We start from the raw sequence: 72,089 nt of genomic DNA, 5'->3' as shown, positions 1-72,089 counted from the left end.
AGCCGAGCATTAATTATCCCGACTACAGCCTGAGCCCAAAGTTCGTTGACTGCAGTGGATACAAGCGGACATTTTTTTTAACTTAACAAGAATTTGTGTGGTGTAGGATAGTTATTCGATACGTGTATGGAGTAAATCAACAAAAGCCTCCTCCAGCTTGCTTAGGCACTTCTCGTACCACCTTTTTCAAAATGAAAGTGCTATGTTCTGGTATCACGTTTAATGGTCGCACAGAATTAATTTATATTCAAGCCGCAATGACTGGTGATAGATACATGAAAGAGTTCTAGACTCGAACGTCAAAGTATGACAAGGATTTGTTGGTGAGACTTTCGTATTTAGGGATAATAATGCTCGATTTCACCATACCAGAACGGTAAATAAGTATGAAATTGGAAGGCATCAAAATTTTACACTGGCTCACATAATTGCCAGGCGTGAATCTCATAAAACATGTTTGGATCATGCTGCTCAGGAAGAATGGTCTGTTTCGTATTTAGACGCGTTATATCCAAAATTAATTATTTTCTTCATGATAGACAAAGGAGAGGTAGAAGGTAGATGTTTTCAATATTCATTTTTTGTATTCATGTAAATATACTACCGGACAAAAATGTCAACAATTTTTTTGTAAGTACCAGTTTTGGTTTAATTAAAGATAAAACATAAGTGATATTAGAGATAGTCAAAGAATAGCAGCTTTACTTGAAGAAAGCAACTCTCAAAAGTTTACAGCTAATAAAGTTGTAGTTTGGCAAAGTGATGTGCCTCGTATTTGGACTCCTTATTTCCAGAATAAATAATTCTCTTCACTTTACTCCAAGGAGAGATGGAAGGCGTGTAATCCATCAACCACACAACCGTTATATTCATTCAACTACGCCAATACTAGCACCTCAAAGAAATATGCGTGTTGCTTTAGGAGTTCAAGTATCAGTCTCTATATTGGGAAGCCGATTACTGGCAATAGGTTTGACCTATCGCCAACTATTAACCCAACTACAACCTGTGTACGAAGTTCGTCGACTACAGTGGGTACACGTGTAGAATTTTGGAATTTGTGTTTTTTTCTGATAAAACAAAAGTTTGTTTAGTGCAGTACAGTCATCGGATACGGGTATGGGGGAAGCCAACAAGAGCTGACTAGCTTGCTTATACATCTTTGTAGAAGAAAGTGCTATTTTGTAAAATAGTATCATGCCCAATGGTCGGACAGAATTCATTTATATTCAAGGCACAATAACTGGTGACAGATACATGAGGGAGATTTAAGACTTTACCGTAAAGTCTTCTTTAAGTGTCTGAAATTGGAAGGCAATAATCGTTTAGACTGACTCGTACTATCACCAAACATAAATCTCATAGAAAAGTTTACAGGGATAGTGACGGGTGCTTTGCTTTTGCTACTCGGGAAGTGTGGAACAATATTCCTCAACAGCATATCTCCAATCTCCAAGTTCCCATAAATGCTATAGGTGCAAATACAAGGTATTTTTTCAGTAGCTTTAATCAGAACAACTATCACTATTGTATTAAAAAGTAATCCTATATTTTGAAAAAAATCATATAAGTAATGTAGTAGTAATAGAGTAATATTTTTTTACAAGCATTTTTAGTATTATCTTTATTAAACCAAATCAATAAATAAATTTCTGATCTATATTTTTCAAGAGAAGAAAACTCTTGTATATTTAGGGTGATTAGTCAAACCTTTTAAACCTATGCTTAGTTTTTAAGGTAAAATATGTTGAATTATATTGATATAACAAACTCGACTATATGACACCGCAAGAACAGTTGCGATGTTTACGTCCGACTAGAAGCACATTTTCAGCTCCGCATACTTTTGCTATATATGTAGAACATACTCGCTAATAATTAGTAATTTTATTGTAAGTAGGTGAAGTGGTGTGTTAACCATGGTCTGAGTAAGTCGTTTTGAACATAATCGATTTAGTCTTTATAATCTGACTAATTAAAGTACCAATCACTTGAGATTTGACTGCTGGTTAATATTAGAGAGTACTTGCATTATGGGACGTGGTACTACAACCCGTAGCGGAAGCGCTAATCGCCTGGAAGAAGATCAAATCGAAAAACTGATTTCCAAGGTTTGTGCTAGTTTTTTGAAGAAAATTGAAGAAAAATTTGATACTAAAATTGGAGCCTTGGAAACTAAGTTAAACAGACTCTGTGATGCGATTAAGAAGATGGAAGATTCGGTAACAAACAACAGTAAAGAAATCGATAACGTCAAAACTCGTTTGGATGATCTGGAGCAAGCTTCAAAATGAAATTCCCTAAGAATTTGCGGCTTTAGAGAGTTGGCGAATGAAGACCTGGGTGTCGATCTATCAAAATTCTTTCAAGAAAATTTAGGCGTCTCATGTAGCATTGATGATTTCAATTATGTCTTTCGTCTTCCTTAAGGCAACGATGATCACCCTTCCCCAATTATAGCCGGTTTTATTAGCAATATTAAAAGGAACCAGAATTTTATGCAGAAGAAAATGCTGAAAAATCATCCCGTATCCTTGTTTGAAGATTTAACGTCTCGTAGATACCATTTGCTTCTGGAAGCTAAACGAAAATATGGTAACAATAACGTCTGGTCCACATCTGGTAAGATATTTCGCTGGAACCCGGCAACTTCACAAAAAATATGTATTAATAAAATTGACGATGTAAAATAAGGTTATCGTTAGAATAATTACGGTATATCTCTATATATAAAACTACTTGGCTTTTCAAACTTAAAGAATGTATATAATTTAGTTTTTTCGCAAAGTTGTTTTTTTTGGGTGATTTTTTTTTGGTATTTATTTACAAGATATACATATTATATGGATTGTTCGGTTTTTTAAAGAATACTATATTATTACATATATAGCATATTGGTTATTTCACTGTATCGTAGTTGGCGGAGAAAACTTTAATTCTTCTAAATGTATATATATGTCTGAAGCATGCAACAATTATAAACTAGATATAATTATAATTATTTTAATAATTAATTACGTCATGTGATGTAAGTAAAATTCTATTTTAGGCTTCTCTTCTTATTTTTTTTTCTGTATGTTCTTCATAATGTTTAAAACTTATACAATTTATTTATTATTTACATTGTTATGCTTTCGTATGTTCAGTTAGCAGTGCGGTTAGATAGAGTAGCTCCATAACTGGCGGTCAAACCGTTGACGTCATTTGACGTCTCTCGGTAAATACCAAATATCACTTATAGAAACAGTATTTACCTTTGGTTTTAACCATCCCTAATAATTCTCATACAAAATTCACCGTTGCCTGGCCGTAGCTCTTTTCCGCTTAACCTCTCTCTTCTATCCCTGATTTTTTTAAACTCGTTCTTTTCGCCCGGCCTTTTATTCTTGTCTTCTATATGCATGTTCTTCGCCTGTGCGCCCTCTGGTTACAACACATCTCGCACAACGATCGGACCGTGCTGAACAACACAAGACCTTTGATTTATTGGTATTTCCTGGCTTCATATTATTTTAAGCATGCAATTATTTCAGCTAGGAACTTTTTCCTGCCGGCCCTCTATTGTTTTATTTATTGTCTGGCCCTTAGGGCATAAAACACAACCTTACACCGGGCTCGTCTAAGGTATTATCAGTGGGCATTCAACTTTTAAATTGTTATAATCTTGTGTAAATATAGCTGGTCGTTCAAATACTATTTGCAGTAATTAGGGTCGATGCACTTGCTTCTATCAACAAGATGATTAAACAAAGAATGAGGTTGAGTAGTTGCACCTAAGCAGATTAAAGTGTTTTAGACTATGAATCAGTTAAACGGAATTAATTGCAATATCCTGTTCGAGTTGTCTATTTTACAGAAGAAGAAAAAAAACCCTTATTTTCCCCGTCAATTTGTAATCTAGCACCCAGCGTAAAGTGTCAGACTGTCCCATGTTTGTCGTCAAATATAGAAGCGCGAAATCAGATTAAAAGAGCGTGTGACAGTTTTTATATTGCCTAAGAGGGATGTTTAGGGGGATTTGCGCCAATATATACTTCTCGTCGGGGGGTAGATAGATCATATTTCTGATACATGTATATCCATCCCGGCACAATATGGAGAGGGTGCTTTTGTGAATGCGTATGTTGATGTTGCCTGACAGAACGGGGACATATGAATAGTCGGAATAGGGAGTTAAACAAATAGAAATAACTGAACGTAAGAAAAATTATAATATAAACAAATGAAAGTTTATTTTGCTTAGTACCACTGAAACTGGTTTGTCAACAAGTACGAGCGAAGCGAAATTGTTGATCAATTGGTACCAGCGGAATTTTTTCTTGAATACAATTTAAGTAGGAAATTCATTAGACTGTTGAACAGTTGCCCCGGTAATGCAGTGAGTAATTTGCCTTAGTTTTCGGTTTACGATTTCTGGAGTATTTATTCTTATCTGAAGTAGGTATTTTATAAGGATTTGATAAGATCTCCGTTCTATATAAGTATGCTTAAAAAAATTGTAAAAAATCTTTAGTTGTATCCTTAATACATTCCAAATACGAAATTTTATTGAAATCGAACTATCAGGAAAAAGGTTTGATACTCACGTGACCTTAAAAACCCAAATTTTTTTAAAATTTGTAAAAAATCGACAATTGTATCCTAAATAAACTCTAAATACCGAATTTCAAAGACGTCGGACTAATAGGAGAAAAATTTCGATAGTCACATGACCTTTAACCTCAATTTTTTTTTTAATTTGTGAAAAATCGATAATTGTATCCTAAATAAACCCCAAATACGAAATTTCAATTAAATCGGACCAATAGGAAAAAAGTTTTGAAAGTCACGTAACCTTAAAACTTAATACTTTAAATATTTGCAAAAAATTAAAGTAGGCCCCAAACACCAAATTTAATTAAAATTAGGTAAATAACAAAAAAGTTAAAAAAAAATAGCCCCACACAATAAATACCTTAAATTAGCCCGATTAGCGTTTTTTTTAATCATTAGGAGTCACTGTATTGTAATTTTTGTTTAACAAAATGCCTTATATCGGTCCACTGTGTCGCATCAATTTTATAATAATACGGTAAATTCTTAAAACGTCATTACTTTGTTAAATTATCACGGCTAAAAAAACGGGATTTGATAAAAAAAATGCATATGTTCGGATTGTCCAGAGTCTTTTGACGATTTCCATACCAATTCCTAAAAGTTTTGAGCTATTTTAAGCATTTTATCAATGAAATTAGGTCGCAAGTCTAAGCCTATTTATCCACTGTGACGCCATGATGTCGAATCCGCCATTAAAATTGAGCATAGACGTTAAAATCGCCTATTTTCAGATGATGTTTTAGGGTATAAAACAAGCTTTTTACCTTATGATTTGTACGTGTAAAAATAGTAGAAAGCTTTAGAAACAGATTATAATGAATTCTGGTACGATTTCAATCGGTTTAAGTAGTTAAATGTCGATTACAAAAACGGGCTTTTTTGGGCGAAAATTCATTGAAAAAATTTGACAAAATTTGTTTTTTGATTTTGAAGACATTCTAGTCCGAAACACAAAATTAAATAAAAAATTTGGAAAGAACCATGTTGTAGGGCCATATTTCTAGATTATAAAAAGGTAAAGATCGTTTCTCTGCCCCAAATACAACCAAAGTTGTAAAGAATTTTGTTTGAGGGATCCAAATTTTGTGCGAAAACTTCAAAAAGTATTTGTTCAGAACTTCGCTTTAATAATAATATATAGTAAAATTCCTTGGAAAAAAAAATTATGTTTTGGAGAATAGGGCCTAAATCCTTAAATGTACATTAATTGGAATAATGAATCCTTGAAGCATTGTATTAATTTTTTTTCTAAGCATTTTTAGTCTACGTGAGCGTCAAAATGTCAAATAAATTTTCTTAAGATAATAATTTCTAAAGCTAACTTTAACATAATCAAGTATTCCTGCCAACTATAGGGTGTGATCTAATAGCAAATAAAAATTAAAAATACTGGAAAAAAATAGTTACTCGTAACAAGAGAACGTAACTCACCTACACAAAAGAACAGTAATTAAGTTAGGAGATTACTATAGTTATTCACAAAAAAAAAACTTTCAAGATTTCTTAACAAAAGGGTCCATAGTGCATTTTTAAATTGTGGCAAGCCTTTTTAATTATGGAATTGATCTAATTTTAAGTCGTTATTCATTATTATTGCCATAGATTTTGTCCTTGTTTCCACCTGCAACTATTTACGCTCACACGTGCCTTCTCACCCTAGAAAACATGGCCTAGACTTGTTTAGATTAATAACAAGATTATGCTTTAGAGACATCATCAATCTTACAGAGTTCGGTATTTATAATATATGCTTCTAAGTGGAAATGGCACTCTTGAGGTAAAAAATTATTCGTATGACGTAAAATATCGTAAATTTTTTATAGAATGTTAATATTATATGGTATAATTAATATTATATGGTTTATAGTGATGCTAGCATGGAAGACAGAGTGTGCTCATTAATAATATTAATATTATATATATTTGCCAAAATATACAAAAATGTATTGGGGCCAATATTTTATAAGAACTGTAAAATCACAAGTGGGTTTTGTTCAAACTCCATCCAAAAGAATGCTGAAGTTTTAACAACGATCATGTACAGGGTGGCTTAAATTCGACCCTCATCATTGGGATCTCAAAAACAGTAAGAGATACAAGATCGGTTAAATTATGGCAAAGTTGCTAAATTTGGTACTTAACAAAATGCCGTTTTAAAAAATTTTTAATAGTTCCGGATTTATCTGATATCTGAGAAAATACGATGTTTAGTTTTTGAGATACCATCATCAACTTTTTTTTTTCAAATACTGCCCTAGATTTATATAACCTTATTTTGTTGACTTACATTTTTCTAAAACCTGTGACGTATCAAACTTTTTTATTTTTAACTGACTTAATAGCAAAAACTGAGAATTTCCATAGTTAAAAAAAAATCTTAATACGGACCTGCTTTTATTTATTTTTTTCTTTTAATTATAAGTATCGACTTATTACATATTAATAAAAACTAATCTACCCCATGATTTAATTTTATTAAATACCTATCGATCATAAATTAACATTTAAAGAGCATATTACGCTCAAATTACAAACTCGATATTCCGCTTATTTAGAAATATTTTTTTCCAGAGATACTTTTCAAGTGCCAACATTAATATTTTGCGATTCTCTTGTATTATCACCAACAAACTTGTGCGATCCATCTATGGGCCCTGTATTCATTATTATGACTTCTATAGAATACAGAAACTCCAAAATTCTTGCCTTAGGCTTATATTTGGCATAACAATAGAGAGCATATATCTCATAAGGTAAAGGAAGTTTTTTTATAAGGTGCTTAAATGGGAAACTCCACCATATCTAGTTAGAAAGGTGACCTATCAAACAGATGTACACAATATAAATATAAGAAGAAAAAATTTAATTACTGTTTCCTCTCACAACAAAAAAATTTTTAAGAAGTCATTTTCGTATGTAATAGTGCACCTTGTAAATAAATTTAAAATATTTAAAGCAAACACATTTAAAGCAAAATTTAAGCGGCATTTGTTCAACACACAAATTTTCTCTGTCTAAACTAATTAATTAGAACTACGAATATTAATGTGCAAATTAATATTTTATAATAAAATAAAAAAAGTTTTTTTTCAATGCTATATACAGGGTGTCCGCTAATTAATGCTACATGGAAAAACCACAGATTCCTGATGTAAAAATATTACGATTTAACTATATTTACCTATATCCAAAAGTTGATATTAACTGAGATACAGGGTGTTAAACTTAAAACTTTTTTTTTGTTTTTCCCCCATAACTTTAACAAAAGTTAACTTTTTTCACAAAAATTTGTAGTTAGGGGTTTTTTAGGTCGAGAAATTAATTTTTTTAACAAATTGAGTGTATAATGTAGGGGGCGCTGTCTGCGACATCTTTTTCTCTTTCATAAGGTCATAACTTTTTTGTGCTTAACTGTATTTAAGTTTTTATTGAAAATAATACTTTTTTAATTTTTTTTACGTAAAAAAGGTATACTAAGTTGAGTGGATGAATAGCTCAGAGTTACCGTTTTGGAGATATTTGTATTTAAATTATTTAGTGCACCATGCGTCGTGCACCGTGCACCCCGGCTGAATAATTAATATAATCGGGAAATAATTCGCTTTTTTAAAGTAAGCTATAAGAAAGCAAATGACTTTAGAGACGCAGTTGTTAGGAAACCGCCATGTTGTTGTTGTTTGTTGATTAGTTTAAAGTTGTCAGAAAATATTTAATTAGTATTTTCTGTGATTTTGCATCCAGTTTACTGTTTTGTTGAATTTTTAAATTTTTCGTAAGTTGAGAAACAATGCCGAGGCACAATCTTTTTTCAAATGCCGAAATGAGGGATATGTTGTGTGTATATGCGCAGGCAAATTTTAATGGACGCGAAGCCTATAGACAATATTCAGAACTCTATCCAAATCAAAGACAACCTGATTTCAAGATCTTCAAAAATCTTTACGATCGATTAGGAGAAACAGCTACATTTCGTCCTAAACGGAATTCCGCAGGGTGTCCGAAGGTTATCACTCCAGAACAAGAAGAAGAAATTCTGGTCCGCGTGGCTGAAAATCCGGAAATAAGTGCAAGACATGCTGCTGCGGCAACTGGAGTAAATATTGTAAATTAAATTTGTAAAATATTTCACGAAGAGGGTCTTTATCCGTATCATTTCACTCCTGTGCAAAATTTATTAGAAAATGATTTTGCGCCCAGGATAGAATTTGCCCGTTTTTGCCGTGCCCAAATAAATGTCGACCCCATGTTTCTGAATAAGATACTATTTACTGATGAAGCAACGTTTACACGTAGAGTCATTTTCAATTTTAGAAATAAACACACATGGGTATTACAAAATCCACATGCAGTACACGAACGTCATTTCCAACATTAATTCAAAATTAATGTATGGTGTGGTATAATCGAGAATCATTTATTGGGCCCTTTCGAACTACCGTCCAATTTAAACGGGGAACTCTACCTTGAGTTCCTAGAAACACATTTACTAGATTTTCTCGATGATATTCCGCTGGACATAAGGCAACATATGTATTTCATGCAAGACGGAGCGCCAGCACACTTCAGTCAGAGAGTACCTGAACAACCGTTTTCCTAATCGCTGGATAGGTCGTGGGAGCCAGAGGCCATGGCCGGCGCGAAGTACCGATTTTAACCCGCTGGATTTTTGTGTATGAGGGTATATGAAGTCGCTCGTTCACAAAGAAATAGTGAATTCCAGAGAAAAACTATGGCAGAGAATTTTATATGCTGCACAAAAGCTACGGAACGAACAATTATTTTTTTAAATTAGGAGATCTTTCAGCAAAAGAACTGTTAAATGTATTGAAGTGAATGGTAGACATTTTGAACAGTTTTTGTCAAAAGCAGATCTACTTTTTTACTAAATCTCGTCACAGTTTCAAAATGGAAAAGTTATCAGTCGCATAGTTAAGTTTGTTTTCGTTAATGTTATTTTCTTTCAATAGATTTTCTAGTGTCATAGTTATTTTAAATAAAGTTAATTAAATGATAATCCAATTTTTGTCTGCATTATTCTCAATGACTTATACTGAAACATTATTTATGATGTAAAAAATAATTGGTAAAGAGTAACAAGACATTATTGCTTGCTTGAGCTGCTGTACTAAATAATTTGAAGGCAGATATCTCGAAAACAGCGACTCTGAGCAACCCGAAAGTAGTATACCTTTTTTACGTAAAAAATATGAAAAAAGTATTATTTTCAATAAAAACTTAAATACAGTTAAGCACAAAAAAGTTATGACCTTATGAAAGAGAAAAAGACGTCCCAGACAGCGCCCCCTACATTGTACACTCAATTTGTTAAAAAAAATAATTTCTCGACCTAAAAAACCCCTAACTACAAATTTTTGTAAAAAAAAGTTAACTTTTGTTAAAGTTATTGGGGAAAAACAAAAAAAAAGTTTTAGGTTTAACACCCTGTATCTCAGTTAATATCAACTTTTGGATATAGGTAAATATAGTTAAATCGTAATATTTTTACATCAGGAGTCTGTGGTTTTTCTATGTACCATTAATTAGCGGACACCCTGTATATGTGATGTCGGGGTCATTTTATCACATATTTGAGCTGTAGTGATCCAGTGTAAAGACTAGCTATTATGTATATCTATTATATTATAAACTTTTCTGCAAAAAAACTGTTTTTCATCAACCCTACCCTTACCCCCCCACCCACCCCACATAACTTACCAGTAAGAAATTGTTTAGAAAAATCATTGTTTTCCAAAATAATACGTATGAATAACAGCTGGTTTCGTCGTTAATATCTAATCTAATAACACAGTTTGTTTATTTACATTTAATATAATTATATATATTTGTATATTACTAAATATTAATACAAAAACAGTGATATTAGATTCGATATTGTAGCAAAAAACTGTGATTTCTCAAAAGAATTTCTTACTGGGCAAATGTCTGGGGTGGGTGGGAGGTAATAAGGGTTCTGTTGATAAAAAACAATGTTTTTGCAGAAAATATAGATTTAATATTTAATTTTAATAACACTGTTTAATTAAATTTGATATAATTGAATATATATAAATTTTTAGTATAAAAACAGCGTTATTACATTGGATAAGATCGACGAAAAATAGTGATTTTTCAGAAGGATTTCATCAAATATTTAAGGCGTAGTAATCGAGTTCAAAAATTAGATATGTAAATCTCGTGTCAATTTTTTAAAATGCCGAAATTTTATTACTTTTGTAATTAGAATAGTATATGATTTACGTATATTTTATAGTTTAATATCTATTCTTTGACCATATACGGTTAACAAATATACCAAAACCAAAAAACTGTTGAATAAATGTATATTTAACGACCATAATATATGATGAGTGGAATGTTAAGTTTATCTTAATTCACATTAAGTTCTATCACTGTTGCGGGATGTGTTTAAATTTGCAACACTTTTAAAGAACTCTTGGTGTTTTTTAGACACCTGTAAGCGTTGCGAAGATTAAGACAGATTTTACTCATATTACAGAAAAATCTGAAAAATTAGTGTTGTTAACAAATAGTATGTAAGGTAATATTCCCTTACTTTTTCTAAAATGCAAACATTAGTAATAAAAAAAAACAACACCGCAAACAACTCTCCAAATAACAAAATTACTCTGACAATATACGCAACCCAGTAGTATACGAGAATAAAGGTAAAACAGACCCATTTCGTAGCAGATAAAACCCCGGTTAAGGTTCGTTCTCTCCCCCGTTTTCGGACTTTATTTATGTTGTTTTCACGCGAGTCTGGATTTTTTCCCTGACAAATTTAATTAGTCCACCGTTGTATTTTTCCGAGGTGAATCTGAGAGCTTTCTGTGGATAAACAAGGTTTTTTCCCTTATGTCTTTTGGGAATTTCTTAGGGGCCGTCCGATTTATCGATTTTTAGTTTTAGACGACGTGTAGTACGATGTCGGTTGTCGAAATAATAATTTTTAACCCTCTTCGGTAAGGTATAAAAAAAAAAAAAATGGGCAAGTCATAATGTGCCGCGTGCCAGTTTAAACACGTGCGTCATGCTACATAACCGCCCCTATTGATCAAAAGGGCTTTGAGGGCGGATTACCATAGTTTTTGACTGGGCCCGACCGATAACGCTAAACGGCATTAACCGATCATCCAGTTCCGTAAAATACTGATTTAATTTTCGATCTTGTCTTCGTTTGCTTTGCCTATATCTTTTTATATAGCTGGATGGATTGATTTTTGGCTACTTTGTAAGAAAAGTATCGGGATTTATCACGTTTATGTCGATAAGTCAATGGATTTACCGTAAGTAAGTAAGAAATAATTTTCTTAAGACCTAAAATAGGCATAGAAGGTTTGTTAGTTAACTCAGTAAGTTTATATATACATGTTTTATTATACAAATAGTTACAGACGTTTCATTTATTCATTTACGGTTGATCCATTTAAAATACAAAGTTATAAAAAGTAGTTAGGTTATATATATAGAATAAAATTATTAATACATACAAGTAACTTAAATAATACATTTAAAATCATAAAACATTACACACGCTTTAAATTTTAAACAAAATCTTAAAATGACTGGATTAAAAGAAGAGGTCAAATATCAAACATAAATACAATAAAAAATTTTATAGCCCTTTAAAGATTTGCCATTAAAGCATTGAGTGTATTTCAAACAAAAATATTGAGCCAGATATTGCCCTTTCAAATAAGAATAATTGCGATTTTTTATTATTGTCAGAGCACTGGCAGCAATTTCACCAACTACAGGAAATTAAATTGTCTAATTTTAGCTGATATAGTAGTTTCTGCAGAAAAAGTTTTAAATAAGGTGGTGTAGCAATATACAAAAATGATAATTTCAGGGAAAATTTTGAAATTTTAAGTCCTTTTTGTATAGAAAAAAATGTAGGTAATTTTAATAAATTCCTTATTTGTTTAAATAATTTTCTTGATAGTGTCCTCAAGAACAGCTATTCTGTGATACTGGGAGGTGAGTTCAATGTAAACTTTCTTGTTCCTAGTCTTAATTTGTTAATGTTTTTTAATCTAATAGGCACCTTTGATCTCTGCCATATCATTAGAGAACCAACAAGAATAACACCAGACAATTGTATTAACAATTTTTTTAATTCCAGATCACTGTGCCTAATTTTTACGTTTTGACATTCAAAAATTTCAAAAAACCAAAGTAACATCTGTATCATACAGACGAATTTTTTCAAATGATTATTTTGCTTCATTTTTATCATCATTGACAAGTGAAAACATATTCGGGGATTATCTATAGATTTTTCCGATGCTTTTGATTTTGTAGATCATGGCATTGTACTCTTTAGGTATGGTGACATCCTATTTTCAGAACAGAAGCCAGATTGTTACAATTAATGAGAGTAGCAAGTCTTGCCTAACAACTCAGGGTGTGCCTCAGGTGGCCGTGCCTCCTTTTCTTTTTTTGGTGTATGCTAAAGACCTGGTATCTTTTATAGAGGCACCTAACATAAAAGTCATATCTTATGCAGATGATACAAATGTCATGACTAAAGGTAAGAACTTGGAGACTATTGTAGTATTGACTGAAACGATGACTGATTTGAAAATAACAAGGTATTCCTCAATAAGACTCATTTTGTTGCTTTTTCACACAGTAGGCAGGGAGTAAATTTTATTATTTCATTTAAAGATACACTAAGCAGTTATTAACTATTGAACATTACTTTTATATCATGCCAATTTCCATTCCTTCAGGCGATATGGGATTCTGAACTAGAGACTGAGTCCTCTAGCGTCAAAGGAATTTCTTATTCAGAAGTATGCCACAGGATCATTAGTAATATTAAATTTAGAGACTCACGCAGGGCACACTTTTAAGAGAATAAAATTCTTACATTGATTGGAGTTTACATTGTTGAAGTAAGTACTTATATATATAAAAAATAATCCTAAATAAAAATAAACCTATTTGTCTAGGTATATGATACTCGTAGCCAAGACATAAAATTTTCAGCAGCACATGTTTGTATTGTAAATTGGAACTGAAATAAATAATTTATGTGTATGTAAGATATATGTGTATGTATGTATATTGATGTAAAATGTTTTAATAATATTTGTATTCTTTTCTTTTTTGGACTGTGATTATGACTTTTCTTCAGTTAGAGAACTTTTTGTATGTATATGTGCTTTGTATTGAGAAAATAAAGGATATTATCATTATTATTATTATTATTATTATTATTATTATTATTATTATTATTAAAAAGTATGCAAAACATCATAAGTTAACATAACAATAAGTAAACATTTAATTTATACTTAAGACAATAAAGGGATAAATCAAAAAGGCAACACTTATTTTCATTTGCCTTATGCAGAATCCTTGTACGGGACTTAGTTGCCCATAATTTGTTGAAGTTGAGTATATTGAAGGTGCAAGTGTGACGATTTTGCCTGGTCGCAACGTTAAAGTTTATGTTGTTAAATTTATGTAATATCAGGGCAGTTTATACGAGAATTGAGCCCACCATGTAGAAAACACATGTCCAGTATATTCCGCTTGCGAAAACTTGCGACCTGGTCGCTGCGACGGAAACGTTACGATTCAGACGCTGTATTGAAAAATCTTTGCATGTCACGGCGATTATAAATCCACTACAGCGTTTTTTTTAATCCATTTCGAGTTCAAAGATAGAAGATGATTTACTGTTAGCAATTAATGTGTCAAGGTATTTGAAGAAAAAGCGAAGGAAAAGAAAATACAGTATTTATCCATTTAACACACAGAGGTGTGAATTTGTAACACACGTTCTTTGCCTTTCTCAGCATTATTGAGTTCATCTCAGTTGTCCCTATTAGACTAATCCTTTAATTTTGTATTCCAAAGAGGTAGCCGTGTTTGAATTTCATTTATAAATAATTCAGTATAAAACTCTTTTTTTATTTCACTACCACAACTCCAATTTCTGTTGTTTGCGTTGCTATCCATTTTTTGTCAGTTTTTGTGACGATCACAAAAAACCGGGCAGGTTGCAATAAGTACGACTTGTGGCAGATTCGAGGAAGAATGATTCAGAACGATATAAATCAACAATTTTTAGTATTTTTAATGTTTTTTTTTCATGTGGACAGACTGTAAAGAAGTAACTTGCCTTAATTGAGTTATATAGGATATACCCAAATTTATGGGCTCCTAAAAATAGCGATTAATGATTAACGATTAACGGGATTTATATAATTTTTTGACCTCGATTTTGATTCCAAAAATAGGCTCTAACAATGCGATATCTCGGTTAAAAAAAATAGTTTTTTTTTCAAAATCGAACTAACTATACCAGCGGCTTGCTCCTATCACCTACATCAAGAAAACACCAGGTTATAATAAGATTCGAGCAAAACTAAAGGAATGAGAGTAATTTTTCGACCTCGTTTTTGAGCCCAAAAATATTTTTATTTTCAAATTTATTAGTATACAATACATCTTGTTTCCAAATTGAAGGTTAAATCTTTACCTAAAACTCATTTATACAATACACTAACAGTATTTACCAACACAATGGATTTTAAAAATCTGTGCGTGTTGGTTATCTATCTATTCTAATAAATTTCTCCTTTTATTTAAAGTTAGATCTTTTCTTATAAATAATATTTGTACTTTTTTGTATTGAACATGTAAATATTATAAATTAGCAATCAAAACATACCCACAAGAAAACAGTCTAAAAATCCAGGCAAAAGCTACCTTCCAATATCCTCTGACCTATTTTGTGTTTGACAACGTTAAATGGTTTATTCCTAATGAAGTCAGGCAATACATTGTAAATTGCAGGAGTAGTATAACTAATATGCCTCTGAGTTGCAGAATTTTTGGAGAATGTCAATTCTAGATTTTGGTTCTTAGCATTACAATTATTTTGATTATGCGTTATTCTTTGTCTGTAATACTGAGTATTAAATTAATGTCAAGAGTTTACTCTCCTAAAAGAATAGGTTCATGGAAAATCTTTTATTCTTAAACATCGTGATCTTTAAAATGTATTTTTGAGCTATAAAGAGATTAGAACTTGTTATTTTACTTGCACTGACCCATATTATTATTCCATAATTTATAATGGATTCAACCAATGAAAAATAAACCATTTTAAGGGTCAAAACATTTCTTATCTCATAAAATTTATAAATGAGTTTTCTAATCTTTTTTGTGACATAATCGACATGTGTTTTTCAGTTAAGATTTTCATCTAGAAATATACCTAAATATTTTAAAGACATTACCCTCTCAATTTTGTCAGAACAGGCACACTGCATTACATCTAAACAGCCAGGGCTGTGATCCTAAGAGTCTGCATATTAAGAAGAGTTCTCGCAGTTAACCTAAATATGATGAACTTTATCTTTTTGATGTTAAGTGACAATAGGCTAAGATAACCAACACTTAATTTTTGTAAGAGCAGTTTTGCATTCCTCACCACAGTTTCCCCAGGACTCAACCTGCACTATTATTGCAGTATCGTCAGCAAAACAAAACAGCATACTCTCATTATTGCTAAGAATAGACAAAATATTATTTAACTCGAAAAATTCATCCATTATCCCAAAGATGCTGGTCATGCACTTTTATAAAAGGTAAAAACACAAAATCTACAGCATCACAGAAGGACGATGCACAGATGTTTTGTGATGCTGTAGATTCTGTGTTTTTACCTTTTATAAAAAAAAATATTATTTATGTAGGTATTGAATAAGAGTGGACCCAGCACCGTCCCCTGTGGAATGCCACAAACCACCACTAGAGACTCACTTATAGTATCTCCAATCTTAACACGTTGTGTTTTATCATTTAAGTAGCTTTCTATTAATTTATATGCAATATTATGCTCTATTTTATAGAGTTTCTGCCGTATGTGATGCGCCACAGTGCCGAATGCTTTATTTAGATCCTTTTCATCCAAGCCCCTTAGGATCAACTCTGTGACTGCACTCAATGCATTATCTATGCTGGAATTCTTTTTAAATGCATATTGATTCCTGTAAAGTGAGTTTTTATCATCAAGGAAAGACTGTAGCTTGACTTTTATTCACCTAATTTTCAACTAATATACTAATTGTACTTATTAAAGTAATTGGTCTATAATTGGAAAAATAAGCGCTAATAATACGATATCTAGGCTAATATGAGCGCTTCGACCTTGAGGATGGTCTCGTTGGATTTGGAAGAGAGAAACTAACTGTAAACCTTTAGAATTTTCCCGATAATACCCATAGAAGCCAAACCTGTAAAGTTTTGGATTTTTAATTTTTCGGGTATACCCCCCTGTATCGAATTTTTTTATCAAAAATTGATTTTTTTTAAATTAAAAACTAACTATACCAGCGCCTTGCTCCTACCAGCTACATCACAAAAACATCAGGTTAAAATAGGATTCGAGCAAAATTAAGCGAAGGACTTTGAAAATTCGAAAAAGTCATTTTTTGACCACATTTTTGAGCCCAAAAATAGGCCCTAACAATGCGTTATCTCCAATTTGGAAGGGCGAAACTAACTGTAAACCATTAGAATTTTCGCGATAATACCCATAGAGGCCGAGATATCGACCTACAAAGTTTGAGATTTTTCATTTTTCGGGTATACCCCTTGTATCGGAATCGAACTAACTATGGCGTCAAAAGTAATGGCTATATCTTTCCTAAAGTCACTTATCTATTCCATATTATAGCCGACACGAAAATAAAAATCTATTCTGTTACCAGAAGTTTTTCATGTAAGGCCGCTGCTGCCTAATCAGCCATCTTTTATAGCATTATACTGAAAAACTGTAATTTGCATTTTTATAAAAATAAAAGTATCAAAAAATTGCAATTTTTGAAGCACCCAGTTTTTATTCAAAACAATCAGCACTTTATCTCCTCTTTACAGTTAGTTTTAAAATTTTTAATCCTCATTAAATCCCGATCTTGAAAATCTTTTTCTTTTTTTTATGTAAATATGGTGACCCAATTAGAAAAGAATCCGAATTATGAAGAGAGCGATCGAACATTCCGGAATACTTTGAACTAATTAGCACACAAATCGCGGCATAATTAACCGAAAAGAAAGAAAAGGGGTGAAACGGAAACCTCTCTCGATCGCGCGGAATTTCACAGATTTTTAATTGGAAAACGCGATTTTCGGCAGAGATTATTTCCGGGGAAAAAAATTCTAAAACACACACACAGAAAGCGGCAAATTAGGGGGGTGGTTCTTTAAGCGACATCGAGCTCTAATCCCGGCATTATAAACCCTAAAGCTCATAAAATAAAAACCGTACAAAGGCGATTTAGGAAAAAGTGAAACCTTTCGATTATCGATACGAGGGAAAGTCAACAGTGTCGGTTGTCGTTTATGTGGTGCAAATATTAAAAAACCTACTCTATAAAATGAAAAACCAATGCGCTAGATTTACTGCCATTACTTTACTTTTACGATTTTGGTCGGGCAGTAAATAAGTTGGAAAGAAAACACCCCGTCACGACGTCACACCAGGTATATTACAGGTTTTAGTGCTTTGCTTGATTATTAGCGTCCGGATTCCGTAAATTAAGCTGTTAAAAGTCCATTTTTATGATTTGAGGCACGTTTTTGAAATGTATCTTAGAACATTAAGGTGACATAGATTAGAGTAGCAATATAACATTTTATATAGGTATGGATAAACAGTATTTCTTTTTAATAGGTTAACCTTTTCTAGTTTGCATGAATATTTTGTAAAGTATCTTTTTCGTAATTTTTGTAAAGTAGGCAGGACAAATTATTACAAGAAATATTTTTTGTATGATAACAAATACTCGAAGTTATTCGCTTTAGGCAGGTAAGGTTATGGTTCATTTCTTTCAGGCATTTAAAGTAATTTTTATCTTAATTTCAGCTATTTAAAGCCTTTCCTTCCGGACAATTGACTTTGTGATTTATTTCTTCCAGGAATTTTTAATTTAATTTCAACTATTTATTTATTTGTGAATTTTTTTTTCTATGTATTTAAAGCTATTTTTAATTCTATTTTAGGTATTTCAAGTCTTTTGCCTTCAGATAGTTCAGATTGTAATAATGTATTTCTTCCACGTATTTGAAGTAATTTTTAATTTAAATCCAAACATGTGAATACCTGAAAGGTAAGCTAGTTGATATTGTGTTTTATTTACCCCAGGCCTTTGATATATAAATTATTACAAGAAATATTTTTTGTATAATAACAGACTGAAATTTATAACAAATAAAGTTTAATCCAAAAATTTTGATATTTACAGTATTGAGAAAACACCCGACTAATCTATCTAGTAATATAAATTGTGATAAAAAATTATTAAATATAAGGGGTCTAATTCCAAAGTGTTCAATTTCCATGTTTATTAATTTTTCAGGAATAAAGAAAAACCTCTCATTTTGTCTTAAAGATATTTTTTAATTATTGGAATATTGTGATGTATAGAGTTGATAGTGGGAAAGTTATGTATACTTTTTAATTTAAACAAATAAACTTATTTATAAAAATATTATCAAAAAATATTTGGATAAAGTACATTTTGAAAGTTGGTACTGGAGCTTGTACCTTTTGACAATAAATCTTATGGAGATTGTACGGTATGAAATAAAATTCTGAGTTTATCAAATATAACTTTTATTTCAAAAAGTGTAAAACCTAACTGAAAAATGAAATTCTACATATACGATGAAATTAATTTTCAAAAAATATAACAACTTCTTTTTTGAACAGGTGAAATTTGAGATTCTTAAATTTTAAACTGTTAGGGTGAACTCGTATTCGACTGCTTTGCATAATCTGTCTTCGCTATTCACTTCTTCAGTTTCACCATCAAGTACAAGTTTATAAAAATTTTCTTAGAAATTATGGTGGAATCCATTGATATCAAACTTTTATTTCTCTTCGTAATAGGTTTTCCTATCCCAACATCGCTTCTATAGGAGAAAATGCATCTCCTTGGAGACAACTTCTCCCTTTGTTGTACTTGAGATCATTATCCTTTTCATTTTACTAAAAACAAAATGTCATTGTCCTGGTAGTTTTATGAATTTGCTTACATCATTTTTCCAATCTCTTATTTCAACATCTGTACCAACCTTTAAAAATGTTCCATAGCGTGAAAAAATATTTAGATATTCTTCTGGCTCCAATATAATTTCTTTTTTCCGAATTTCTCTTTTAATATGTCCAAATATTCGATCTGGTGGTATAAATGAATGACCTCTAATTGGAAAGATTACTTCAATCTTGATAACTGGATTTTGCTTTGATAGCCAGTAAATGAGCATTGAAATTAGGGTTGTATTTTTATTCTACCCTCCACATCCACCACACATTAATCGAATGGTGTGAATGTTTGCAAAATCAGATACATTCAGCAGATGAAAAATGCAAGAAGCAATCTCATTGGACCCTGTACCATATTCATTTTCAATTCAACAAAAACTTGTGACAGTTAAGGGATTTAATTTAGATTTAGAAGTTCCTTTCACTACTGTAAAATTGTAGATATAAAGCTGTCTTGAATAGTATGCTTGTTGGTCAGGTAATTTCGGCAGCGCTTGGTTCTTTTGGCAATCAAATGAAAAAAATTCAACTCCTTCCTTCGCTTCTCGCAAAAAATTAAAGTAAGCCTGAGCCTTTATGTACTCTTTTCTCGACTATATAATTAACTTTTGTGGCTTCATCGGAACAACTTTTAATTTTTTCAGTCAGTTGTAGACATGTAGAACATACGTCAGTACGAGGACTACCAAAACCCAAATTATATTGACTGTTAAAAAATTTTCTAAAATAACTTTTTGGTTGATCCTTGTTGTCATTCTGATACATGGTCCACATTTTTTATTATGTTTAGTGATGAATCAAGATACAATCTCTCAGTCTGCCCTCTATAGTAATGAGCTTCCGTAGCTTTAAATTTATTTATAAATTTCATTACTGATTCTCGTTTAAACTGATATATTGCTAAGTTCCTATCACCCCTTCGATTTTCTCTTGCCGGCATAGACGAGTTAAAGAATTTTTTGGTTACATTATCGATCCTTCTTCTTGTTATTCCCAAAATGCCCATAAATGCTTTTTTACATACAGGAACTAATCTTTTTTGTTGACTAATAACGAAAAAGTTTGTTTGAAAAAGCTTTTCTTTGTGTTTCAAATTTTTTGGTTTTCTTGTTTTTATCGGCACTGTTTTACAATACTTTAAGATAAAATTATCTTGAAATTTTTTTTCTTTTACATGGTAAAACCTTCCATGCAAGTTTTTGATTTCCTTTTGATGCACCACTTTTATGGCCACATGTTGGGTAAATCGGAAGAAAGTGTGGACTATATCTACACAAAAAACAATATGCAATAGAATCTACATAAGATGTTTATAATCAGTTTAACTTTACCTTGTAGTTTTTTCTATATTTTTCTTCCACTTAGCAGGATCTCGCGATTTTTTTCGCGCTTTTTGTCCATCATGTGTCGGAGTAACATTAACTTCCATTATTTAAAAATACTTTAAAAAGTTGAAACAATTAAATCGTGGTAGCTTGGTAATAATACACGTGCACCGTTCAACGAACATCAGAGTAATGACAACAAAAATAAAAACAAGTAAATTATTTCAGGATGTAACCCGTCAAGAATCGATGTAAATGGCGCGAAATGGATTTTGTACACTTTGCATTGCATTTGGTTTGATTTTATTATATTATAGGAGATTGCTCACTTTGGAATTAAATCCGATTTCTAAAGTTAAAAGTAGGTAGGATATTGCCCGTTTTGGCACAAAACAATTTTATGTTTGTATGTACGGCTGAAAATTGAATCCGAAGCGACATCTAACTATTTTTTTTTTAAATGGAGATTGCTTACTTTGGAGCTAGACCCCTCATATAATAAATTTAAATATTTGTGGGATAAAGTAATTTCTTGGTTTTATTGCGTAATGTAATATTATTTCTACAATGTATATTATAATGAAGTACACTATAATTCATTTAATGGTCAAATTATATTCTATAAAAATGAGCTAAATACTCTCTGTTTAAATGATGACCTGTCATCAGGTAGCTATAAAAGTTAGTGTATATAGTAGAAATTATAACATATTAATCTACCCTTCTCCATCAACTAATATACTTCAATTTTTAGCTGATTTTGATTTATTTTTTTAATAGTTACCAGTCTAATATATATGTAGTGTTGGGAGACATAAATACAGATTTAATGAACAGTAGTCATTAAGGCATTATAAAATACCTCGCTTTATTATATATCATTAAAATAAAGAATATATTAGTATTCTTTTTATGTGTTTATATATATTTTTTTTGTGCGAAAACATTGTTTTTCATCAACACAACTTTTACCCCCCCACCCACCCCAAATATTTGCACAGTAAGAAATTATTTAAAAAAATTATTTTTTTTTGGTCGTAATATCCAATCTAATAGCATTATTTTTTATTTAGTATTTATTTATATACATATAATTACACAAAATTTAAATAAACAAACGGTGTTATTAGATTAGATATTAACGATGAAACTAGCTGTTATTCATGTCTATTATTTAGAAAAACAATGATTTTTTAAAACAATTTCAACTTAACTTTTTAAAACAACTGGTACATTGTGTGGGGTGGGTGGAGGGGGGCAAGGTTATGGTTAATAAAAAATAGTTTTTTTGCAGAAAATAGTTGCCTGAGCCAAAAATTCTTTTGAAAAAATTATAGGTGATAAAAAAAATTTATAGTTTTTTCAACCGTATATAGTCAAAAATATACGTATATCATATACCATTCTGTTTACACAAAAGAGAAAATTTCGGCATTTAAAAAAATTGATAAGAGATTTACATAGCTAGTCTTTACGCTCGATCACTACGATCGATATTTTTTTTGTCCGCTCTATTTATTTTACAAACATTACACATTAATTAATATGAATAACTTCCTGAATAATAACATGTAAATCAGCAATATGGCCTTATATCGAGTTTCCTTTTTGCATATATTAAGTCCTTAATTAGTAAAAGTGCTAAAATAAATATATAATCTATATTGATTTTAGCAAAGCCTCTAACAAGACCAATGACTGCAGTTATCATGTTAATATACAGGGTGTCCAAGATAAGAATTCTAAGCATGGGGATCTCGGTACCTGTTGGAAATACAGCTTCGGTTAAATTAGGAAAAAGTTGTGCAATTTGAAGCGTATTTACATGCCGTTGAAAAACTTCAAAAATTTCCATGGCCTTCTGAGATATTTGGAAAAAACGGAAATTTGCCAATATCGATTTTATTTTTTCCTGGCTTTATTTTTAAAAAAATCAAAAAACTATTGACACTTTTGAAGTAGTACGTGATGGTGCTTTTAAATTTTATATCCGACGTTTCGTTTCCACCATCAACTTTAGTGAAACCACCATCAACTTTATTTTTTTATATGGCGCGAAAAGAAAGTACACCCTGTATCTGATTCCATTTTTTATTACAAATTCAATGATGTATCAAATGTCACATTTTTTTTGTTGGTTAAAAGGAAAAATACAATTTTCTTTTTTTTTTAAACATATTATTAAGTACAACCATGTAAATCCATTTTCTTAGAGTTGGCTCGAAATTTAAAAGAATATGGTTCGTTTAAAAAGCCCGCTTTATCTCGAAAAAAGGAATCTCTTGAAGAAACTCAAAATAATATTTTACAAGCACTTATTGAAAACCCCGAGATATCAACCAGACAAATTGAAAAAAATGTAGGAGTGGCCAAATCTACAGCTCAGTTTATTTTACGTAAAAACAGATATCACCCTTACAAATTTAGAACGACGTCGGCATTTTTGTGAGTGGTATACACGTGCCTGTGAAGAGGATTTTAATTTTCCATCAAAAATAATATGGTCCGACGAGAGTATGGTCACTAATAATGGTATCTTTAACCGCCGCAATAGTCATTACTGGGTCCAACAAAATCCGCGTGTTAAGAAAATATCTAGACATCAACAACGTTTTGGGTTTAATATGTGGTGTGGAATTTTAGGAACCAAAATACTAGGTCCATTTATTTACCATTATTCATTAACAGCAGAACGATATCTTAATTTATTGCAAAATGATTTAGAAGACTGCTTAGATAATTTACCTCTGGCACAAGTCAATAGCTGTTGGTTTCAACAAGACGGGGCTCCTGCACATAATTCTGGGCAAGTTCGACAGTACCTTTCGCAGCGTTTTCCTGAAAAGTGGATTGGAACCACCAGTAAAGTGTCTTGGCCAGCGCTATCCCCGGACTTAACCCCTTTGGACTTCTTCCTTTGGGGACTTATTAAAAACCGAGTCTATCAACATTCTTTTGGAACTGAGCAGGAGTTACGAGAATGTGTGACGGCCGCTTTTCAAAGTATTACACCAGAGATATTGCGTAATGTTTTAACTGCTACTGTAAGAAGATCATACTTATGTCTAGAAAATAACGGAAACCTGTTTGAACACCTGTTTTAAATTAAATTTATAAAATGCGTTAATTTATTTGCTTTTTTCGTTATTTTTAAAATGTATTCATTATTTGTTGCATATCGTTAGAAAAATCATAAAACATTTGTCTATTACTGGTTACATTTTTTATTTATAAGTAGTACAATGTACAATGCAAATCAATGCTTCATTTAGCTTCATCACTCTCTAAATAGATATTAAGAAAAATGTGACAGACTCGGTAACAGGTATTTACTACTAAAAAATATGCTAAAAAAATAAAAAATTTGCATTTTTCCTTTCAACTAACAAAAAAATGTGACATGTGATACATCATTGAATTTGTAATAAAAAATGGAATCAGACACAGGGTGTACTTTCTTTTCGCGCCATATAAAAAAATAAAGTTGATGATGGTTTCTCGAAAACGAAACGTCGGATATAAAATTTAAAAGCGCCATCACGTACTACATCAAAAGTGTCAATGAGAAAGTGTCAATAGTTTTTTGATATCTTTTAAAATAAAGCCAGGAAAAAATAAAATCGATATTGGAAAATTTCCGTTTTTTCCAAATATCTCAGCAGGCCATGGAAATTTTTGAAGTTTCTCAACGGCATGTAAATACGCTTCAAAGTGCACATGTTTTTCCTAATTTAACCGAAGCTGTATCTCCAACAGGTACCGAGATCCCTATGTTTAGGATCCTTATCTTGGACACCATAAAGAGATCATTTTAATACGAAAACTAAAACTATAGTTGAGCTATTACCATGTAACTAAGAGAATATAATATAGAGCAATGCTTTTCAATCAGTTTATAAAAAGTCAAAGTCGATTCAAGCACTAGTTTTTTGAGTTTCGGTTCTGTCGTAAAATAAAGAGCTCTTAGAATCTTTAAGTCAATATTCAGTTTCAAAACAAGAGTCGTATTTCAAATAAAAAAATCTAATAAAATTATGTTCATATTTGAGCTTCCTATGAACATAATTTTTGGAGAAGCTCATTACTTTGAAAATATTCTAGGTCTCATATTCAGCTGGTAAAGTCACCTATATACTAAATTGCATAAAAACTATGCATATTAATCGGTCTGCTTAATCTTTAATAATTGAATAAGGCTTTGTACTTAATGGTTTTAAAAATGGATTGACGGATTATTAGATTAAAGAACAAATAGTTGACTAATGCAGTTTTCCTAGTGGTATTGGAAAAAAAATTAAATCAATTTTAAGGTCATAAAAACATATTTATTTATTCTTTGACTCTTTCACTATTTTCGTACTATAAAAATAAAATAGTCATTTGTTTCACACACAATTTTCTTAATAATTTTTACGATTATTTTTGTAACTAAGCCATTTTTAGTATGTCTGGCTCAAGTAAATAAACGTTCGATATTGTATAGCAACAAAAGCTATGAGAGTTTACTTTTCAATAGTCCTTTTACGTGCTTGTCAAAATGTCTTGCTTATTATGCAAAACAAAGTGCCATATCCATTTAAGTTATGCACATTTAACGCCGATTATACCCAATATTTATTCGTGTAAGTACTTGTAAAATACAGAAAAAGAACCTAACACGAAAACGAGTATCATGCCATTTTAAAATATGCACATATAAAACCAATTTCCATGTTTCATATTTATTTTCGCACTGTTGAAGTACGAGACGCAACGTCTTGTTTAATATATAAAGACAACCTACCATATCAATTTAAGTTATGCATATGACAACATGATACTTACGACAAATTATACGAATGCATTTTTCCTTGAACGTCTGGACAAGATCACATAAAAACCTCACATAATCATATAATAATTTTTCCCATATTAAGTTACATGGCCTCGGGCGTCCTATTGATTACATATCCATTAAGCGATTAGGTATCCGTTAAACTGGTATAAGAGACCACCTATAGGGTGTATCGATATTATTTTAAAATTTAACTCGGTTAAGTTTATTCCTTAGGGTCGATGTTCTACTTATATTTTTTCTTTTATTAAAACAAAGGCGTATACACATTTTATTTCTCTCCTATAATTTTCTTAAGAAGCATTTTTTTCTCAGGTCATTATTTTTTGCAAAAAAAAACCGTTTTTCATTAAGTCTGCCTTACCCCCCACCCACCCCACACAACTGACCAGTAAGAAATTGTTTTCAAAAATCATTGTTTTCCAAAATAATACGCATGAAGAACAGCTGGTTTCGTAGTTAATATATAATTTAGTAACACAGCTGTTTGTTTATTTAAATTTAATATAATTATATATATGTATTTTAATAAATATTTAATACAAAAAGAGTGTTATGATATTGAATATTATAGACAAAAAACGGTGATTTTTTTAAAAAAATTCTCACTGGGCAAATGTTTGGGGTGGGTGGGGGGGGGGCAAAGGTTTTGTTCATGAAAAACAATGTTTTTGCAGAAAATATATATTCAATATTTAATTTAATATTACTGTTTATTTAATTTTGATATTATTTTTTATATAAATATTTTGTATAAAAACAGCGTTAGTAGATTAGATAATATGGACGAAAAACAGTGATTTTTCAGAAGATTTTTATCGAACATTTGACGTATAGTAATCGAGTTTAAAAACTAGATATATAAATCTCATGTTAATTTTTTTATGACGAAATTTTCTCCCTTTTTAAAACCCGATAGTATTATATTCTATAGTTTATTAAATATACCTTGACCAAATATGATTAACAAATATACCAAAAGTATACTAAAAAATCGTTGAATAAACGTATATCTAACTTATGTCAAAAACTATGTTCATAATACCAGCTCAACTCATTAGATAGAGTATCTACATTTCTTATTTGAAATTCGACTCTTGTTTTGAACCTGAATATTGCCTTAAAGAAGGAGTTTATTCTAAAAGCTCCATATTTGTAAACAGAACCCAGTATTTGAACCAACTTTAACTTTTTACAAACTAATTAAAAAGTAGTGCTCCATATTATGTTCTCTTAGTTACACATATCAGCTGAACTATATTTTTAGATTTTGCATTAAATTTATTATGTCCTTAGATAATAACGTGACAACTAACTGAGTTATGCACATATAAAACCAATTTCCATGTTTCATATTTATTTTCGCACTGTTGAAGTACGAGACATAACGTCTTATTTATTATATAAAGACAAGCTACCATATCAATTTAAGTTATGCATATAACTTATATATCATGACAACGTGATACTTACGGCACATTATACGAATGCATTTTTCCCTAAACGTCTGGACAAGATCACATAAAAACCTCACATAATCATGTAATAATTTTTCCGATATTAAGTTAGATCGCCATAGGGTGTATCGATATTATTTTTAAATTTAACTCGGTTATATCAGTTATAATTAATTGCAAGCTGTCTTTTAATTCATTACATTCATTCATTAAAATTGTAAGCAACCAGAGTCAAGTTTATTCCCATAATAAATTGCAAAAAGAATAATATGAACGGCCTCTTACGTCTGACACTAATGTCGTTCATTTACATTTTCTCGATTCTTGCTGAGATCACAAAAATGTGCATCTTTGATGAATCTGTATAACAGGGGATGCGAAACGTTACGTTTATTCCTTAGGGTCGATGTTCTACTTACATCTTTTCTTTTATTAAAACAAAGGCGTATACATATTTTATTTCTCTTTGGGCTTCTAATTTTATTAATATTATACAAGAATATTCTATTATATTTCGTCCTCGTCTCGTAAATAAGAACACTATGTAGTCTCCCTGACTCTACCGAATACCACGAATTTAAAAGCAACGCAAAAAATTCGCCCCAATACAAGGGTACCCCGACACCCGCCCGCTCGGTCTATGCAACTCATTCCTTGTTCTCGTGCCGAATAGTTACGTCGCGTGTGTTTTTTTTTCGTAGTGGCAAAATTTTTGTTATTTCATTAGATAAATTTAATATGTCGGTTAATCGCAATAAAAGACGTTATAGTTTTTCGGCGGATAGTGATAGCTATAATTATGTACAGTGGAAAATTTCTAAACTTTAAAAATGTTTAAAATCGAAATATCGTTGGGCTCGACAAAGGAATGTGTCTCGAAATCATCGCCATTCTACGCCTTCAGTTTCAAATTTTAGCCCCGCTAGAGGTTTGGGTGAGCGGGGTAAGGGTGAGTACAGTGACGACAGTTCTGATAATGTACCGTTATCAGAGTTGGCCGAAAGGGTCGACCCTGACCTTGATGGCGGTTTAGCAGGTAAATAAAAGGATACTTTATTGTTGTTTTATATTTTTTGCGAAAGAATTGATAGGACAATTTTTTCTTACTACTTCTTTTTATGGTATTCCTGAATTATTATGGTAACTGGCTCAAAGAATTAGGTAGTTGTAAAATATTATGGCGTATTTACATTCCTAATTTTCCTGAAAGCTGTGTACAAAACTTCCTGTGAATTGTGAAATATTATGGCATATTTTACAGTTCCTAAGTTCAAACAATAACAGTTGTTTACACAGGATTTGGTTATAAAGTATAATATTATGGTATATTTTACTATTCTGGTTCTTGGAATACAAGGCTTGTGAAATATTATGGCATATTTTACAGTTCCGAAGTTCAAACAATAATAGTTGTTCACACAGGATTTGGTTATAAAGTATAATATTATGGTATATTTTACTTTTTTGGTTCTTGGAATACAAGGCTTGTGAAATATTATGGCATATTTTACAGTTCCTAAGTTCTAACAATAACAGTTGTTTATACAGGATTTGGTTATAAAGTATAATATTATGGTATATTTTAATTTTCTGGTTCTTGGAGTACAAGACTTGTGAAATATTATGGCATATTTTACAGTTCCTAAGTTCAAACAATAACAGTTGTTTACACAGGATTTGGTTATAAAGTATAATATTATGGTATATTTTACTTTTTTGGTTCTTGGAGTACAAGACTTGTGAAATATTATGGCATATTTTACAGTTCCGAAGTTCAAACAATAACAGTTGTTCACACAGGATTTGGTTATAAAGTATAATATTATGGTATATTTTACTTTTTTGGTTCTTGGAATACAAGGCTTGTGAAATATTATGGCATATTTTACAGTTCCGAAGTTCAAACAATAATAGTTGTTCACACAGGATTTGGTTATAAAGTATAATATTATGGTATATTTTAATTTTCTGGTTCTTGGAGTACAAGACTTGTGAAATATTATGGCATATTTTACATTTCCTAAGTTCAAATAATAACAGTTGTTCACACAGGATTTGGTTATAAAGTATAATATTATGGTATATTTTACTTTTTTGGTTCTTGGAGTACAAGACTTGTGAAATATTATGGCATATTTTACATTTCCTAAGTTCAAACAATAACAGTTGTTCACACAGGATTTGGTTATAAAGTATAATATTATGGTATATTTTACTTTTTTGGTTCTTGGAATACAAGGCTTGTGAAATATTATGGCATATTTTACAGTTCCGAAGTTCAAACAATAATAGTTGTTCACACAGGATTTGGTTATAAAGTATAATATTATGGTATATTTTAATTTTCTGGTTCTTGGAGTACAAGACTTGTGAAATATTATGGCATATTTTACATTTCCTAAGTTCAAATAATAACAGTTGTTCACACAGGATTTGGTTATAAAGTATAATATTATGGTATATTTTACTTTTTTGGTTCTTGGAGTACAAGACTTGTGAAATATTATGGCATATTTTACATTTCCTAAGTTCAAACAATAACAGTTGTTCACACAGGATTTGGTTATAAAGTATAATATTATGGTATATTTTACTTTTTTGGTTCTTGGAATACAAGGCTTGTGAAATATTATGGCATATTTTACAGTTCCGAAGTTCAAACAATAATAGTTGTTCACACAGGATTTGGTTATAAAGTATAATATTATGGTATATTTTAATTTTCTGGTTCTTGGAGTACAAGACTTGTGAAATATTATGGCATATTTTACATTTCCTAAGTTCAAACAATAACAGTTGTTCACACAGGATTTGGTTATAAAGTATAATATTATGGTATATTTTACTTTTTTGGTTCTTGGAGTACAAGACTTGTGAAATATTATGGCATATTTTACATTTCCTAAGTTCAAACAATAACAGTTGTTCACACAGGATTTGGTTATAAAGTATAATATTATGGTATATTTTACTTTTTTGGTTCTTGGAGTACAAGACTTGTGAAATATTATGGCATATTTTACATTTCCTAAGTTCAAACAATAACAGTTGTTCACACAGGATTTGGTTATAAAGTATAATATTATGGTATATTTTACTTTTTTGGTTCTTGGAATACAAGGCTTGTGAAATATTATGGCATATTTTACAGTTCCTAAGTTCTAACAATAACAGTTGTTTATACAGGATTTGGTTATAAAGTATAATATTATGGTATATTTTAATTTTCTGGTTCTTGGAGTACAAGACTTGTGAAATATTATGGCATATTTTACAGTTCCTAAGTTCAAACAATAACAGTTGTTTACACAGGATTTGGTTATAAAGTATAATATTATGGTATATTTTACTTTTTTGGTTCTTGGAGTACAAGACTTGTGAAATATTATGGCATATTTTACATTTCCTAAGTTCAAACAATAACAGTTGTTCACACAGGATTTGGTTATAAAGTATAATATTATGGTATATTTTACTTTTTTGGTTCTTGGAGTACAAGACTTGTGAAATATTATGGCATATTTTACAGTTCCGAAGTTCAAACAATAACAGTTGTTCACACAGGATTTGGTTATAAAGTATAATATTATGGTATATTTTACTTTTTTGGTTCTTGGAATACAAGGCTTGTGAAATATTATGGCATATTTTACAGTTCCTAAGTTCTAACAATAACAGTTGTTCATACAGGATTTGGTTATAAAGTATAATATTATGGTATATTTTACTTTTCTGGTTCTTGGAGTACAAGACTTGTGAAATATTATGGCATATTTTACATTTCCTAAGTTCAAACAATAACAGTTGTTCACACAGGATTTGGTTATAAAGTATAATATTATGGTATATTTTACTTTTCTGGTTCTTGGAATATAAGGCTTGTGAAATATTATGGCATATTTTACATTTCCGGCAATTATTTGTGGCAAAATATTCTGAAATAAAATATTTCCTTTTAGAAATTATTTCTACGAATGATAAAAATCTTCCTCCAGCCCCGTCTCTAGATAAGGAAGTTTTGGCATTGTTGGGAGATGAGGAGCCAATTCAGGAGTTATTTGGTTCCAAGATCCACTGCGATTTGGCAAGCAGATGGACAACATTATTGGAGAAGGGCTGAAGCGAAGAAAACCATCAAAAATTAATAGGGAAATATCTACCCGTGGAAAATTGTCCACTTTTAAAGAGTCCACGCCTTAATTCTAAAGTGGCGTCGGCTATTAATTAGCAGGTTCTGCGTCGCGACACCAATCTTGCAAGTTTGCAGGATCAAATGGGTTCTACTCTCTCAGCCCTAGGTCAACTTACTTCTGAACTATTTTCAGAAAGGGGGGGGGGGAAGTAAGCCTCAAACGGATAGAGCAAGTTAGTGATACCAGGAAATTGCTTGCGGATTTCCATCATAAATATTCAGTCATTCGACGTGATCTACTCCTCTTGAATTTACGAAAAGACCTAAAGGATACCTTGACCAATGTCTCCGTAGATGGCTGGTTATTGGGCAGCAATCTAGAAAAACGTATCAAGGCTAGCAAGGAGGTGAAAAGAACTGCCTTGGATCTAAAGCCCTTCAGTTCTAATTTTACGAGAAAACCATTATCAGGCGCATCTTTAAACTTGTACCGTCCACCTCGCGTACCAACACGCAGGGACACCACTCGGGGTGGACGTCGTCAGGGTGCAGCCATAGCCCCATCATCATCCCAACAGAGACAAAGATTGTTTCAGCGCGGCTCGAATGCACAAGCGCAGGAACGTCAATCGAGATCGAATGTTCGAATCAAAGACAGTCGCCGAAGATATTAGATAAGGTGGGTCGCTTAAAATATTTTTAACCGAATGGCAGGATATTACCCAGGATAAAAATAATTTTATCTTGGATTACTGGACTTAAATTACCCTTTATTAGAGCTCCAGTTCAAAAATTGAAATCTTCAGAACCGATTTGGTCGCTTTCTGGGAAAAAATGTCTTGAAAATTCCATTAATGACCTTTTAAAATTAGGAACTATTAATGAGTTTAATCACACTGTGGGCGAATTTATTTTCAGTACCTTTTTAGTACCTAAGCTTAATGGATCTAGCCATCTTATTTTAAATTTAAAATCTTTGAATGTTTTTATTAGAACAAAACATTTTAAATTAGAAGATAGGCGGAGTATGCAATATTGTGCAACAAAATGGATACATGTGTACCCTTGATTTAGAGAATGCATATTTTCTATTACCTATTGATAAAAAACTTTAAAAATATTTAAGGTTTAAGTTCTCAGGAAAACTTTTTGAATATAATTGTATGCCCTTTGGCCTTAGCTGCGCACCATACATATTTACCAAGCTTATGAAACCAATAATTTCTATTTTTAGAGCTAGAGGTTTCCTTTCAGTTATATATTTAAATGATTTTTGGTTATTTGGATAATCATTTGAAAAATGTTCCGAAAATGTTAAAACTACAATTTCAGTTCCGGAGCAATTTAGATTCATTATAAATTACGAAAAAAGTGTGTTAGTGCCCTCACAGCTATGTCGTTATCTGGGTTTTTAACTATAATTCTGTAGATATGACCGTTTCTCTTCCTCAAGATAAGAAACCAGTTCTTTTAAATTTAATTAAACAAAATTTGGGGAACTAGCAAGAAATGCACTATTCGCTTTTTTGCACAATTTGTTGGCAAGATAGTTTGGTGGATACTTAGGTGGTGGTTGTGTAATATCCCACATGGCTCAAATTCTATAAGAAGAGATTCATTTTAATTTTTTCAGACGCCTCCTTAACTGGTTGGGGTGCCTGTTGTAGGGATATGAAAAGTAATGATTTCTGGTCTTTAGAGGAGGAGAAGGAACATATAAATTATCTGGAATTAAAGGCAGTCTTTTTCGCATTAAAGTGTTTTGTCAACGACCTTCATGGTCATAATATTTTATTGCGGATTGATAATACAACCGCCATTGCCTATATTAATAGACCTTTTTACGAGCAGGCTCAACAAAAAATGTTCTAAATTTGTATCCTGGCATCGTGGCTTTATGGGTGGATGCCTTTACTTTAAGTTGGGAACACCTAAAATTCTATGCTTTCCCTCCTTTTTCCCTTCGGGTGTTACAGAAAATTATTCAAGATAAAGCAGAGGGTATCGTAATTGCCCCATATTGGCCTACACAACCATGGTATCCTATTTTCACTTCTCTTCAAAGACATCCTCCAGTTTTTTTCTTCAACCTAATATAAATTGACTTTTACCCGTTAATAGGTCAACACCACATCCCATATGGGCACAACTACCCTGGTTGCCGGATTTTTATCCGGCAAGCATTAGAGTCACGAGGAGTCCCAGGTTCTGCTTTAGAGGTATGCATAGCATCATTAACAGAATCTACCTTAAAGCAGTACAATACGGGCTTAAAGTTATGGTGGCATTTCTGTGGTACAATAAAAGTAGATTTTTTTTTTTTTCTGCATCGGTACCAATAGTTATAGAATTCCTTCAACTTGAATTTGAGAAGGGTGCATCTTATGGAACCCTTAATTCTCACAGATCAGCCTTAGCTTTAGTTTTAGGTCCGGAATTGGCACAGGATTTTAGGGTTACAAGGTTTTTTAAAGGTATTTTTCAGTTAAGGCCAAATAAACCAAGGTACACAAATACTTGGGATCCAGCTATGGTTTTGAGTTATTTAAAAACATTAAAAATTAAAAACATTTCCTTGGAACTTCTTACATTAAAATTGGCTATGCTACTAGCACTCAGCTCAGGACAGAGGGGGCAGACCTTATCTTTAATTGATTTAAAAAATATACAGTTTTCTGATCACAGAGTAAAAATTCAGATTAATGGAAGTTTAAAAACTTCCGACCCGAATAGGCTTCAACCCGTCATTTGTTTACCTTTTTATACGACTGATCATGATATTTGTGTATCAAAAAATGTATTACTAATTAAGTATATAAGATATGTAAGTACTTATGAAATATTTTTTGTTCGTTAATTTAGAATTTATTTTTTGTTTTTTGTGTGTTTCCTCATTGACAAATACATGAATTTAAAAAAAAAAAAAAAAAAAAAAAAAACAAAAACAGCGACTTACAATTCAGTACTGAAAATTATGAAGTTAAGTTTTCTTCTTTAAACATCTACATAGTGTTCTTATTTACGAGACGAGGACGAAATATAATTACTAGATCAAACGAACTTACCTGAAGTGAAGTTCGATCTTAATTATATGAGTCCTCGTCGAAGTAAATAAGACCCACCCTTCCCTTTGTAATTAAAATTAACCCCCTTCTTTTCTTAACTACTATAATTTTCAGCGAGATCTTTAAAGAATGAGTTGCATAGACCGAGCGGGCGGGTGTCGGGGTACCCTTGTATTGGGGCGAATTTTTTGCGTTGCTTTTAAATTCGTGGTATTCGGTAGAGTCAGGGAGACTACATAGTGTTCTTATTTACTTCGACGAGGACTCATATAATTAAGATCGAACTTCACTTCAGGTAAGTTCGTTTGATCTAGTAATTTTGTGGTCAAGAAGTGGAAACTTGAATAATAGTGGGAGCTGGCTTTATTTTGACAAAAAATTATTTTTCTCTTTTTCATGTTATCATAAATCCTTGGTAAATGGTATTTCTGTTTTGGTCAGGGAATAGCCCAAATAAAAAAGTAAAACCAGCAGTTTTGTTTAGCTACATAAAAATGCACAGTTTGGAATACTGCAATGGCTATAATACCAAAATAATTGTCAATAGAAGAGTACTAAAGCCTTCTATGTAGGTGAGATTTTTAATATTTAATTTCTGACCTTTAATTTCATTTGTTTTATATATAAAATATTACCAAGAATTCTGCCATAAAAAAGCGTTTCTATTTGACGTTAAAATTGGTATGTAAATTATCCTAACATTTTTTATAGATTTTTGTAGTACTCTAAGAATAACATATAAAATCACAATGCATCAAAATACTTACATAAACTCTAATACATCTTTTTTATAGTAACAGCATGGCTAAAGAGGTGAGAAAGGCATAACGTACATACCTGAAAACAATAAAATATCTATGAGCAAGCAGTTAATCATTTAACCTTATTATAAAGCCATTAATTAATTATACTCACTAATCTTAAAATACCTTTAAAATACTAAAGAATAAATCAATATAAAGATTGCCACTGACCTTTAAAACCGATAAAATTAATTTAATATGACCAAATACATCGATTCACCATTAACCGATCGGTATTTCATTCATAAATCTATCATCGCCGGTTTTTCCAAATAAGGCGGCCGTAATAAAAATGCGACTAGGCCAACCGGGTTCTTGAGAAACAAACAAAAGAAGGTAAATAAATAAACAAAAGGAAACGAACGTAGTTCTGATGTCATCGTACGTTCGATGGGTTTCGGGACTATCTGATTGCATAATTTAAAAAACGAACAGGTTTTGATGCAAATGAATTTGGTCGCGTTCAATTGAAAAGGGTTTTCTTAAGTACATCTTAAAGTTAAATGTAGCTGTTATAAAACCACTGAAAATGTAAATTTCTTTTTATTTTCCCAGAGAACGGGATTAAAAACCCACTTTTTTTTTACTACATATGTTTTATTTGTTTGGCTCTATAGAGAAAAGATGAATTCCATTTTTAAATTCGCTCAAGGCGATGTTTCATGCCTCAAATCCGGACCTCAAAAAGGAAATATTAAAAAAAGCAAACAACCGTTAACAGACCACGTTCTGACCAAGTGGAAATCGAACCCGAGTAACTGAGAAAAACCTGGGGGGATGTACTGGTCAGTGGCGGAACACCGTATATTATTAATTTAATATGCAAGAAAAAATTATATTATTAATTATCATCATACTGATGGTAACTCAAAATCAAGGTATTTTTAATGTTAAATAAAATAATTACTATCTGGTTTCCTGCAAAATACAATTCTCAGCATAAAACATTCATATTAAGGTTTTATTACATAATTATTTTCCCGTTTCTGTCCCATGTAGTAATGTTTAAAGGATGTTTTTTTCTATGTGTTTCAATGGTAATCTAATAAAACACCTCTTGAATTCGTGAGAGCACAACCAATGGCACCCAATACCTATATCTCATTTGACAAACTATATTGCAATATGCCTGACCTATATTTAATAAATATGCATAGAGTATTCTTTTCATATCAGTCAGATATTCTAGCAGATATTCATATACGAACGTGTGGTGACTTTAACTGGAATAAATTCAGTTAAAACTAATCAAATTTTATCTCGCAAAATTCCTGAGACCCGTCGATTTTTGTTTATTTTTTTTCAAATTTTAAGATAGTTTTTGTATTTTTTCACCTACAGGGGGGGTCCAAATTAACCCAAACTTTTTTTTTCAAATGGAAAGCCACTTTTTTTAAACTCTCATTGAAAAAAGCCCTTTTTCCTGATTAAATTGCCCTATTTACTTTTGTGATTGTCTAAAGGAGAAATTAAATAATTAAAAAAAATAAAATAAACCATTAAATAATTAAAAGTCTCGAAATATTTTGTGTTGGTAAATTTTTGGCGTGTTTGTTTATTTTATTGGTATTGAGACATTTCCTGACATTGTTGTAGTGTCAGTGTTAAAGTGAATTTCAACCAGTTGTTAAATAAGTTAACTTATATTGAAAAAATGCGTTATTTATCCGAATCCCACAAGATTGAAATCTTAATGATGATTGGTTATGGGGACAGAAGTCGTACTCAGCTAGAGGTTGTCCACTTATTCAGGCAGAAATATCCAGATTTGCCACCTATTAATCAAGGTACGGTTAGTAAAATCGAAAGCAGATTTCGAGAAGTTGGGCACGTGAGGGATGTTTCAAGACAAAGGTCTTCTAAAATCGAAGAAAACACCCAATTAAATGTATTGTTAGCGATGGAAGAAAATCCGGTAACTGCAGCCAGAAGAGTAGCTCGCGAAAACTCTATTCGTCATAAATCTGTGCTAAAAATTAAAAAGTGCAAACAAAAGTGCAAACTTATAATATGCAACCCGTTCAAGTGTTATTGGAAGACGATCCAGATCGCAGAGTTCAGTTCTGTGAATTAATGATGAACGCCATTGACGAAAATCGCATATCTTCGGAGTGGATCCTTTTTTCTGATGAGGCTACATTCACCCTAAATGGCCATGTTAATAAGCAGAACTATCGCTACTGGTCTAACGAAAACCCACACTGGGTAAGGGAAACTAATACACAATATCCCCAGAAAACTAATGTTTGGGCTGGCATAATTGGCAGGCAAATTATAGGGCCCAGATTCTTTAATGATACTTTAACTGGGGAAAGATATCTAGAATTTCTTGAACATGAACTACTTCCAGTCTTACGTGCCAGTTGTCAGTCGTAATGTACGCGAGTATTTAGATGACAATTTTCCAAACAGAAGGATTGGTAGAAGGGGTGCAATCGAGTGGCCGGCACGTTCTCCCGATATCACCCCACTTGATTTATTTCTGTGGGGACATTTGAAAAGTCAAATTTATATGAGCAAACCAGGAAACCTAGACGAACTCAAAGAACGTATTAGGCAAGAAATCCGACAAATATCTCCAGAAGTATTAGAAAATGTCAGAAACGAATTTTATTATCGTTTTGGGCTTTGCCAACAAGTAAATGGTGCTCATTTTGAGCATCTTATTCATTAAACGCAGCTTTTAATAATTTAATGGTTTTTATTTTTTTTTCGTATTTCTCCTTTAGATAATCACAGAAGTAAATAGGGCAATTTAATCTAGAAAAAGGGCTCTTTTCAATGAGAGTTTAAAAAAAATGGCTTTCCATTTGAAAAAAAAAAGTTGCGGTTAATTTGGACCCCCCCTGTAGGTGAAAAAATACAAAAACTATCTTGAAATGTGAAAAAAATAAACAAAAATTGACGAGTCTCAGGAATTTTGCGAGATAAAATTTAATTAGTTTTAACTGAATTTATTCCAGTTAAAGTCACCACACTGTATATCTAATCGAATACGTATTTAATTTTTATTATAGGAATTTCGTTCTTTAAATAAATAGCTTAAATAAATTAATCTTGGTGTTTTCATTGCGTCCTGAATCCTATATATTCTAACAAAGAATGCTTTATGGAAGCAGAAATAATGAATTATAGAACAAATATTATGTTTAAAGATGTGTCACTGAATCCTACTTTTATAAAGGAACCAGGGATTTCAGAAGCAAAAATTAACAATTTGATTGAACTAATTGAGAAAAAGAATGTGTTCTAAATGATTTAAAAAAAAACTTTAAATTATTTTCTTCAATAATCCTAACTATGATCAGCAAAAAAATTGTTGTGTTTTAGCAACTAATCATAATAAAAAGGTTTAAGTAGACTTTCGTTTTTATTTACGTTACACGGAATTTCCATTAAACGTTAAATTGAGAAATATTCTAGGCACATGTATGTATATGATTCAGTCGCGTTCTTTGAATTTTCCAAAAATTAGAAATTCCTCAATTACTTTCAACCTCTTCATGTTCAATGACCAGTTAGTACATTTTCAATTTCTACTTTTAATTCCCCCAGTGCTTAGAGTCTTTTGTAGATCACTTACTATATTTCATTGTTTCCATTAATTGATCTGACTGCTCCATACATTTTTCCTCTAATTGCTTTATGTATATCTACTTCTTATATATTATGATTTTATTCATTTATCATAACGCAGTTTATCCTTTTATCCTATCTTAAAATGGTTGCTGCTTTTAACGGATTTCTCCTAGCATACAACCCTCTCTAATATTAAGAAATCCTAACGATGTCTTGATTGCAACAGAAAACAGTAAAAAAAGGACAGTCCAAAAAAGAAATCCATTAAATACCAAAAAAAAGCCAAATTTTTTCAAATTTCCCAATTTGTAGTAGGTCAACGCCACTGAATCAAAAACATCCGTCTAAAAGTGGGTGCAGGGGCGTAACGGGGAAAAGAGGCATTGGATGTGAGTAAAGGCACGGGGGGAAAGGGGGAGGAGTAAAAGCGGATCTGGAAACTGACCGGAAACCCCGGATCCGAAGAGAAGGAAAAACTCGTGTGCGGATCGAGAGTGGAATTTATGATTCATTGGAATTTTTGTTTCCATGCTGCGAGAATTTAAAGGAAAACCGATTACACTCTGGATGCCGTTTAAATCTGCGATGTATTGGCCCCGGATCGGGGCAGCTTATATAAGACGCGCGTTTTTTTTTTTTATTTTCTTTTAAAACCGGTATTCAATATTAGGAAGATTAGATTTGTATAATTTTAGAATAAAATTTATTAAGTTTATAATAAATATTGATTAAATTTAAAAGATATAAACGTATTTGAAATGGATGCAAAAAATCAAATTCAAATTTTTTCCAGTATACTATTACAGATCAATTTACATTGTCAAAAGGTACATAATAAAATATAAAATAGTGAAAAGTGTTTCATTTATTAATAAAATCTTAAGTACTAAAAAAGCGATACCAGTTGAACAGGTAACACACTGTCGCGAAATTTATTGTGTGGATTTTGGATAAAGATGACAGAATACTAATTAGATGATAATAATAAAACTCACTAGGATTATTAACTTTAGGAAAAGAAATAATATCTGCCGTTTTCCAGCACCTAGAAAATTTGTTGGATTTTAAGAAGGTAATAATAATTAATGTTGAATGATAAGTCAAATATGAAGCTCTTAAAAATAGTATTTTATCATCAATTTCATCTTCAATAATATAGCTAAATTTAAAAGAATGCAAGGCCTGGTCGTTATTCGGTTATTTATGATTTTAAAGAGTAGTAAAACCATTCAAAACTGCACATTAAGTAGCCTTTTAACAAAATACTCATTTGATTTATAACAAAAATTATCATCCAATATTTTTGGGGATACTTTTAAGACTTAATATTTAGGATTTGAAGCGTTTTCTAAAAGACTTTGGTATCCGTTCCAAACCTGGCAAAAAATATGCTGTTTTATTACATACAATGTTTAACTTCTCATGTGCCAGAATTTTTTCTGTATAATTTGCATTAAAATTGTACGCTTGCAAGTAGAATTTGATACTATAAGGTATTAATGAGAATTACGGTCTTGAAACTGTTGGGCGCCAAAATTACTTTGTGCTCAATTTATTGCAGACTGCTTTAAAACGTTTTAAATCATAGGAACGCTTTATATTTTAGGAAAAGCACTAATTTTTCATGCTTGCTTAGTCCAGACTCCCAGTTAGAGCAAAAATTTTACAAAATCCTTTAGCACAGCCCTGGACAGTTGTGTAGGGAAGCTCTCTTTTAAATTTTATAACACTAAATTACCTATTTTAAAAAAAACATTGATTTTTCCTGGTATTATGTGCCACGATTCAGTCTAGACTAATAAACAAAGATCTCTAACCCAATTTCTTCCAGTTAGAAAACGAATTGGTTTCAAAATTCTTTATTATAGGCTTTAACAGTTCTGCAGGACAGTTCTCCTTACATTTTATAATAATAATAATAATAATAGTAATGCCAGAAACTGTTTAGGCACAAGTAAATACATATTAACAAATATCACCAAATATAAGAAAATATAATAATGACGCTTTAAAGTGAAAAAAAAACTTATTAAAATATAATAATCTGATAAAAAAAGCAAAACAAGATTATATAAATAAAAAAATCAAAAATAGTCAGTCCCATACCAAATCTCTCTGGAATGCCATAAATAATACCCTAACAAATAATAAAAAAAAAGATGTTTTAATTCTAAAGATAAAGAATGATAGAAACCAAATAACCTCAGATCCAAAAGAAATATCGAATGTATTGAATAATTACTTTGCTGACGTTGGACAAAGCTTAGCAGAGAAAATACCCTTAGTTCAACCAAGCCATAACAAACTAAAAAAAATGGCTAATTCATTCTTTCTTGAGGAAACAAATAAGACAGAAATCGAAAAAGAAATAACTCTAATAAAACCAAATAAAGCGCCTGGGTATGATCAAATAAAAGCTGAGAAAAGAAATAAAAAGAAAATAAAAATGTTAATATCCGAACCTCTAACACATATTTTTAATCTTAGTTTTAAGACGGGTACCATACCGACGGAATTGAAAGCAGCTGTAATAAAACCGACTTTTAAAAAAGAAGATAAGAAAGTAGCATCTAATTATCGGCCTATTTCTTTAATAAATACCATAGCAAAAGTTTACGAAATATTAATTAAAGTTAGATTGTCTATCTACCTTAAAAAATACGACTTGATATCAAACAGACAATTTGGTTTTCGCGAGGGCATTAGTACCCAAGACGCAATAGGCAATTTAACTAAAAACTCTACAAATCTCTCGATGGTTGTAATCCTTGTCTATGTGTCTTCCTGGATCTGGCTAAGGCATTCGATACAGTTGACCACCATAAACTGTTGGAGGACTTGGATAATATTGGAATACGGGGAACACCGCATAAATTATTTACAAATTATTTATCTGGTCGCACCCAATTTTGGGTTGCCATAGGAAATATTTTTAGCGAAACAAGAATTGTAAAGTGCGGTGTACCTCAGGGTACTATACTAGGACCTTTATTTTTTATAATTTACTTAAACTCTTTATTGGAAACAAATTTTTCAGCAGATATTATTAGCTTCGCGGATTATACAGTTTTATTTTTTACCGAAAAAAACTGGGAAATTGTAAAAAGAATTTCAGAAGAGGCTTTAAAGGATGTTTTTAATTGGTTTTCGAGTAGGAAATTGAGTGCGAATTATGATAAAACTAAATTTCTGCTTTTTTCATCATACAGAGATGGTCTTCCAAATTATGATAGGTTAAATATTCGATTGAACGATAAGATAACTTATATTTCAGCAGTACCTAGCATAAAATATTTAGGTATTACCATAGATAAACAACTTAAGTCGAATATTCATATACAAAACATTGCAAATACCTTAAGATCTTTATTGGGTAGATTTAAGTTTTTAGCTGGAATATTAAGCATTTCGCATTTAAAAATAATTTATTATGCCTTGGTAGAATCTCGTCTTCAATACGGAATTTTAGGATGGGGAGGGGCTAGAGACGTATTTTTAAAATGCCTAGAAATCGTTCAGAAGAGTATCATTAAAATTATATGTAAAAAACCTAGACTATATTCCTCAGATGTACTGTACAGTGAAACAAAAATTTTCGATATTCGTCAAATATTTTTTTATAATATTTTAACACATTTACACAAATATAAGTCAAACATTTCATTAATAACCCATCAGTATAATACAAGAAATCATCAACAGAATTCCTCACAAACCACTAGAGCTAGGAGGACAATAGGGCAACATTGTTTTTCATATCTTCTTGCCAGATGTTATAATTTTTTACCAGTAGAAATGAGAGGTGTTATTCTAGGTAGCAACTCATTGGGATTGGTTAAAAGTAGGATCAAAAAATTTATTATCCTTCAAAATAGACAGCTTATTGATGGTTTGGTAAATGTTAGAAATTAACATGCCCACTTATATGGCCCTTTAATTTTAATCTTGATCTGTGTCTTGCTTTGGTGCAGTACAGTTTTGCAAAGGACTACAAAATACAGTAGGTCTTTAGTTTGGTAATCCTGTTATAAAAATGTTTTGTTGAATTGTTTAATTTTTTTTTGTTTTGATTAGTTTTATGAGTTTTAATTAATTTTTATGCGTTGCAAATAGCATTGCAATTGCAATAGATTCATAGTTTAGATTGTTTGTTTTGTTTTGCAATTTAGGTTTATATCAAGGCGAAAAAAAATAGCAGCAAGTCCTCGCACAGCGTACTAGCTCCTGAGGGCTGGGGGCATCATGTATTTATTGCCGATGTTTATTAAATTTACTTGTATTTCTTTTGTTATATTGCATTTGAAAATAAACATTATTATTATTATAAAAATGTTAGATAATATAAGTTAAAAAATGCAAGTAGCATGAAGCAAGCACATATACACATATTTATTGCATTAAGGGATAAGGAACGGGAAAGGGAAAGAAAAGGATTAATGTCGGGATAAACACATATATATTACAAATTTAAAAAAAATTACATATATTTTTATTTTTTGTTTATTTTTTATTTATTTTTTTTTACTGGCGAGAGAATAATAATTGTACAATTTGTTTTTTAAAGGTAGCACAGGATAAGACAAATGTTGAAATGTTTAATGAGTAAACAGTATTGGCGAGATTATATGAAAAACTTCTTTTAAAAAGTTCTTTTCTATGTCGCGGAATAGTTAGGAGATGTAATTGTCTAAAGCGTCGGTATTGAGTATTTATTCAAAAGAGTTGTTTTTAATTTTAAAACGTTGTAACTAAGAGAAGCAAAATGTAATTTTCGACGATTGAACGTATTTAACTATCCTATATCCTTAAGCTTTCCATTTCCAAAAATAAAACGAAGGCATGCATTTTGCACTTTTTGAATTCTACGAGAGTCGACTTGATCTAACAATGATCCATACACGATATCACAATGATTAAAATTGGATAACACTAAAGAATCACAAAGATGCTTAGGTAAGTCTTGACCTAAAACTTTTCTTTGGTTATAGATAAGTTTACGTGCACTATATGCTTTCCTTAATTCATCAGTTATATGCTTATGAAATCGAAGATCAGAATCAATAAGAAGACCTATGATTTCGAAGTATTAGTTATTATAATAGGGGTGTCATTTATTTTTATTTTGAGTTCTTTTATGTCCTCCAAATAATGTAATTGACGATTTTGTAGGGTTTATTTTAAAATGATGTTGTTTCGAAACTGTAATTAGAAGTTGGAGGTCGATATTAATATTTTGATTTGCAGATGTTATATTATTAGCGTTAAAGTAAAAATAAAGCTGAGTATCGTCGGCGTACAAATGGTAATTACAAAATTTTAAAAAGTCTTTAAATCGGCAAGTATAAATTGTATAAAGAAGTGGTCCTAATATACTTCCTTGAGGGACCAACCGCACAAATAGAGGTATAGTATTAGATTTGGAACTTTTCAAAACTGTTTGCTGTCGACGATTACTCAAAAAAGAAGAACTGCACAATTTGAAAAGCTAACATAATGGAAGATAGACAAAATAATTTCATGATTTATGAGGTCAAAAGCCCTTGTATAGCAAAATAAGAGCACTAAATTTATCCTCATCCCACGCTTGAGAGATATCATCAGTTACGTCAGCCATAGCTGTAGCACAGCTATATCCTGTTCGAAAGCCTGTTTTAATGGCAAAATATTATTATTATTTAAAAAAATACGAAGCTGTATATCTACAATTTTTTCTAATGCTTTAGAAAGTGTTGGAAGAATGCTTATTGAGCGCAGATCTTTCAATTCCTTAGGTTGCGATATTTTAGACAAAGGTGTGACATAAGCATGCTTCCACATATCTGGAAAATATGATTTAGTTATACATTCATTTATTATATGAAGTAAAGAAGGAATCATAAATGGACAACAAAATTGAATCATTGTAATATTAAGGTCGTCGCATCCGTATGCTTTGCTTTTTATTGATAAAATAATTCTCATTAACTCTTTCCCTGTCACAACCCTCAAACTAAAAATATTTTGAGCATTATTTTTAAGATTATTTATATAAAAGTCGAGTAGACTTTGGTCTGGTTGTTTAGGATTAGTGCATGTCGATGAAAAAAAGTTATTTATTTTTATAAAAGTTAACATTAAATAGATTTAGATAGAAATTTAGTTCTTAAAAAAGCCTTTTTTTTATTGTGAAGAGCTGCTATTGTAAAACTTCGTAATTGTTTGTAATATGGGTAGTGATCTGGGTTTTTTGAAGTTTAAAATTTTTTTAAAGCCTTGTCTCTGAATTTTTGAAGATTTCTGATATTTTCCGTAATCCAGGGACCATATTTATAGTTTCTATTTCGTTTATATACCTTTAAGGGAGCGTGCCTATCAAAAAGTTGTTTTAGTCTAGTGTAAACAAATTTTACTTTGTCGTCTATATCATTCATAGTATAAATATTATGCCAAGGTAATGATTCAAGATCGTTTTGAAAGTTGGTAAGATTTATGTTATTAAAAGATGACTGTAGATTACCTAGTTTAGGATAAACACTGATTGTACTACTCATTCAGTTCAAACCCGTAGACGATATTTTGCAAAAATTTCTTTACTATTTGTTCGATTTGAATAGAGGTGAATATTCCTGGTGTATTTAAAAAATTGCAAACAAATCTTCCGACTTTGCAAATGCTATTTGATGGTATGTATTCTTAGAGAAAATTGACCTGGTAAGACAGTTGGGCGCCAAGATTGCTTTTTGTTCAATTTACTGTAACGTTTACTATTTTAGGAAAAAGCCTAATTTTTCTTGTTACCTTAGTACAAATCCGTAGATACAGACCTTTGTCCCGGATTTCTCACAGTTAGAGAAGGAATTTAGCAAAATCCTTTTGTACGGTACTGGACAATTGTTTAGGGCATTTATATTTCATGTCTCTCGGTTAACAATTTTAGTTCAAATTTGAAATCAATTTTTGCTCGATTTGCTATAATGGTATTAGACGTTATTGGAATATTGTACATAAAAGATCTATAAGATTTATATTGATGCAAATACAGGGTGAGTTTTTTAAAGTGTTACAATGCGATATGTCAAAAACGGCTGCAAATTTTTTTGTGATGTGAACGTATGGTGTGGTATTTTCGAGGATAGAGTTATTGGTCCGCATTTTTTCCAAGGTCATTTAAATGGACAGGTCTACACAGATTTTTTAAGAAATCAGTTACCTCGTCTACTAAAACAAAATTTAAATCCTAACATATGGTTTCAGCAGGACGGAGCTCCACCCCATTATGCTATACAGGCATGTTCTTATTTAAATGAGATTTTTGAAAACAGGTGGATTGGTCGAGGTGGTTCTGTCAACTGGCCTGCTCGTTCGCCAGATTTGACCCCCCTTGACTTTTTTTTATGGGGATTTATAAAAGACAAAGTAATAGCTAGTGCACCTACAACTCCAGAGGACATGAAGAACAGGATTCGTTTTGCTTGTTCATTAGTGACACCAGCAATGTTACAGCGGGTACGAAACTCATGTCAAGAAAGGATAAGAAAGTGTTTGGAAGTCGAAGGCGGTCACTTCGAACAGCTCCTTAGGCATAATACACGATAGACGATAAATAGTTAAAAAGTAGGAAATAATTTGTTTTTATTGTAGTAGAATATTCGAATTATTTTTAAATTTAATCAAAACATTTTTGATCATAATTCCGTAACCAGCAGAGCAATTTTAAAAATTTTTTGTAAACAGACTTCATATTTTATGTAGATTCGTATTTAAGAATAAAAAACACGTCATTCCATTTAAAATAAGGAAGTGACCCTCCCCCCCTCTCAGGGGGGTGAAGGGACAAATGTCAAAAATATCACAAAAAGTGCCCCCCGGTATACTTGAAATGTCACCAAAATGTCAAAAAAAAATTTGCAGCCGTTTTTGACATATCGCATTGTAACACTTTAAAAAACTCACCCTGTATAATGTAAGTTTCCTATGAACAAATATCCGTAAACACCTTGGTACTTATGTTCATTTTATTTTTCTACTCCTTTTTGATATGGGTTGCTGGAGTTTTAATACTTTTTTTGACTTTCCTACATTTTTACCCTATAAAGCAAATTTTATGCAAAAAAAAATTAATTCTGTGGAAATTTTTAAGCAACATACGATAGTTAAATAAACGTTTGTTTTTGGTATACACCCGGTACATTTTTGGTTGAACTTCTGTAAAATGTCCGCGTAATTGACGTTTAGATATTTAAAATGATGTTTATGTTATTCATGTTTAGCAATTTTTTTTTCTTACATTATATGACATATACGTATAATAAAAGTATTATAGAGTATAAAAACTACTAGCTACGTAAATCCCTTATCAATTTTAAAAACTGTATTTTTGAATCTAGATAATGTAAAAAGTTGTCTGTCTAGAACCTAAAAATGATTTTTTTTTCACAAATTAATGACTTATCTTCAACATGGTTAACCCTACCCTTAACCCCCCACCCACCCCACAGAAGTTATCAGTAAAAAATTATTTTCAAAAATCATTGTTTTCCAAAATAATACGCATGAATAACAGCTGATTTCATCGTTAAAATCTAATCTAATAACACAGTTTGTTTATTTAAATTTGACAAGATTATATATATTAATATTAATAAGTATTTAATACGAAAATAGTGCTATTAGATTGGATAATATAAACGAAAAATAGTGATTTTTCAAGGGAATTTCTTATTGCGCAAATGTTTGGGTCGAATGGGGGGTAAGGGTTGTCTTGACGAAAAACAATGTTTTTGCAGAAAATAGTATTTAATTTAGTAAAAGTAACACAAAAATTTCATCAAATATTTGACGTGTAGTAATAGAGTTTAAAAACTAGGCATGTAAGTCCAGAGTCATTTCAACTGTAAACGTAATTTTCTCTCTTTTGTAAACAGAATAATATACGTATATTATAGAGTTTAATGAATATACTTTGAACATATACGATTAATAGATACATCAAAACCAAAAATTTATTAATAAATGGTTGAATACACCTATATTTAACTATAGTAATGTATGTGTGTTACTTGGGTTCGTCATACTGAAGCATTGGCGTACCTATATCTACGATAAACTGAAGTCACGCAAAAACTACAGTGTCTTTCTTCTTCACCCTGTGTATCCTGCTAAAGCCTTTATTGCTCTTTTAATTATAGTATAGAAGCTCTACATAAATAAAATCTTACTTTGTAATGAACCATTACCCAAACACTAAAGAGTTACAGCCACTAATTTTACGTTGACTTAAATGACTTTTAACGGGATACCTTAACTGCGCCGTAATTTCGCTCGACTTTGGCCTAATCCTTCATCGAAATCGGTCAGTAAAACTCAACCCCCCTTACCTCCTCTTTCCCCGCGTTCGCCTAAAACTTAATTAAAAACAATTAATCTGATGACTTATAGCCGGGTCGTAAAAAATATGGCCCATCGAAGTAATGAAAAGACGCATTTTCCTTTTTTTTATATCTATATAAAGGGTAAATGTCTTGGAATAAACGCGACATAATTAAGGTCAGTTTATAGGTATTTGGGAGGTTATCGCTAGGCGGTAACTTCATAAATGATCAATTTATTAGTTTAGTTTAGAAGAAGGGTCATTAGACAGGGGTGGAAATAGGTTATTGTCGGGATAGGTTATACCACTTAAATATATTAAATGTTATAGAGAAGTTTTATTTAATATCTCGTATACTTTGACATAACATTATTGAACTTTCTTGTGGCATAACCGTATTGGATACGTGCCATTTTTTTATGAATAAAATATTGCTGAAAAATTTTGTCATTTAGCCATTTTTTTTTGGTGGTTATGCTATTTAAAACCGGCTGTTTAACATCCAGTATGTTTAAAGCAATTTGAATCTGGAAAATCAGCCATTTGCGCACATGAAGTGTTAAACAATAGTGAAATCCTAACCTAAGTCCTATATAGGGAATAAATTATATGCTAGTAAACTATATCAAGATATGATACAGTAAAAGTGAGTCCTATGGTTGGAACCTTTGGTGTAACCCTCAATCCCGCCTGCATGTGTTTTTTCTGTAAACATAGGTTCATAGTTATATTAGTAAATACGTTTTTGTTTTAGTTCTTAGATGTCCTTATATAGCTTCTTGTCTTATTTATATACTTAAAATTGTTCCAGGGTTCTGTCATTTCATATGTACTATATTTTTACGGGTACAGACGAACGTTCATAATTGAGGAATTTGCCATTCTAAACACTATCAAAATAAAAATTATAGTATAATTCAATAATTGGTAGATATAACGAATTTGAATTTGAATCACGAGCCTGATTCATTATAATTGAAACTTCTCTTTTAATCTTCTTCTGAAGATGCGAACATCATTGGCGAAACACGTGTATAAAGTAAAATAAAGGGTTTTGGGTAGTAGTAAAACTGTCTCATAGTCTAATCATAGAAGTTAATAAGGAAGAATTTTTCAATAAATTAGTAGAGAAAGTTGCAGAGCTAAAGCAAAATACTAAAAGAAAATATTCTTTCTCTTGAGATAATAAAATATCGACGGGTATGGACTAAGCAAGCAGGAAAAATCAGTATTTTTCTTAATCTATGTAATCTAAAATCATGAAATTTTAAATAGAGCTGCTTATTTTCGGGTCTAGACTAAGCGGGCAGAAATTATCAGTGTTTTTTTCCAAAATAGAAAAAGTTTTTAAATTTAGAAAATCTTCTATGGCATTTTACAATAAATTGTTATATTAATTAAATATTAAAAAATTGCTAAAATAGGTAACTTTGGCGCCCAACCACTTTAGTTCTCACAATGATCTGATACCATCCAAATGCACTTCCATGCAGATTACATGCAGAAAATATTCTGACAAGTAGGACTTTTTTTTGAATAAAAAAATTAAAGCAGCAACTATAAATATTTTGCTTTTTATGTCATGATCCTATAGAAGCTCCAAATTTTCAAAAAAAATTAAATAGTTTTACTTTACTTAGGCAGATTCTCTAAATCCCTAGAACTGCCTAAAATTGGAAGGTTCGTTTGGAATTTTTAAAAAACCCCAGGAATATTCACGTCTATTACAGATCACACATATAGCAAAGGCATTTTTTTGTAGCATCACTTCATAATCCCCAATAGGATTTTTGTTGAATAGTTTTACTTTACTTAAGCAGATTCTCTAAATCCCTAGGACTGCCTAAAATTGGAAGGTTCGTTTGGAATTTTTAAAAAACCCCAGGAATATTCACGTCTATTACAGATTACACAAATAGCAAAGGCATTTTTTTGTAGCATCACTTCATAATCCCCAATAGGATTTTTGTTGATGTAAAACTTAAAATGCCTAATAAACAATTTATAAAAAAGAAAACTTAAAGGAAAACATTGAAATTTAATGTGAGGCATACAATATACCTCATAACCGCATTACTGTGGTTATACATAAATAAATATTGTCGAACTATTCTTGACTGAAAAAATTAATTTTAAATATTATACTTACCCCCCCCAACCACCCCAAAAATTTGTCCAGTAAGAAGTTTTTTTGAAAATTCAGCGTATTTTGTTCTTAATTTCCAATCTAATAGCACTGTTTTTGTATTAAATATTTATTAATATACATATATATAATTATATCAAATTTAAATAAATAAACTATGTTATCCATATTAACGGCGAAATCAGCTGTTAATCATGCGTATTTTATTTTGGGAAATAATGATTTTTGAAAACCATTTTTTACTGGTAAGATTTATGGGGTGGGTGGGGGGTTAAGGGTAAGATTAATAAAAAACAGTTTTTTTTTGCAGAAAATAATAGCCTGAAAAAAAATGCTTTTTATGAAAATTATAAAAATTGACACGGAATTTATATATCTAGTTTTTAACCTCGATTACTACACCTCAAATATTTGATTTAATTCTTCTAAAAAATTACTGTTTTTCATTTATATTATCCAATCTAATAACGTTTTTTTTATATTAAATATTTATGTATAAAATTACAGCAAGTTTAAATAAACAGTGTTATTTAATTAAATATTTTCTGCAAAACATTGTTTTTCATCAATACAACCCTTACCCACCTCACCCAACCCAAACATTTGTCCAGTATGAAATTATTTTGAAAACTCACCGTTTTTCGTCCATAATATCTGATCTAATAGCACTGTTTTTGTATTTAATATTTATTAATATACATATATATAATTATATCAAATTTAAATAAATAAACTGTGTTATTAGATTGTATATTAACGACGAAACCGACTGTTAAGCATGCGTATTGTTTTAAAAAACGATGAATTTTGAAAACAATTTCTTACTGGTAAGATTTATGGGGTGGGTGGGAGGGTAAGGGTAAGGTTAATAAAAAACAGTTTTTTTGCAGAAAATAATTTCCTGAGAAAAAAATGCCCTTTAACAAAATTATAGATGATAAAAAAGTCTATAGTTTTTGCATCTATACTTTTCTTACATAAGCATGCCGAGTCTTATAAACAGTGCTCTAAAAAAATGTCTGAAATACGCCACTGACTTTTATGTAAAAATATCTATTATAAGCAGTTTCCATTTTTTCAGACACAGTGTACACATACACACTATTCATTTGTACTATATCCTTTGTAAAAAAATGCGTTCTTTCTGATTCTGCATTAAAAAATTGTGGTTTCCATTTAAAAAACATATTGATGACGTCATATCTTTTTTTTTAATTACCCTGTACATTTAATTTTCACGTAGAAAAACCCTAAACCCAATATTAAAATCGACGGGTTCGGGCATTTTTTTCAGAAACCGCCTATTTCATTTTTATTGAATTTATCCGCTACTTTACGGATGCACTGTATCTATATAGGGTGTCTCCTTTTTCATAGGGACAGTATTGCTATCTCCTATACTATAAAAGATACTAGGGCGGTTATAGATACAGTGTATATAATGCGTTTAGGGTATATGCAAGAATTTTTTTTTCTTACTTGAATCCATAGCTATGATGAATTTAGCTTTCGCTCTTTCATCTATAAGCTTTGCCGCAGCAAGAACCTGTGCTTAAATATTCTTAACAAAGAGAACCAACTTAGGCGCGATATTAGTATTAATTTTGTATCTACTGTTGTACCCCATTAATAATTCAACGTTTTCTTTCTATTTCAGCTCCCCAAAAAAAGGACCATACAAGATGCACGCCGGACTTACATATTACATCGGCCATTCGACCCCTCACCTCGGCACTTTCTAAGTACAAACCGTTGTTCGTTTTCACGATTTAAATTTTAAATCGCACGCGCGCGTGGCGCTGATTACCGGCGCGTTTATTTCGCCGTCGCGGTGACGTCGTCCCGGCTGACGACGGCGCGACGCCGTCCCGACACATCGCCGCCATCGCGAAACATATCTCGGATTCGGCCGAGGTAATTTATCAGAACTGGAAGTCGAGAAATTTGGTACCGTCGGATTTGATTAACTGCCACGGGGCCGGAGAAACTGCCAAATTAGGGCTTACCCTAAAGACTTTTATCTATAGTCCTCTAAAAAAACCGAAAGTGCTGTTTGAAGAAAATTGGTCCTACACCATTTTTCAGGGATGCAGCAAAGAATTTTGCAAAATTTTTACCTTACCTGGAAAAGAAAACGGGTTATAGAGTTCTTCGAAATCCTACGAATAGTCAAATGATTCAACTAATTAACCTAAAGTTATAAATATTAATAAAGAGGTTCTTTACATAGCTGCTCAGAGCTATACAAAAGGATTTAGGTAAAGTCTTGCTTTTACTAAGAAAAATCTGAAACAGGGTCTTGGTCTAGAAGGAGAAAGAAATATTAATGTTTTCTCTAAAGTAGGTAACCTAGAGCCAGAAATTTTAAAGAGAGCTAACCCACACAACTGTCTAGGGCTATGCCAAATGATTTTGCAAAATTCCTTGTCTAACTGTAAAAAAATCTGGGATAGAGCTCTTTGTCTACGGGTTTGGACTCTGGACCTGGTTCCTAAGATAGAAATCGTCTTATCGCATTTTACAATGAATAGTACAAGAAGTTATTTTGGCGCCCAACTGTGGGTTATTTTTTCGCAACAATAATTGGCTAATTTGTTTTATATAAATGAAAATGCATAATTTTAAGACTAGTTAAATAACAAAAAAGTTTTTTATCAATTTTCTTGAGATATCGATCCTGATAAGGGCTATTGTTGAAATAAAATGCCTTTTAAGTTACCACCGAGCTTTCAGAAATGTTTATTTTCTTCTTCAGGGCTAGACATTTATAAAAAAAATAATATATAATTATTTTTGTAGGTTTGCTTGCACAGTGGATCAGGCCTATTGTAGTTAGCTACCCAGAGATCCGACCAACACCATCCAACAGAAAGCCAATAAACTAATAACAAATCTAAAGAATCAAGGACATTTGACGGAAGAGATAGCTAAAAATCTGAGATTTTATGGACAAACCTCACCTAAATTTTATGGCTTACCAAAAATTCACAGCAGATTGGCAAAGTTTTTGACTGATATACTGGAACAATCATGAAATAGGAATAACGATTATTATATAAAAGATACTTTTGATTTTGCCAATTTCATCAATGGTAGACAATTACCTAACAATTATGTACTTCAATTATGTTGTATCACTATTTAGCAATATTCCTTACGATTAGTAGAGATTAGTGAAAGAGGATACTGGAATGTAATTTGTGAACAAATTAGTATCAGTTTTATTAATTTTTCAACTATTTTAAAGTTTATTTTTGACACTACCTATTTCAAATTTGATAATAAATTTTATAAATAAATACTGGATACTCTTATGGGAGCTACTATTTCACTGATCTCACAATATGTAATGGACAATTTACTAAAGTGTTGTGTTCCTAAACTTTCTTTTCAACTACCTTTCTTAAAAAAGTTTGTTGATGACACAATCTGTGCTGTACCTGAGGATGGCATTGATGAGATCCTTCGGGTTTTCAATAGTTATTATCCCTTTATACAATTTACTGTAGAAAACATAGATCATAATTGTGTACCCCTTTTGGACACCAAAGTCATAAGAAATGACAACAGCCAAATAATACCGATCTATATACAAAACCAACAAGTTCTGGGCGATATGTTAATAATTTTTCTAGCCACAGTACAAAAATCAAAATAAACACAATATTAGCTTTAAAAATCCGAATAGAGCGGATATGCCATGAATCTTTAAAGCGGGATAGTCAAGTCAACCAACTTTAAAAAAAAAACCTCTTAAAAAAACTTATTTTTAGCACGCCTTCTATAATCATTCGGGATAACACAAATGTAACAACAAACCAACTAATTAACAATGAAATCTTAAATGTAGAACTTAAACTGGTTAAAAGAAATTTTTTGGAGATGGTAGAGATTTATTCAGATCCAAATTGTCTCAATAAAAGAACAGACATAGAAGATTTAAGTGTTATATATTCTAATTTACTAAATATGAATGTCTCAAACAATTCACAAAACGATACCTCTCTTTAATTCTAAGGGTATTTATGATTTAAGACATAGAATAAAAATCTAAAATAATTAAAATAAATAAATTCTTCTTCAAGATTTTCTTTTCTCTAGTGATCTTCCAATAAAATGCCTAATATTGTTAATTTGTTAATTTAAAAAGTTTTGCTAAACTGAAGGATATTCAAATCACACATTTATATATATATATATATATATATATATATATATATATATATAACTCGCACAATTTTTGTTTCACAGACCGTTTACCTTAATACCCTACATATTATATCTTACTTGCACATGTTGAACTAATCTCCGAAGAATGCAACACCGGTCTACGCAATCTCCAAGCTAAATTATCGAAAATAAAAACATCACGACCTCGAACAGGCACCCTAAATAAGCGGGAGGAGAATGTTATGGAAGTTTTCGATTGTAAAATTCAAGACTTTCGGTCTATTATGAATAAATCCTTGCCAGAAATTGTCACCGCAGTTGGTTCAATTAAAACGGATATTGACGTAATGCAAAAATGGACTCATAGCATAGAAATGAAGAATAACTTACTTTGTATAGTAGTATCAACATAAATCCGAGTCCAAAATGGTTTAGAATGGAACGACGTAGAATTCTTCACTTGTGCACGGGCTCCTATCAGCCCCCAATTATTCCTCTTTATTTCAAAAAAGTATATTCTGTCCTAGAAATTTCATTCATTGTTCCACAATATCACACTACTATGTTTCAAAAACCTTTCACGTACAACTCCATTAAACTTTACAACTACTTATCAGTCATCAAAAAAGATAACATATAAACACTTGTTAGAGACAACGTTATAAAAGAAATCTATGTTATCTATCTTGATAGTATTTTAAACTGGAAAACAGAATTGATTTAATTGATCTGTAGAAAGAAGTAACTTATTTCCGGACCTAAAACCTATGAAAAAAATCGTAATAGTTAAAGAACTGTCTAAAGAAAAAATAATTTTGGCGCCCAACTGTGGCAATAATTCTCTCTCAAGACTTGATACTGTGATTGTTTAGGAATCTTTTATTTATATAAACTCTATTTATGATTGAGATAATTATAATTTTAAGTAAAACATTTTTCATTATATTTAATTTTCTATTAACTATGTCTTATAATATGAAATTATGCAACCTAATCTTGTGTCTTTTGTCGCATCTATTTCTTCAGCGCCGTCTCGTATAATTGTTAAACTGTTCACGTACATACACAGCGTGTTCAAGCAAAGTAAAAACGCAGTATCGAAACATCGACGTCCTTCTAGGTTCGAGTAATTACTTTCACGATCAAATGCCATCAAATGTGTGCCACATTAGACCTTTTTTGAAAAAAAAAGTAGCAATTTGAAATTTTTTGTCAAACATCACTATGTAAAATTGATTGCGAAACTGTCTTCACTAATCTTCCAATATCGTTTTTAAGCATTCTATAGGAAATTGAATAAAAAGAAAAGTTCAATCCACCCCATTATATGTAACAATTGTTTTAAATATACCTCACAAACTCGCATTAAACTAAACCAATATTTCGAGATATTTCAATGCAAACTCTATATGTGCAAAGATCCACCATAATAATTGTAACGACCTCCGGAGCTAAGCGCATAATAGATCCAGTAATTGAGCTACGGCAATGAACTCATGCATCATTAAATCTTATTATTCCGAGGCTTAGTTCCACCTTTTCAATTAAGAAAACTAATAACGCTAATTGGATTTGGCGTTTTAATGTAACAGCTCTAATTTGTTCTCTCTCTCGGTTTCAATAAGATCGTTTATTATCTGTAAAAGATATTGTGCCATAATGTATTTTTACTAAAAACCAACTTTGGAAGAAAAAAAGTGGAGCACGTACCCTGGCGCCTCCATTTATTCCTTCCTAACTCATTTTTAATTCGGCCCAGGACGAAGAGTTAATTACGCGGACGAGGAACTGTGACAGTTATTTTAATAGGTACGTATCCTTGTCATAAAGACACCGAATTTAAAATTTAAATTAATGTTACGACGACTCCGCGGAGGTTTTATTTCAGTTTTATGATTTTATTTCTAAGCGCGACCCTTTAAAGTTTTTACGAGTCCCGAGCTACTGCTAATGTACTGTTTTGACCGTAATTTAGTCACTGTTTTAACGACATACTACCTACCTTCTTTTTTTTTCATTTTTTTAATATAACGAAAAATATAAGGGATTTATTTTGGGTCTCCTGCGCGGCATCGTAACTCACTATCAAAAAACGGGAAAATAGAAATGGGCGTGACTGGAGTAAGGAATTATGGGAACTTTGTTTGCGGGGTTAAATATTTATGGCGTATGACTCATTTTTATCACTTATTGTGGTATTTGGAGACGCCTCTTTTTGGGGTAAGTGCTCTTATATTACGGCGACATGTTGTTTACTACGTTGTTGTGGTAAAGAAAGATTTATTATTTAAATGGATATTAGGGGAATTATTAAAAGAGTTTTCCAGTTATAAGTAGGTGTAACTTTCGCGACCAGTTGGCAACTTTGGAACCATAAGACTTTTTTTGGTGTATAATGCACCGATAAAGTCAGATGACTATTTGAAAACATGTTTGGTATGTCTCCATGAAATCTTTGTCACCATTCGCTTTCTACATAAATTGTTTAAGAAGAAAACGTTCTCACAATGTCTGAGAAACGTGTTCTGTTTTCGTTGCATTTGGGTGCATTTACTTACCAAAATTGAGTTACAAGTTCCAGATTTCAATCAAATGTCTTCGTTTGTTCATATATTTAGATAATCACTGTTTTGCCCTGGATATATAGAAACCAAAAGTCTATTACCTCAAATGTACAACAAAAATTTAATTTTTTCTAAACCTCCTACATAAGTCTTTTTCACTAGAGATAACCCTTTTAGCCAAGACAATAAGTTTAGTTGTAAAATGTATTAAAAGGGTAGTTATTCTATTTTAAAATGTCAAGATTTTTTATCAAAAAATCGTTTTATAATAAATGTAAATATTTTGTTTATTCTTTAACTAAGTAAGACGTTTTAATTTACTCTTAATTATTTATGTAACTTTTTAATTTAGGCGTGTTATCCTAAAAATTTTGTAAAAGTGTCCAGTAATAAAGCAAAACGTTGTTAGACAACCTGAACCGCTTTTTTTATCTCTTATGGTCCACGTCCCACATAATCTCACAATCATTTAATTTTTTTCTTGTAAATCTGAATTTATATTTTTTTGTTTATTTTTAATATTTCAGATGAAATATGGTCCATTAAAACCAAAATCTATAAGAATTTAATGATTTGAAATAATGTTATAATAAAAAGATAGTGTCAAGCAAAAATAAACATTATTTATTAATATCGTGCATAACTTAAGTGGATACGATGCATACTTTCATATAAAAACATTCAAAATTGTATGGATTTTAAATTGGAGAGAAACCAAATTCTTTACGTTCGATGTTTTAATTGTAAAAACCCTGACAATTAAAACATCCTAAAATTATTAAATCTTTGTCTAAGCGCATCTAATGAATCTTCCAATATTCGTAATATTCAGGGTGCAAATGTCCAGCAGGATCATGAGTCACATTTGTCCCTAGTTACACAATTGTTAATTGTAAGTAATTTATTTATTTATTTATGCAATCTACAGACACAAAGTCCATTAAATGATTACAATTGATCCTTAATGACTAATAAGCACAGTAAGCACTACATATTACAAAATTAAAAAAAAATAGATTCTTTGCCCACAAGATAACACATTAGGTAACTAAAAAAAAAACTAAAAAAAAAAAAACTTAAAAGTATTCTACATCAGGTATATTTTTTTTTAATTTCCCAAATGGTTCGTAAAATATGTCAATATGAAATAGTAGGTTGGCGGCACTGGACATTCGAAAAATTGGCGACTTTTTATCTAAATTGGTATTTGTTTTATATAAAAAGTTCCTAAATCTCAATTGTTATGAATATTTACCGTTAAAAGCAGTTTTTCGAGAAGAAATGAACAATCTATATTATTATGAAGGATCTTATGCGTAAACAACAATAATCAAGTAATGTTTATAATCTTCAGATAGTTTAATGTCTTCCAACATTTACTTAGTTAGTGCTCTTGTAGCGTTACTAAATCGTATAGGTAGACCCAAGTTCACAGTAAAATTTTATTATAAAGGGGGATTTTTTCACTCAATTGATCATCATTCTGAACTTAATAGGTTACAAGGAGTTTTCTCTATTTTCAAATATTTTGACAATGATATTTAACCTGATAAATTCCCCCAATCCATACAATTTTGATTTTTAAGATATGAAAATATGAATTATATCCACGTAAGTTATGCACAATATTAATAAATAATGTTTGTTTTTCCTTGAAATCGCCGTTTTATTGTAAAACTATTTTAAATCATTTAATTCCTATAGATCTTGGTTTTAATGAACCAAAGTTAATCTAAAAATATAAAATAACGACTGCTAAAATTCAACTGCCTGGGAAAAATTAAACAAATTTCTCAGAGACTTAAAGTTAATTGCTCTTGCTAATTTTCTTAGACTCCGACTGCCTGGAAAAATAAAAAATGATATTTTTTCCAGGCAGGTAAAATCTAGAAGCTCATAAACTCTTTAGTCTTTCTTTTTTTTTAATTTTGAATTAGGATTCCAACAAATTAACTGGATAACAAGGTTCACAATTTTGATTTTTCTTATACTAAAGTATGCAGCTTATCCAGTTAAGTTATGCATGTTAATAATAAATAGTATCCATTTTCACTTCAGACATCACTATTTTCTTATAAAACTATTTTAAATTATGTTTCAATTGCCTGGAAAAATAAACTTATTTTCTTCACTAAAGTCTTAACCTTCTTTATGCTTCCAGGAAGTTGAATCTCATGTAAATCTTTTGGTTCTTTTATTTTTCAAATTTTGCATCAAAATTAAAAAACAATTGACCAAATCACTAAGATCTCATAATAGATTCGTAAAGTTTTATAATTTTAATATTTAAATATGCATCGTATCCAGTTAACTTATGCACGATAATAATAAATCACGATAATAATATCAATTGCCTGGAAAAATAAAACGAATTTTTCAAGAAATTAAGGTCAGTTTTTCTTGGTATTTGGAGTGCTCTTATAATATGGCGACATATTGTTTACTACATTATTATGGTAAAGAAGGATTTAATATTTAAATGGATATTTCAACTTTTTGGATACAAAATGTACCCAAAATGTGGGATAATGATTTGGAAATAGAAGAGAATCCGTAGAATTAAAAAATTCCATCAATTATAATTAGTAATTATCTATAAGGAAATTAAGCTAAGTTTATATTTTGGAATTGTTACTAGTAAGTTATTACTTTTGGAAAATAGAAGTGTTTGTCTCAATATATATTTCCTTTTATTCAGAAATATCTGCATATCACTTAGAAATTGTCACATAGCTATACACTTAATAAAAATTGCTAGAAACTATTAAACTAAAAAATTTAAAATAAATACAAAAAACGGTTTATTAAAATATAGGAATGATTATTTGGCAAAAGGTTTCGGTTATTATTTAGAATTGGCATTTGTGGCTCTTTGACTATTATCAGACAACCCTTGTTAATTGGAAAATATCTACTTATTAAAAATTCTCAAAATTGTATTAATATTGAGTAGAAATTGTACTAATCTAGGTATTTTCAAATGAATGGAAACGATAAGTGAATTTCAAGTAATCGACAGATATTTTTATGCAAGTACATGCATAATTTTGTAAAAGTTTAAGTTTATTACTCAGGAATATCTATATAATATTTAAGCATTTTCTCGTAATTTGGAAATTTCCTATTGATCTACTACAAAATTATTCGCGAATAATTAAAGGAAATTGTATATATCTACACAATTTGGTGCAAGTTTCTGCTTATAACTCGGAATTAGGAAATTAACCTAACATTAAAAACATACACTTTTGCCATCATTGGAGAGATAATCACAATTAATAAGAAAATAGCGTCGTTGCATTTACCTAAGGCACTTAAAGCCATCTTATGTCCTAAAAAGTGCACAAATAATGTCCCCTATTAAAATACATTTCTCACCAACCTGTATACATATTTATTGTAACTACACTATAAAGACCTTATTAATAATTTAGTTCTAAAATAAGGAAATATGTCCTTTGATAGTGGTAGATTAAAAATTCTGTTATATGGAAAAGGGTATATATTACCCATTTAAGTTATGCTTAAAAAATGTTTGTAATACTCAAACAATTTGGGGTAAATTTCACATTATGCAGTCAAACTATCCAAGATATCCAAAAGATGAAGAAAATTATTCAGTTTTTTATAATTTAAGAATTAATTGAGAGGAACTTGACAGTGACAGTGCATTCACTGCAAACTTTTAGTTGTATTTAACTAATAAAAAGTAATAATTTTAACAAGTTTAATGGTATAATAACAAGATGAAATATGATTCATTAAAACTAAAATCTAAAAAAAATTAAATTTAGAATAATTTTATAATAAAAATATGGTGTCAAGCGAAAATTAATATTATTTATTAATATCGTGCATAACTTAAGTAGATACGATGCATACTTTCATATAAAAATATTCAAAATTATATGGATTTTAAATTGGAGAGAAACCAAATTCTTTACGTTCGATGTTTTTATTATAATAGATAAAAACATCGAGCGTAAATATTGTTCTCTTTAAAATCTACACGATTTTGATTTTTTTATATGAAAGTATGCCTCGTATTCACTTAAGTTATGCACGATATTTATTAAAAATGTTTATTTTCACTTGATATTATCGTTTCATTATAAAATTATTATAAATCTTCTAGTACTTATAGCTTTTGGTTTTAATGCACCAGGTTTGAATCAAGAATGCAAAACAAAATAAAATCGTACTCACCAGAAAAAAATTAAATATTTGTGAGATGTGGCCCAGAAAATATAAAAAAAAATGATTTAGGTTATATTGTCATATTCAGGTTGTATAATGACGTTTCGGTTTATTATTGAATTGTCTTTAGGCTCTCTTTTAATGATAATAGAAAAATGGTAATTGTTCCAGGCAGGTAAAGTCTTTGGTTACTTTTTGATACTTCTAAGCGGTTAAAGCTAATAAACTCTATAATTTAATAAAATAAAATTCCACTAAATGAACTGGATCACATTTTTTCTAAAAGAATCAAGTTCTTCAATTTAATCTTTTTTATATTGAATTATTTATCTTGTTCAGTTAAATTATGCATGATAATAAAAAATTATCAATTTTCTTAATTATGTATCAACTGCCTGGAAAAAGAAAAAATAGTAATTTTTCCAGACCAATAGAGTCAGAACACCGTTTAATAATTCTAAACAGTTGAATCTCGTGAAATTTTTTATTTCTTTTTTTTTTATTTTATAGATAATTTTAAAGAAATTAATCAAAAGATTGTTTTGTAATAAATAAAAACGTCGTATATAAATATTTTCTGTTTTCTCTTCAACTAAGTAAGACATTTTTATTTATTTCTTAATTATCTATGTTACTTTTTAATTTAGGCGTGTTATCCTAAAAATTTTGAAATATCGCTTTCTTTCTTTAAAAGTATCCAGTAATAAAGCTAAACGTTGTTACACAACCTGAATTGCTTTTTTTATATCTTATGGCCCACATCCCACATAATCTCACAAATACTTAATTTTTTTCTTGTAAATCTGATTTTATATTATTTTTTGTTTATTTTTAAATTTTCAGATGAAAAATGGTTTATTAAAACCAAAATCTAAAAAAAAAATTATTTTAGAATAATTTTATAATAAAAATGTGGTGTCAAGCGAAAATAAACAATATTTATTAATGCCGTGCATAACTTAAATGGATCCGATGCATACTTTCATATAAAAATATTCGAAATTATATGGATTTTAAATTGGAGAGAAGCCAAATTCTTTACGTTCGATGTTTTTATTATAATAGATAAAAACGTCAATGATATTATCGTTTCATTATAAAAATATTATAAATCTTCTAGTACTTATAGCTTTTGGTTTTAATGTACCAGATTTGAATCAAAAATGCAAGATAAAATAAAATCATACTCACGAAAAAAAAATTGAATGTTTCTAAAATGTGGCCCAGAAAATAGCAAAAAAATGATTTAGATTATATTGTGATATGCAGGTTTCGATTTATTATTGAATTGCCTTCAGGCTTTTTTTTGACTTTTAATGATAATAGAAAAATGGTAATTTTTCCAACATTATTCATCTATCTATCTAGAATTAGGCAAGTTTTTAAAAGAAACGCTGTGACTAAGTGAATTAATGTATGACTAAAACCTAATGAGTTCATCGCAAAAAGATAATTTACAACACGAGTATCATTTTATTTTCAAATATTTAGATTGATTGCAATGATGATTGAATGTTGGTGAGAAAACTAATATAATACATTTCTTTAAATAAGGAAATGTGTCCTTTGATAGTGGTAGATTAAAGATTCTTGTATATTAAAAAGAGTATATTACCCATATAAGTTATGCCTTGAAAATGTTTGCGATATTCAGGAAAATAAGCCAAAATTTGGAAAAAATTTCACATTATGCAGTCAAATTATCCAATATATCCAACAGATAAAGTTTGACAATTATTATTTGACAGTTTTTTATAATTTAAGAATAAATTGACAGGATCTTGGAAGTGACAATTTTTACAGAAGAAAATCTAGCAGTGCATTCACTATAAACTTTTAGCTGTATTCAACTATTAAAAACTTAATCTAATTATAGTTTATCAAGTTTAATATTATAATAACATTTATACACACATCTTCGATCAGTCGTTTGTAACTTTTTAAGTAATATCAGACAAACATTGTCCATTGAAAAAGTTCCATTTATTAAAAATTCTTAAAATTTTATTAGGAATGTGTGAACATTTTACTTATCTAGGTATTTCCAAATGAATGAAAGTGATAAGCGAACATTTTTAGATATTTAAAAATAATTCCAAGTAATCAACAGAAATGTTAATAAAAGTACATTCATAATTTGATAAAAGTCTAAGGTTAATACACGTAAATATCTAGAAATCTTTCTTCTACTCAAAAGTTATTTGCAAATAATTAAAGGAAACTAAATAAGTCTACACAATTTCGTGAAATTTTCTATTTATAACTCTGTATTATTTATTATATCTGAAAATTTCCTTTAAATACTTCGAAGTTACTAGTCTGTATCTGAAAGATTTGATGTAATATCTACAAATTTCAAGATATCGGATATTGCTATTATTATTTTCTGAAAATATTCAATTATGTGGAAATATTCACAAGGATGCCTTTAGCAAACATATCTGTTTATTATTACGGACTTATCATAAAATACCCAAAAATTTCCAGTTACTACATAAGAAATTTAATTTAAAATTATTATTTAAGGTTTTCTTTTACAAAATATATAAAAAAAACTAAATATCAATTATAAGTCACTTATAAGAGAACTGTAATAAATGTAATAAACAGTAATAATAATACAATAACTGTAATAAACAGTACGTACAGAAATAATCAAAATGCAGACTTTTTCCATAAACAGAGAGGAAATTACATTTTATAAGAAAACCTTCTTAAGTTTGCATTTATTTAAGATACTGAAAGATATTTTATGTCGCAAAAAGTGCACAAATGCTTCCTTTAAAAATACATTTTTCATCACCGTGATTTAGTTCTAAGATAAGGGAATGTGTCCTTTAATAAGTGTAGATTAAAAATCCTTGTATATTAAAAAGGGTATATTACCCATTTAAGTTATGCCTTAAAAATATTTGTAATATTCAGGAAAATTAGCCAAAATTTCACATTATGCATCAAAACTATACAAAATATCCAACATCTTGAGTTTCTATAAGCTAAAAATAAATTAAAAGGATAATCTTTAAAAAAGGACTCTAGCGGTGTACCATTAGTGATATTCAACTATTAAAAAACCCAATTTGATCATACTTGACAAATTTAATGATATAATAATGCTCCATATATACACATGTCCGATTATGATTGTTTAAGCCAAATAAATTTTTTTGGAAACCTTCAGTTATTTGACAAAATTCACAAGGCTGCCTTTAGCAAACGCTTCTCTCTGTTATTAAAACATATCGACAAAAAACATAAAACTTTCCTGTTACTACTTAAAAATTTTTATTTTAATTTATTATTAATTTATTTTTTTGCAAAATATATTAAAAACTAAAAATATAAATTATATGTTACTTGTAGAAGAACTGTAAGCCCAACATTTAAAAAAGTGCACACTTTTTCCATAAATAGAGAGGCATTTACAATTAATAAGAAAATCTCCTTGGCTTTGGATTTATTTAAAACACTAAGGTATTAAATAAATTGTATGTCGTAAAAAATGCGCAAGTGCTCCTTTTAAAAATATATTTTTCACCACTTTTTATACCAATTTACTGTGATTGCACTATCCATACTGAACTAGTTCTAGGATTAAGGAATGTATCCTTTGATAGTTGTAGATTGAAAAACCATTGTATATTAAAAAGTGTATACTACCCATTTAAGTTATACCGTTAAAAATGTTTGTAATATTCCGAAAAATTGGGATAAATTCCACACTATGCAGCAAAGCTATCCATTAGCCAAATTTGTATAAGTCAAAAATAAATTAACAAGATCCTGACAACAATAATCTTTAAAGAAGAACTCTAGCGGTATACCATTAATGGTATTCAGCTATTAAAAACTTAATTTAACAAATTTAATGATATAATAACCCTCCATGTATACACATCTCCGATCATGATTATTTAATCCAAATTAATTTTAATTAAACCAATTACTTCTTTGACATTTTTGATTTCGAGTGCCCCACAAATATCATTCAAGCACCTCTCATAATTTGATCTGCACAATTGGATAATGGCCGCCGTAATGAGGGTATTGTGACTACATTAATCGCGAAACAAATTTATACGATGATACTTTTATTAATAATTTTTTTTAAGCCCGTATGGTGTGAATCAATATTCCATTGTGCTGGGTTATCTGAATGAATCATTAGATAACCTAGTTTAAACGAGGTTTTATCTCGGATATGGATTTAATATTTCCTCGTGATAAACTTGTTTGTTTTTGTTATGTCTAAGGGTTTTTCTTAGGCGTTGAATTACCTAGAAATAAATGCTCATGTAAATGGAAAAATGATTTTATTCAACTTCTATAAGTTGAGTAAATGTGATAATAAAAATTCTCATTACTGGCAAAAAATTAATGATTATTTACTTTAGGAGATAATTTTGAAAAAACTACGTTTCCACGACGTTCCAGAAAGTAGGTAATGTTTTTTATAAATAAGTGTTTAATTTTTAAAATAATTTCTTTGGAACCAGAATGCAAAGACCTTTACTAAACCCTCTAACTATAAACCTACGTTTTATTGTCCAACAACTTACATATAGAGACTTTTTCAAGCAAAAACATTATAATTTAAATAAAAAACCCATAAAAGTAACAAACTAAAGGCCGTAGCTCCTTCCTTCAAGTGCTTACTACAGTACTTGGCATTTTATGTTAAGCCAGGTGCAAGGTTCGAGGCCATTCATGCGAAGAATTAAACAAGAGGAAGAAGAAGGAAACGAGCGTATAGTAGACAGAATTGTTTCGGTATGCGCTGGTCACTTTTAGACAAGCGCAAAGGCTTTTAGATTATATACATCTCAACTTTGACTTATTTTGTTTTTTTAAGGTGTATGAGTTTCTTGTGTATTTTACATTATTTTACTAACTTATTCTCTAATTATATTTAATCGATAAATTCTTCATATTAAATTATTTACTCTTGAACTTTAGTGGTTTATAAGTGACATATTCCAGGCATAACTTAATTGGTTTTGACACACGTTTAAATATATATCTATTAATATAGCTAATAAATAGAGAAATTTATCAAGTTCTTCCAATTCTACCTGTTTTTAATTATTTAATTACCTAATAATAATTACTTAATAAAAAGGAGAGTTATTTATGTAAAATTGTAGAAATTATCCCTAGTTAGGGTAATATCCATTATCCTGTTTTAACTTCTTGATTATTTTCTGTTCATATTGTCCCATTTTATATATTTTTATATTAGGTTTAAATGACGTTAAAAAATCCATATGTCAAGCATATTTTAATGAAACTTATAATACAGAAAATATTACAAATGAGCTTTTTATTTCTTCAGGTTAATTTGTTATAATCTTTTTTATAACCCTGGATAATTTATTTGTATAATTCTCTGACAAATAAAATTCATTCCTTAAATAATTAGTATGTTCATTGGCGTTATAATTTTTTCAATTATGATTTTAGATGACCAATTTATTAAGTAACCTAATTACTAGTTACGTTGTACAAATACTATAGGTTTTTATGGTATTTGTACAACCATATTTTTTTTATTTGCTAACAGATCATTGCTTTTTAATTCATTTTATTTACTATATAAATAAATACATTTTTAATTGCCATTGATTGCAACATTAAGTATATTATCCTTCAATATCACAGTGGCTCAGTTTAAGGTTAGCGATAGGATTTTCAATTTATAATTAGGAACTGTAGTTAAAAATGTATAAGCACAGAGCAAATTTAAGAGATTTCACTATTATTCTATAATTGATAATTAAACTCACTATTAAATGTTATACTTTTTAAGCATAACTTAAATGACCTCTATATCAATTTTAATATTTAAATTTAAAATAACTCAATTTTTCATATAACCCTTAATAAGTTAAGCGATATATGCTTTAAATGGGTTTTAAGTAGTGTAATCTAATGTCAATTTTAATATTTAAATTCAAAACAACTGTAGACATGAAGAGGTCGTACTTTTTCTATATTGGTAAATGAATATAAAAGTTGCCTCTGGGGTACCGCAAGGATCCCATCTAGGACCTCTGCTCTTTCTTATTTATCTTGATAATATTAAACTTTGTTTTTCAAACTCTATGGTTCTTGGATTCGCCGATGACTTAAAAATTTACAAACAAATTAAAACTCCGCACGATTGTGAATTGCTGCAAAAGGACTTAGATCAATTTCATAAATACTGTCTTAAAAATAACTTGTTTATAAATTCAAATAAATGTAATGTTATCAGTTTCACTAGAAATAAAAATCCAATTCAATACAATTACAGAATTGGTAACAGTGCCTTAAATAGAGAAAACGAGGTTAGAGATCTAGGCTTGATACTTGACAATAAACTTACATTTGAAAAACATATAAATTTAACAATTTCAAAGAGTTTTAAAATGTTGGGCTTCATAAATAGACAATCTAACTTATTTTCAAATCCAAATACATACTTAACAGTCTATTATGCTTATGTACACAGCAAGCTTAATTTTGCTTCAATAATCTGGAGTCCTTATTATTAAATTTATAAAGACGCAATCGAAAGGGTACAAAAAAGGTTTTTGAAGTCATTTTTATTCAAATATGGTAACCAGCTTTAGCTTACTGGTATTGCATCTGTGAGAAATCATTATAATATTTTAACTCTTCAGGATCAAAGGATTTATCTGATATTATGTTTCTTTATAAAATATTAACAGGTAAAGTAGAGTCTCCTCATTTGTTAAGCAAAATCTCATTTAATATAGCGCCGAGAGCATTTAGGGTAAACCATTTGTTCAAGGTCCCATTTAGACACACTTTGCATGCTCAAAATTCTCCTATAATAAGGATGATGCGTAAGGCCAATGTTTTATATTCTGATTTAGATCTGGATTCTTTTAACCTGTCTGAAATAAAACTGAAGCAAATAATTAAAAGCGCCCTTCTATCAGAGATTTAGATATTTAAGTTTAAGAAAACATTTCTTTTTTATATGTTTATATAAGTTCCATAGTAGGTAAAATTTTCTTAATGAATTTTTTTGGTTTTTCAGTTAGTATTTTTTAGTTTTTAGTTAACTTAGTATACATTTTGATATGGATACTGTTGTAGGTTTGCCTGTCTGTATCCTTAAAAGATTATAAATAAATAAATAAATAAATAACTGACAATTAAGGTTTAGTAATTTAAACTATAGATGACTTCTGATGGAACTTTTATATGCCTTTATAGGATTTATGATAAATAAAATAAATAAATAAATAAGGCGAAGATGACATGAATAAAAATAGTAACAAAAAATTACAATTTTTTAAATTATTTTTTTTTATGTACAAACATTTTTCATTGTACGTTATTTTACTAAATAATTCCTTAGTTCTCTAATTAGACATTTGATCGATAAATCCTCCATATTTAATGGTTCAGTTTGAAAGTTAATTGGTTTTCAAGAAATATATTTTTTTAGGCATAACTTAATTGGCTTAATTGGATTGAATAAACCTATAAATTACATAAATATCTTAACTTCTTCCAGTCCTATATACCTTAATTACTCTTTGATAATAAGGGCAGTTATTATAGTGTACCAAAATTGTGGAAATTATCCTTCCTTATTATTGTAATTAAAAGCAGTTAAAAAATAATTTGCGTCGTTTTGGTCGGCCATCAAGATCTTCAACTGAACTTAAGATGTTAAAGTTAAACAAATAGTGACAAAAAATCGTCATGTAAGTCTGATTGAGTTTTATATGAGACTTTGACGCTCTTTTATTCTTAAAAGACCAGAATTTTCTACAAAAACTCAATCGCGTAAAGACAACTAACGAAACAATAAAAAGGAGCTAATACTGACCACACTTCACTTTACTAAGTTACTTATTTAGTTGGGTATTACGTCACTAATAGATAAAATCAGTTTGGAAAATATGTAATATCTCACTAGCTTAAATATTTAAACAAGCAATATTTGATTCATATACATATGAGCGTATGCCACAGTATTTTCTAAATTAGTAAACGTAACAAAATAAGAAACTCATTATTAATTCGTCATAACAATACAGATTTTACTTACACTATACGATCTATGCTAATAGTACATCGTCACCCTAATATTACAAGGTTGTATGTAACAATTATGATAATTTAGGAAAAATCGATTTAAAAAAATGGACTTTCCTAAAACGCAAACTATTAATACTTTTCTTTTTTATTAAACAAGAAAATTAAATGGACAGTAAAAATACATTATTTTGATATAAAATTCCAAAAAAAACAACATTTTCTTCAAAAAATAATTTATTGAAAAAAAATATAGGATTCCGTTTTATCAAAAATAAATTTTCTTTTTTCCAAATGTAACATAGAATTTTGTAACACAAAATTAGTATTTAATTTAACATATACAGCAAAGCATATAACTTTTATTTACGGCTAAAAATACTTTCATAGTATTGCCTGTCCATCTCGGGAATCCATTTATACATAGACTTTATTGCCTCCACTTTACTTGATGCAAGGGGAATCAAAAATCAAAAAGCTTTATCGCATCTTTTTAATTCCAGTGGAATAATTAGTTGTTCTGTTTCAGCTGTAACATGCCCCTTTCTCAATTTTCTTTGATGTAAATTTAGAGATTTAAATTTTTCTGTGGGGTTAAAGGTATCTTTATACTTGAGTTCGAAAAACGATCTAGAAAACTGCAAAGAAACTACTTTTGAAAATGGCACAGCATTGTAGTTGAGTTGGCTTGAAAAAGACTGAAAGTCTATAAAATCTTCTTGTTTCATTTGGATAATTGTATATGGATTATGGAGGTTTACTTTTAAAAGGTATCGTAAAAGAGATAAAGGAGAATAGTATTCTACCTTATTTAATGACCTTTCGATTGAGCTGTGGATTGCATCTACTTCTTGGATACAAGCATTACCAGGAACAGAAAATTTCATTGTGATTTTTGATAGGTTGTTGTGTTTTTGAATTAGGTGACTAAGGCCTATGAGACTATTTCTATTTTGCGGAACGCAGCTGTCGCTCCACAAAATAATTTCTGTAAATTCTGGATTGTCCTGCATAACTTTATCAAGTATTTTGTAAACCGCACTTGCAATGTCATTTCCCTTTCTTCCATGTAAAGCTTCGCTCCACACAGCACAGTATACTTTTTTGCCTATGGAGAGGTGTCAAGTTATATTGTACACATTTAGTTTACTTTTATAAAAAAAGTTTTTTATATCAGCTTTTGGGCACGTTAAAACGTGTTCTAGATCAAAGCACAGTATTGGGATTTCACTATCCTTGTCTAACTGGTTTTTCGTTTCTCATGTACTCTTTTTCATTTAAATGATCAGCATATTTTTTTTCCAAACTGTCATCCATCTTATTTTCTATTTTTTTTAGTTTTATTTCCTCGCACGTATCACATCTGTCTTTGCGTGGCTTATGAAAAGCAATGTTAAAATTATTGCAGAATGTTTTCCTATAAACAGAAAATGAAACTGAAGCTTTTTCTCGTTCTTTTGCCAAATCCACATAAAGTTCATATAATTTTTTTAATGCTTAATCCACTTTCGACATATTCTTTGTTACTATTCTTGCGACAATAATGTGATTCCACACCAGGAACCAAGTTTATGTGCTCTTTAACAAAATCTATAGCTTCAGGTTACGTTACCCTTTTCTGATGTTTTCCCTGTATACTTTTAGTCAATGTGTTAGTCACCGTTTTATTTTTGTGAGCTGTATAAATTGGTTTCTGACTTATACATAAAGTTCCTGTATAAAATTCTTTGCAAACTTGAATTGGTTGACCATTTAACTCAAAATAATATCTAAAGGTTCTCTTTTTTCTTGAATTTTCCGCCAGGGACTATCAACTTTAGTAGTGTTTAAAATATAGTTCTTTTTTTCAACAGCTGAAAGCAGATAATAATTTTTAAAAATCTCCTTTCGTTGTTCATCGCTTATTATTCGAGAGCATTTAAATAAGCATTTTTGTAAACAATCTTTTTTGTTTTTAATCTCCCTGGCGGGAACGACCTTTTTTCGCGAAGAAATATATTCAAGGGCCCGATCAAATTTAGTTTTTCTTATATTGCATGCCCATTCGGATATATTTTTTTGTCTTTTGCGTGTTAACTTTTTGTTTGTCTCATTTATCAAATTATCTTCTTTAGAATCCGTAGTATAATGTGAGGTTGCTGCGTTATGTGAATTATAATATTCTGTTTCAGGGTCTTCAATATTATCATCTTCTACTGAGGGCACTTTTTGTTTTGAGGTGTTTAGCGTTAACCTAGTGAAACAACCGGGAACCTTTCTAAAACAAGAATTTAAAACTTTGTTGGAAATAATTTAAAATTTGCTAATATCTTGTAAAAAAATCGTTTTAAAAAACCAAATAAAACAATAACAATTTACAGAAGACGGATGAGAAGATTTTTTAATCTCAAATTTTGCTGATGAAAATGCTGTTTACTTTAAATTGCATTGCAGAATTAGAAGCCTTATACGAGCTAGTAAAGCAGCCAGGATTGTTTCTAAAACAAAACATAAATATACATTATTGCGTTTTCCTTGACTATACAGAAAATTTAAAATGGTTAAAGTAATATACATATAACATAACAATAAGTTAATAATCAAAAAGTAATATGATAACTTATATACCTAGTTAAATGGCTTTCTAAGCCTGACTCTTCACATTCGCTTTCACTGCTACTGGATCGGATTGGAATGTTAATATAACAACCAACGAATTTTAATTCAAAAATCAATAAAAAGTGAAA

At 30.3% G+C, this 72,089-nt stretch overlaps 1 long non-coding RNA gene across 1 annotated transcript; it reads left to right on the top strand.

Annotated features, from left to right (window-relative positions):
* Positions 1–18,682: 18,682 nt before the first annotated feature.
* On the top strand, positions 18,683–53,887 carry LOC126733474 (uncharacterized). Its single transcript, XR_007659719.1, has 3 exons — positions 18,683–18,749; positions 52,035–52,635; positions 53,177–53,887. It is a non-coding gene; the product is annotated as an uncharacterized LOC126733474 (long non-coding RNA).
* The last annotated feature ends 18,202 nt before the right edge of the window (positions 53,888–72,089 follow it).

The sequence above is a fragment of the Anthonomus grandis genome, chromosome 2 (assembly GCF_022605725.1).
Source record: "Anthonomus grandis grandis chromosome 2, icAntGran1.3, whole genome shotgun sequence".
Taxonomy (NCBI): Eukaryota; Metazoa; Arthropoda; class Insecta; order Coleoptera; family Curculionidae; genus Anthonomus; species Anthonomus grandis.
This window is presented reverse-complemented; position numbering and strand designations above follow the sequence as displayed.